The following is a 72,089-nucleotide window of genomic DNA, read 5'->3' as shown; positions in this document are numbered from 1 at the left end:
TATGCCTCTTCACCTTCTTTTTTGGTATTTCCTGTATTTGAAGGAAGGATCCCTTCTGAGTCTGATGTGCTGGTGTTTGGTAACCAGGTAACAACCTAACATATTCTAACAGTAGGAAACGTTCTCAACAACCCATCCTCCTAAACCAGGCTGATGGTTCAGCTCGCGGTAACATCATTCCATTCATGCCTCGCACCGACATTCACCTCTTCTTCTGCAGAGAGAATCCCTGGTCCCTCAGAGCCTCTAGTTCCTCAGAGTATAGAACGTCTTGTTTGTTTGGTATGTACACTGAGTGTGCAAAACATTAGGAACACCTTCCTAATATTGAGTTGCACCCCCTTTTGCCCTCAGAACAGCCTCAATTTGCCGGGGCAGGACTCTACAAGGCGTCGAAAGCATTCCACAGGGATGCTGGCCCATATTGACTCCAATGCTTCCCACAGTTGTATCAAGTTGGCTGGATGTCCTTTCGGTGGTGGACCATTCTTGATACACACAGGAAACTGTTGAGTGTGAAAAACCCAGCAGCGTTGCAGTTCTTGACACACTCAAACTGGTGCGCCTGGCACCTACTACTATACCCCATTCAAAGGCACTTTAATATTTTGTTTGGCACATTCACCCTCTGAATGGCACACACACATGAGCCATTGTCTCAAGGCTTAAACATCCTTCTGTAACCTGTCTCCTCCCCTTCATCTAAAGTCTGAAGTGGATATAACAGTTTACATCAATAAGGGACCATAGCTTTCACCTGGATTCACCTGTTCAGTCTTTGTCATGGAAAGAGTAGTATGTTCCTCATGTTCTGTACACTCAGTGTATATTATAGACCAGACCTGGATTCAAATTGTATTTGTTTTCTTTTCAATACCCTGAGAGTTTGATGACGCCTGCCCAGAGTGCCAGACGGGTGGGGTTTACACTTTTGGGAATATTGTATTAGATCCATTGTGCCAGGCAAGCTCAATCAAGTGCAGCTATATTATTTGATAGAAAAACCAACATATACTATTTATAGTATTCATTAGAGCAAGCAATAGAAAATGGTTTCAATCATTTTGCAACAGAAGTGCTGACCTATTGCATTCTCTACAACTACTGTGATTATTATTATCTGACCCTGCTGGTCATCTATGAACATTTGAACATCTTGGCCTTGTTCTGTTATAATCTCCACCCGGCACAGCCAGAAGAGGACCGGCCATCCCTCAGAGCCCGGTTCCTTTCTAGGTTTCTTCCTAGGTTCTGGCCTTTCTAGGGAGTTGTTCCTAGCCATCGTGCTTCTACACCTGCATTGCTTGCTGTTTGGGGTTTTAGGCTGGGTTTCTGTACAGCACTTTGTGACATCAGCTGAATGCAAAAAGGGCTTTATAAATACATTTGATGGAAATTTGATTGAAAATAAAATTTGAGTTTCTTATTGGACGAGTCAATGTAGTCCCTTCCCATTTTAGTCTTATTTCTTCCATTTGGTGCCTGATGAACACGGTCCAGGTCGGATATACAGTAAACTCTAAGCTGGAAGCTCTCTGTGGGACAGAGGCCTGTCTCCTCTCCAATTAAGTCAACACCACACACAACATCCCTAGCTTTTCTTGGCCAGGGCCGAATGTTTACCAGCTTCCCGAAATACCAACACACTCCGTTCGCCTAAACCCAGGAGACTACTCAGAGCCAATCACACAGAGGGAGGGAGAGAGAGAAAGGAGAGAGAAAGAGAGAGATAGAGAGAAGGAGAGAGAAATAGAGTGAGGCAGAGAGAAAGAGACGGGAGGCAGAGAGAAAGAGATGGGAGGCAGAGAGAAAGGGAGAGAAAGGGAGAGAGAGAGGCGCCCACTAACGGGTGGCAAGTAGGAACAAGGATTGTGTGGCGCAACACAAGTAACCAGGCAGCCAGAGAGACGTCAGTAAATCAACATTAAAGAGAGAGCCGGAGGTACTGTCTGCAATAACAGAGAGAGAGAGAGAGAGAGAGAAAGCATGATAATAATGTTAATAATGTTGAGTGATAACATTTTTTAGAATGTTTGTCTGTAGAGCATCATCCCTCACTGTCACGCCCTGACCTTAGAGATCCTTTTTATTCTCTATGTTTGGTTAGGTCAGGGTGTGACTCGGGCGGGAAAGTCTATGTTTTCTATTTCTTTGTTTTTGGCCCTGTGTGGTTCCCAATCAGAGGCAGCTGTCAATCGTTGTCTCTGATTGGGGATCACATATAAATTGTAATTTTCCTTTGGGGTTTTGTGGAATCTTGTTTTCTGTTTAGTGTTTCTGCCTGACAGAACTGTACGTTTTCGTGTTTGTTATTTTTTTTGTTGTTTGAGTGTTTTTGAAAAAAGTATCATGAACACTTTCCACGCTGCGCTTTGGTCCACTCTTCCAGCCCAACACAGGGTAGCCCATACCAGCCCAACACAGGGTATCCCACACCAGCCCAACACAGGGTATCCCACACCAGCACAACACAGGGTATCCCACACCAGCCCAACACAGGCTAGCCCACACCAGCCCAACACAGGCTAGCACACACCAGCCCAACACAGGCAAGCCCATACCAGCCCAACACAGGCTAGCCCACACCAGCCCAACACAGGCTAGCCCATACCAGCCCAACACAGGCTAGCCCACATCAAGTCCAACACAGGCTAGCCCACACCAGTCCAACACAGGCTAGCCCACACCAGTCCAACACAGGCTAGCCCACACCAGCCCAACACAAGCTAGCCCACACCAGTCCAACACAAGCTAGCCCACACCAGTCCAACACAGGCTAGCCCACACCAGTCCAACACAGGCTAGCCCACACCAGTCCAACAGAGGCTAGCCCACACCAGCCCAACACAAGCTAGCCCATACCAGTCCAACACAGGCTAGCCCAAAACCAGTCCAACACAGGCTAGCCCACACCAGTCCAACACAAGCTAGCCCACACCAGTCCAACACAGGCTAGCCCACACCAGTCCAACACAAGCTAGCCCACACCAGTCCAACACAGGCTAGCCCACACCAGTCCAACACAAGCTAGCCCACACTAGTCCAACACAAGCTAGCCCACACCAGTCCAACACAAGCTAGCCCACACCAGTCCAACACAAGCTAGCCCACACCAGTCCAACACAGGCTAGCCCACACCAGTCCAACACAGGCTAGCCCACACCAGTCCAACACAGGCTAGCCCACACCAGTCCAACACAGGCTAGCCCATACCAGTCCAACACAGGCTAGCCCACACCAGTCCAACACAGGCTAGCCCACACCAGTCCAACACAGGCTAGCCCACACCAGCCCAACACAAGCTAGCCCATACCAGTCCAACTCAGGCTAGCCCACACCAGTCCAACACAGGCTAGCCCACACCAGTCCAACACAAGCTAGCCCACACCAGTCCAACACAGGCTAGCCCACACCAGTCCAACACAAGCTAGCCCACACCAGTCCAACACAGGCTAGCCCACACCAGTCCAACACAGGCTAGCCCACACCAGTCCAACACAAGCTAGCCCACACTAGTCCAACACAAGCTAGCCCACACCAGTCCAACACAAGCTAGCCCACACCAGTCCAACACAAGCTAGCCCACACCAGTCCAACACAGGCTAGCCCACACCAGTCCAACACAGGCTAGCCCACACCAGTCCAACACAAGCTAGCCCACACCAGTCCAACACAGGCTAGCCCACACCAGTCCAACACAGGCTAGCCCACACCAGTCCAACACAGGCTAGCCCACACCAGTCCAACACAGGCTAGCCCACACCAGTCCAACACAGGCTAGCCCACACCAGTCCAACACAAGCTAGCCCACACCAGTCCAACACAAGCTAGCCCACACCAGTCCAACACAGGCTAGCCCACACCAGTCCAACACAGGCTAGCCCACACCAGTCCAACACAAGCTAGCCCACACAAGTCCAACACAGGCTAGCCCACACCAGTCCAACACAGGCTAGCCCACACCAGTCCAACACAGGCTAGCCCACACCAGTCCAACACAGGCTAGCCCACCAGTCCAACACAGGCTAGCCCACACCAGTCCAACAACACACACCAGCTAGCCCATACCAGTCCAACACAGGCTAGCCCACACCAGTCCAACAACACACACCAGCTAGCCCATACCAGTCCAACACAGGCTAGCCCACACCAGTCCAACACAGGCTAGCCCACACCAGTCCAACACAGGCTAGCCCACACCAGTCCAACACAAGCTACCCAGTCCAACACAGGCTAGCCCACACCAGTCCATCACAGGCTAGCCCACACCAGTCCAACACAAGCTAGCCCACACCAGTCCAACACAAGCTAGCCCACACCAGTCCAACACAGGCTAGCCCACACCAGTCCAACACAGGCTAGCCCATACCAGTCCATCACAGGCTAGCCCACACCAGCCCAACACAAGCTAGCCCATACCAGTCCAACACAGGCTAGCCCACACCAGCCCAACACAAGCCCATAGCCCATACCACACCAGTCCAACACAGGCTAGCCACCAGTCCAACACAGGCTAGCCCACCCAGTCCAACACAGGCTAGCCCATACCAGTCCAACACAGGCTAGCCCACACCAGTCCAACACAGGCTAGCCCACACCAGTACAACACAGGCTAGCCCACACCAGTCCAACACAAGCTAGCCCACACCAGTCCAACACAGGCTAGCCCATACCAGTCCATCACAGGCTAGCCCACACCAGTCCAACACAAGCTAGCCCACACCAGTCCAACACAAGCTAGCCCACACCAGTCCAACACAGGCTAGCCCACACCAGTCCAACACAAGCTAGCCCACACCAGTCCAACACAGGCTAGCCCATACCAGTCCATCACAGGCTAGCCCACACCAGTCCAACACAAGCTAGCCCACACCAGTCCAACACAAGCTAGCCCACACCAGTCCAACACAGGCTAGCCCATACCAGTCCATCACAGGCTAGCCCATACCAAGCCCAAAACATGTTAAGTAAAATAATTAATACAAGATAATAATTGCTGACACCATTCGAACCAATGAGGGTTCAGAACTTAAGCCAATTATCTTGGAATCATCTTTTTTTCCAGATAGAACCTTATAGTTCCGAGTTCACAAGGTATTTTTGTGAAACCATTAGTGAGAGTGTCGTTTCAGTTGAACTGTTCTGTAGTGTGACGTCAACAGAAAACAACATTGTATACTGCCAATGATGAAGTGTGTAAAAAGACTTCGATAAGTGCATGTGACATACTGTATGTCTGGTGAAAACATGTAAATGATAGTAGCAACTTTGTCTTTCTGATACAATATAGTGTGCAGCTGACCCAAAAGGGTGGGCTGATTTCAGGTGAAGTGAGGGCTGCCCTTGGGACTACGTGCCATGGGGCCAATGTAGAGCCAATGCGCAAATGTGCATCGGCCCAATGTAGGCACCCTACATGGGTCCAATGTTTTAACCCACATCGTGCCAATTTGGACATGTTTGCTGGGTAGCTTGGTCCCAGATCGTTTTGAGCAGTTGTGACTGGTTCCAGATCTGTTTGTGCTGTATTGCCTGGTCCCAGTAGTGCCTGGTCCCAGATCTGTTTCTGCTGTATTGCCTGGTTCCAGATCTGTTTGTGCTGTATTGCCTGGTCCCAGTAGTGCCTGGTCCCAGATCTGTTTCTGCTGTATTGCCTGGTCCCAGTAGTGCCTGGTCCCAGATCTGTTTCTGCTGTATTGCCTGGTTCCAGATCTGTTTGTGCTGTATTGCCTGGTCCCAGTAGTGCCTGGTCCCAGATCTGTTTCTGCTGTATTGCCTGGTCCTGAATATGTTTGTGCCGTCTTTGTCACCAACCCTACAGTTGGCCAGACAACAAAAAGACAGATCTGGGACTAGCCTAAGAGTTATATGCACTTATGCTGTCAGTTGTAGCTTCCATCATACCACCTCTGATGAATTGTATGGATGTAAACAAGATTCCTAAATCCTAAAACTTGTCCTGTCATTAATCTGGTTGCTTTGCAGCAGGTTGGCCTGCAGGTCTGTAATACTTAATGAAGATTTGGCAGTTAAAGCTGTTTACATTTTCTAGTCTGTTTCTTCCAGGGTTCTCCCCCCATCCCATTGTGTGTGTGTGTGTGTGTGTGTGTGTGTGTGTGTGTGTGTGTGTGTGTGTGTGTGTGTGTGTGTGTGTGTGTGTGTGTGTGTGTGTGTGTGCGTGCGTGCGTGTTTGCGCCTGTGTCAGTCTGTCTGTCTGTCTGTCTGTCTGTCTGTCTGTCCGCCTGTCTGTCACATCCATATCCACTGTGTCACTATGCAAAATGAAAGCTGAATCTCTTTCTGGTCTCTGTCCTCTGTCCCGCTCGTGCAAAACAATATTATCTGAAGTTCGAGGACTTGAAAAGAGGATAGAGGACAAATCAAGGGCACTATGAACAATAACAGCATTCATACGCTGGCAGAAGAATGACATCGCCTGTGAGGGTGTGTGTGAGTTTCTGCATGCCTGTGTGTGTGTGTGTGTGTGTGTGTGTGTGTGTGTGTGTGTGTGTGTGTGTGTGTGTGTGTGTGTGTGGGGGTGTGTGTGTGGGGGTGTGTGTGTGCGGGGGGGGGGGTGTACTGTAAATCTGTGTTTTAGCTTATTCTCTACATATTAGTACCTCCAAGTGATATTAAACAGTTTTGACACTAATAGTGCTGAGTCTAAGCAGAGGAGAGGAACAGTAAGGACATGAGTCATATGTGGACAGCACAGTAGAGTTTATTCTCAGATCGCTCAATAACAGAGACCTGTTACTGACCCCAGTGGATTTGGAAGTGGTCAGGTCAGACCCACGGTCACACGGTGCACGCACAACCACACACACACATACGCAAACACACAGGCGAGAGCAAACACAGGTGCTACGGGCACCGAGGGTCAGGTTTTTGTTTGAGACCCACAACACACACACACACACACACACACACACACACACACACACACACACACACACGCACACACACACACACACACACACACACACACACACACACACACACACACACACACACACACACACACACACACACACACACACACACACACACACACACCTGCACCATCTATTTACTAACACCATTCACCTTCCCTCTCTATTGTGGAAGCCACTTTCCCCCCTCAAGAACTCTTAAGTGTTGATGAAACTGCTATTTATTCTCACATTAACACGTTCTGGTTGACCACTGAGGCGCAGTCAGTCTGTCTGTTTTCCTGGACTTAGTTTCTGAATCAGACCAATAGCCTGACAGGAAAAATCCCCCTGAAATTCAGCATTATCCGACTCTTAAATATAGCCAGAAACACCCTGAGGCTCATGGTTAATGAGTAATGTGGTCATGTGGTAATAAGGGGAAACAAGCAGGTACACAAACGGGCCGTATAGAGGGGCCGCTGTGTCGGGACTGACCTGGGGGTTTGGTTACACCCGGACGGGGATGGTTGAGTCAGGCTAGCCCCGGTCCTCAGCCCCCTGTCCCTGCAGTCAAGGCTGTCTGGGGCTGTGGATCTTAAAGAGGCTGTTGTTCAGTGGGAGCGGTCGCTGGGTGTTCCTGGGTGTCACCACTGACTGGACCAGGGTCATGGAAAGGTCAGCTGGGCCTGAGGGAAGCAAGATGACCAGCAGAGAGACACTGAGCAATCGCCAGGGTCATGTTCATTAGGGCACACCGTAGCAAAACATTTTGCAAAGGAAAGCGAAAATGACCATTCAGGTAGTTCCCTGTTTTAGTCCATTTCTTCCGTTGAGTGACTAATGAACACAACCCTGGACTGGATGGAGGAGATGAGGGCTCTGTTTAAATGGCTAGTGGAACCTTGTTTGTTATTCAGACAGTTTCCAACCATTCATCATACACCTTGACATGTCTGTATACCTCCTTTTGTCTCATTTATGGACTCCCTCTCCTCCTCTCCCTTTCTCCCTCCCTCTGTCTTTCTTTTTGTCCATCATCACCCCCTGTGCTCCTCCTCTCCCTTTTTCTTCTCCTCTCCCTGCTCACTCACAATCAACTGTAGTGTGAGTTCTGAAAAAGGACAGACAATAGAGATAGTTAGAGGACTCATTTAGGAAACAACCCATTTTAGCATGGACATGGCTACTGAGGGCTTTCACCATTTTAAAGTTGTCAACAGGGTGGGGATTCTGTGGCTTGGGAGTGCTCAGCCAATGACAGAGCATTGTCTTTTTCTTCAGATTTTTTTTTACCTTTGTTTAACTAGGCAAGTCAGTTAAGGACACATTCTTATTTTCAATGATGGCCTAGGAACAGTGGGTTAACTTGTTCAGGGGCAGAACGACAGATTTTTATCTTGTCAGCTTAGGGATTTGATCTTGCAACCTTTTGGTTACTAGTCCAACACTCTAACCACTTGGCTACCTAGGCCACCTGAAGTGTTTGTAAACAGCTTTAAGATATATCACCGCCATCTAGTGGCCACAATAAATAAACATCATACAAGATTCCAGCACTGCAGGTAAATCACCAATATTAGCTTTACACTTTTTTCTTACACAAAAGACGAAAATGGACGACTTCAATATAGAAATGGCTCCAATGGCACTGCCCAAAGACGCCATAATGGGACAGATAGAAAGACGAGTTGTCTAACTAAGTCTATGGGAAAGACAGATTTACAGATTCATCCCTCGTACTCACCCTTCTTTTCCTCCCATTGCTTCTCATTCTCACCATCTCCAGAACTCTCCAATGCTAATACATTATCTCTGTCTGCTTGAGTCTGCCTGTAATGAGTTTACATAAAGTTTAAATAGAATATTGAGTTATTTCCTCTTAGATGATCCAAACATGTTACGCCCAGGTACTCTATTTCTACTGGACAAAATAGCTAGGTGGAGAAACATAATGGTTGCCTATAAATGCATACTGTAAATAGGAAACTGTCGGGTCATACGGAGACAAGACTCTGGCCATTTCCTGTCTGTCTGCACCCTCCTACCTGGCTACCTGCTGTTAAGACCAATCATTTGCCCCGGCGAATCCAAACTGGTCGTGTTGGTGTTATTTTTGGGCCTGCCTGCTTTATGTCAATACGGGGGCAGCGAGAGTGGGGGAAACTGTAAGCAGCATTGGACAGTTGCTGGGCAAAAATACACCGATTTACATGCCTGGGTTCCAGATCTGCACACGCACACACAGCTCGTCTCCCCATGCCCTTTGTATTCCATAGCACTGTGCTGGGTGGTCCTCTCCTCCCTCTGTTTGTCCTCTCCCTCCTCCATCCCTCTCTCTCTCAGCAACTCCCTGTACAGGGTTAAAGGGTCACTTTGTGAAACCGGGCCTGAGCTCAGATTGTAGTGCGGCAGCATGTGGAATGATGGGGAGAGTATGTGTTTGATTGTGTGTGTGTGTGTGTGTGTGTGTGTGTGTGTGTGTGTGTGTGTGTGTGTGTGTGTGTGTGTGTGTGTGTGTGTGTGTGTGTGTGTGTGTGTGTGTGTGTGTGTGTGTGTGTGTGTGTGTGTGTGTGTGTGTGTGTGTGACTGATATCTAAGGGAAGTGTTTGTGGGTGGGGGTGGACAAGAGAAGGGTTGTTTGTAATATCCCTATCAGTCACTGGAGAAGCAGAAAAGTTAAAGGCTCAAACGTAGAACTATGCTGCCCTCTACCGTCACACCTTGGACACACAGCTCAAGCTGCAGTATAGACGGGTGTGTTGACAACATCACAACAATGATGCACTTGTAACTGAGGCTAAAGGCCCCTAGTGTCTATTCTCACTCAAACCTGTGGTGAGTTCATTTTTTAAAATCTCTTTGATGCTGTTTTAAAAACTCAGTAGAAAACTCCAAACTGGTAACACTTGTAATGCAGCAAACCTTTTACTGTACATTAATTTAGTCTCCAGACGTCTTTCACCACACAACCATTGATCTAAAATATACATTAGTAGGAAATACCAACACAACATAATGATACTGTATCTTCTCAATTTAGTTGTTTTAATAACCAGTTAATCGAATAGCAAAACTGCCATTTGAATGTAATATGCTACAGAGGCAGGTAGCCCAGTGGTCAGAGTGTTGGATTAGTAACCGAAAGGATTCTAGATTGAATCCCTAAACTGACAAGGTAAAAATCTGTCCTTCTGCCCCTGAACAAGGCAGTTAACCTGCTGTCATTGAAAATAAGAATGAGGTCTTAACTGACTTGCCTAATTAAATGAAGGTATAAAATTGTTTTCACATTAGGCAATACACTTGCACTACCCATCAAAATTGACTGGAAATCTAATTTCCACAGGCATAATAAATATATTGTCCAGATGTAATTACGACATATAGTTGGTGTACTTTAATCCAATTTAAAAAAATGAATGAATAAAAGAAACAATGTTTATCAGGCACTAGTTCGCATCACGCCCGTCTTGTGCATTTTGCCATTGTAGTAAATGTCCTCAATGTTCATGCACCTGGGGAAAAACCTTTTGGCTGCGCGAATCCAATCCTGGCATAGGTCTGGATTAATGTTATGTTATCCTTATCCATGGCTTGAAGGAGGATGGCACAGTTATGGGGATGGCACAGTTATGGGGATGGCAATCATACACCTTCCACCTGTATTGTAATCATGTGATGCATTTTACAGTATTGTAGTGTACAGTTGAAGTCGGAAGTGTACATACACTTAGGTTGGAGTCATTAAAACTCATTTTTCAACCACTCCATGTCTTGCTAACAACTATACTATTTTTCCAACAATTATTTACAGACAGATTATTTCACCTATAATTCACTGTGTCACAATTCCAGTGGGTCAAATGTTTACATACACTAAATTGACTGTGGCTTTAAACAGCTTGGAAAATTCCAGAAAATGATGTCATGGCTTTAGAAGCTTCTGTCAGGTTAATTGACATAATTTGAGTCAATTGGAGGTGTACCTGTGGATGTATTTCAAGGCCTACCTTCAAACTCAGTGCCTCTTTGCTTGACATAATGGGAAAATCAAAAGAAATCAGCCAAGATTTTATTAAAACCTTCCCCAACCAGAAACAGTAGATTGATGGCAGCATTCTCGCAAAACTGAAAGCGCAAACCACTGCTTTTAACCAGGGCAAGGCGACCGGAAACATGAATAAATGCAAACAGTGTAGTTATTCCCTCAGCAAGGCAATCAAACAAGCTAAGCATCAGTATAGAGACAAAATAGAGTCGCAATTCAACGGCTGAGACACGAGATGTATTTGGCAGGATCTACAGTCAATCACGGATTACAAAAAGAAAACCAGCCCCGTCGCGGACACCGACGTCTTGCTCCCAGACAAACTAAACAACTTCATTGCTCGCTTTGAGGACAATACAGTGCCACTGACACAGCCTCTACCAAAACCTGTGGGCTCTCCTTCACCGCAGCCAACATGAGTAAAACATTTAAACATGTCAACCCTCGCAAGGCTGCCGGCCCAGACGGCATCCCTAGCCGCGTCCTCAGAGCATGCGCAGACCAGCTGGCTGGTGTGTTTACGGACACATTCAATCAATCCCTTTCCCAGTCTGCTGTTCCCACATGCTTCAAGATGGCCACCATTGTTCCTGTTCCCAAGAAAGCTAAGGTAACTGAGCTAAACGACTATCGCCCCGTAGCACTCACTTCCGTCATCATGAAGTGCTTTGAGAGACTAGTCAAGGATCATATCACCTCCACTCTACCTGACACCCTAGACCCACTCCAATTTGCTTACTGCCCCAACAGGGCCACAGACGACGCAATTGCAATCACACTGCACACTGCCCTAACCCATCTGGACAAGAGGAATACCTGTGTAAGAATGCTGTTCATCGATTACAGCTCAGCATTTAACACCATAGTACCCTCCAACCTCGGCATTAAGCTCGTAACCCTGGGTCTTAACCCCACCATGTGCAACTGGGTCTTGACCCCGCCCTGTGCAACTGGGTCCTGGACTTTCTGATGGGCCACCAGACTACGGTTTGCAACTGCACATGGGGACAAAGATTGTACTATTTGGAGAAATGTCCTCTGGTCTGATGAAACAAAAATAGAACTGTTTGGCCATAATGACCATCGTTATGTTTGAAGGAAAAAGGGGAGGCTTGCAAGCCGAAGAACACAATCCCAACTGTGAAGCACAGGGGTGGCAGCATCATGTTGAGGGGGTGTTTTGCTGCAGGAGGGACTGGTGCACTTCACAAAATAAATGGCACCATGAGGAATGAAAATTATGTGGATATATTGAAGCAACATCTCAAGACATCAGTCAGGAAGTTAAAGCTTGGTCGCAAATGGGTCTTCCAAATGTCCAAAGTTGTGGAAAAATGGTTTAAGGACAACAAAGTCAAGGTATTGGAGTGGCCATCACAAAGCGCTGACCTCGATCCTATAGAACATTTGTGGGCAGAGTGTAGAGGCGGCAGGGTAGCCTACTGGTTAGAGTGTAGAGGCGGCAGGGTAGCCTACTGGTTAGAGTGTAGAGGCGGCAGGGTAGCCTAGTGGTTAGAGTGTAGAGGCGGCAGGGTAGCCTACTGGTTAGAGTGTAGAGGCGGCAGGGTAGCCTACTGGTTAGAGTGTAGAGGCGGCAGGGTAGCCTAGTGGTTAGAGCGTTGGATTAGTAACGAAAGGTTGCAATTTCAAATCCCCGAGCTGACAAGGTACGAATCTGTAGTTCTGCCCCTGAACAGGCCACTGTTCCTAGGACGTCATTGAAAAAAAGAATTTGTTCTTGACTGACTTGCCTAGTTAAATAAAGGTAAAAAAAACAAATTAACCTTGGGCACCATGGGAAAATAAGTTTTATTGAGTTTCTATTTTCCAAACTCAAAGAATATCGATTTTACAACAGCCGCCAATTAATCAGTTACCTCTACAATCTCGTTCTGAACGTTGCATATTGATGCGAACTTAGGCTATTGACTAGAACTTAGTATAACGGGCCAACACACTATGGCGCGTGTTACCCAAAATGGGGATTTCAAAGAGAGAGAGAAAAAAGAAAGTACCCGAGAGAAATATACATTTGGGTGAATTTGTCAGCTATGCTTATTCTAACCCTAGCCTTGCCCCAAACTGCCGTTCTTATTGGTCAGAATATAATGATGTAATTACGTGGGGAAGGTGGATTCTCTGCGTGGACCGTTCAGGCTGCTTAATGACGCATTTCTCCGGCGCACCTCTCTGGTCGTCCTCACGATGTCAATGTCCTTTTGGCTTAATGGTCTGCTCCCTCACCCTTGCTCTGGAAGGGGTCTTCTGAGGACAGACAACTCTGTAGCTCAGAGCTCACAGCATAGGAATGAAACCTTTTAGATACCACGATTCGATGGGGATTGGATGCTAGGTGGTCCGGCTTGAATTCATCTGCTTAGACACAGCTACTCATCCGTAGCTTGGGTAGAAAACAATTTCTTTGTCTTCAAGCTTGTGTTGCGTTTTGGGTTTGTTGACTTTTTAGACCTTGGCTGCAGCTGGGGTCACTTTGTCATAACTGTTAATTCTTCACTCACAAGTTTTATACCCTTGGATCAGAAGTGGGCGTAACCGCCTTTAGGGCAATTCTCTGGGCATACCAAGTTAAGAGCAAGGTCTAGGTTTTACATTTCATCTTTACCAAAACATTCCCTTTGATTTGGACATTTTCCACATTTTCCAACGTACAATGTATAAACATCAAACATATACTAGGAAAAAACTCTTCACGTTACAATGTTTTCGTAATAACGTAATCTATTAACCTTTAATAACAAAACAAAAATGACATACATTTTCATATTCCATCTATCGTCATGACCACCATTGTGCCTGACGGAAACCATTGTTCCAAAGTCCCTTTATTTCATGTTTAACATTGAGACTGGTTCTCCATATTGAGGGGACACAAGAATGTTGTGTGGCCTAAGATTTACTAGGGGCGTGAGGGGTCATAAAACCCCCACATCTTCAGACCCCTAGATCTCTCCTCCTCTGTTGGGGTTGAGAGATAATCTGTAGGGTGGTGGTCTCCTGTAACCTGACCTGATCAGGACAGTCATGACAAGTGGTATGAAAGGATGGTATGAGAGGATGCATTTGTTAAATACAGTACATCTCTGATCTTGTCAATATCAGATTTTGTCAAACTTACTGTGAAGTAAAATCCTTATAGTCATCATCATAATAGTACTTCAAATCAAATGCTATTTGTCACATGCTTCGTTAACAGGTGTAGACTAACAGTGAAATGCTTACTTACGGTCCATTACAATATATCATGCTTTATATGTTTCTATTTTACAAACCTACATTCTCATTATGTAATTCTCAAAGTCTGTAGAAGACAAACCAGTTTAAAATCTATAGGTTTACCAAACGGTTAAGTGATTATCAAGTGAGAACAGTCAGACTAAGTAATAGTAAACTGTGTTTTAATAAATTAGAAGACAATCATATCAAGAAATTTGAGCATTGCGAAGAGTAATTACCTTATGAACATGTATTATAGATTAAACTGATTAAGTTTGGCAAAAAAAGTTACTACGATTTTGTGTGTTGTACTTAGTCAATTGAAAATGTGCTTAGAGTCTTAAAACAGCTTTTTTAAAATTATCTATTTAGATTTTTGTACTAAGCGTTCTGAAAATGCACATACTGTACATAAACCAAAACTGTAAGTAAACAGGGGAACCCTGATTTATTGAGAAAAAAAGTCATCTTGATTTGCTATATAATAATCTGTAAAAGAGATAACTATAACCATAGAGAAAGCCTAACATTTTTAAAGAAGCATATGAAAAGTTATACTTATGATAGTAAGATAGTAAATGCTCCTTTAATTGTCTAGATGAAAGTGATCAAGTACGCAGGATAAGCCTGAATGTCGTTGAATACAATAAACATGGATGGTGCTGTTGGGTTGTCTGTCACGCTGTCATAGAGTTGAGTAGTTGATTTGCTTTTAGCTGGAGGCGCAATCATATCTTGTTGTCCTTTTGTAAAATCTCCGGTCAGAACATGGCACAGGTACATGTGCTTCTGCCCTTGGGAATCTGGGACTGAGTATGTGTCATCGGCAGAGTAGCTGGCTTCAACTGCAAAGTAGGTGCCGTTTCCATACACTGCCGCTGCAAAAAGTGATGACATTATTATCATAGACTTCTGCTGAGTGGTAGGAGGGGTCAGAGAACTTAGCTAGCTGGCTAACTAGTGTTTGTTATTTTAGCCTAACTTTCGTTGGTGAGTCTTACAGATGTAGTTGCTACGTTAGTGGCAAAACCAAAATGAGTACACTTTCCTAATACTCACACCTGTTGATCATTTGATCTGATTTTGTAATACCCATATAAAAACGGAGGTTTTTGGCACTACTTTATAACTCTGGTGTTTGTCATTTTGTACATCTTACCATTTTTCCCAGCGTAGCTCCGATTGAACCCGTTTGCGTTAATTGTATCTATGATTAGGGGGCAAGTTCCATGGAACAGCCTCTTCTCATTGTTCTGGTGACAGTTCTTGGAATCCATTTCTTGTTTCTTGATCTGTAGATTCCTCCACAGGCTTGGGTTCTGGATCCTCTCAATCTGAAGGAAGGGGGAAAACCACACATTCATATGCAAAAAGACTGTCAATACAGCTAGATGTCCTACTCTAATATGACCGGTTTTCAAAACCCAGATTAAGCCTAGATCTGGATTAAAAAGCACAACTCATTCCATTAAGAACATGGCCAATTGATTACATTATAACAACTGTAACCATTCCATTTGGCAGGCCCAGCAAGAATGTGTATGTAACCAGGGGTGGAATTGAAAGGGAGTGTGTGATTCTTGGTGATATAACAATGGAGAGATCTGAGTGTTGTGTCTTTTTTAATTGCACCTCTTCATTTAACTTGTATTGAAATACATTTAGCAGCAGAGATAGATACCTTTAGAACGCTGTTTTGGCAAGTGGCCTGAAACAGGCCTAGGACCTCATCATGCTCAGAGGTTCCTGGCTGGATGGGGAAGGACTGGCATAAAGAGTTGTCTGGCATGGTATCCCAATACTGAGGAAGACTGTCATGAGCTGGAGAATACGGTTGAATAACGAAGGTCAGACAAACACACAGGCTTTACATTGTTGTAAATTCTTGTTAGTACTATAATGGGAATACAACAGTGGGAATGCTATCCTCATGTGTATGAATGGCTTACTCCCAACCAAGAGGACCATAGATAATGAGCAAGCAATATCAAAATAAAAGTTATTGGAATTCACATGCATCAATATCAATCTTAGCCAATCATAAACTCCCAAGAGAACGCTTTAGAGAATGTGAATGTGGTGCATTGATTTCTTGAAAATTGTTGTTCAAGTTCACATGGAAGGCCAAAAGGATAGGTACCTGCTTTGTCAATGCGTCTGATATCGAGGCTGTTGCCATGGTTATCTGTCGCAGGCCCATTTGGCAGGGTGACCTTGTACATCCGACCTTGGATAGTGACCTCCACATGCTGCTTCTTGGTCTCATTTGCCTGCTCCAGATGGAAGTTATGGATGAGGTCAAAGCTTTGGTACTGCCCTCCCTGCTGCTGGTACTGCCATTCCACCACGGTGCTGGCTAGCTCAGCACTCCTACTGAGTTCCTCTTCACTACGGATCCTTTGGAGCATCTTCTGGATTTCATTAGTAACTTTGAGCACGTCTTTGGTGATGCCCTCTATAGTCAGCTTGTCTTGAGATGACTCCTGTTCCACTCTCACTCCCATGGTGTTGATCATGTTACTAATGCACTGGCGGTCAGAAGTGGTTAAGTTGATGATGGCATCGTCAGTGATGATGGAGCTGTCTTGCTCCTTCAAGATCAGGTCCTTGACCCACTGCTTGGCTTCATCTACTTTAGCCTGAGAATCCCCACAGATGTGGAAGCAAGTCGGATCCACTTCTTTATCCATGAAGACAAATCTCTCAGGCTTTTGTGGCTTATTACCTTTACTCCTAATGAAAATTGCTGTAAGAATATGAACAGATTGTAATAAGTCCCAGTTAATGCAGCTGTTTATCTAAAACTCTTTCTGTAAAAAAATTCTGTAAACAAAAAAAATGAACAAATTGACATTGAAAGTGTTTCAGTTATCATGTAATAACGAAGACACCTAGCGAATTTAAACATGTTATATACTATATATACTCAAGTTAATAAAGGCATCCCATACATTTTATTCTGGTGCCAATGTTTTCAAAGGCTTTAAACAGACTGCCTTCATCTTGAAGGTCAGTGACCGCCTCCTGTGCATCAGTGTCCTCCTCTTCCTGAACATCTGTGTTTTCCTTCTTCAGCATACTGTTGTAAAATTCAGTCAGCATGGCAGTCTGAAAGATGACAATCCGGACCAGCCTCAAGGTGTTCACTGACTTCTTGGCCACTACTTCCACTAGCGCATCGAACATGGCGTCTGCCACCTGGCTCACCTGTACATTGCCTTGGCCTTAAAAAAGTATATTTGAATTGGAATTAAAATGGAAATTGTGACTGTTTGAATTAGAATTGGGATTCAATATAACACGACTTTATAAATGTTCATACATGCTTAGAACAAAAATAATAATATTAGGCTTTAAGTCAAGTGTTATTCTGTCTAACAAATGCAATATCAATGTTATTTGATATTTCTCCTATACTCTGTATACGGTCAGTCGTGTTCTCTGGTTGTGTGACTCACCTGTGCCGAGAGCAGGAAATGAGATGGATGTGAAGTCTTTCCTTGCGCACATTTTAAGTGCATCCTTGACACACTCCTGGATGTTCTGAGGGTCACTGATGCCAACCAGGTGAAGGATCTTCTTACTCTGCAGGTTGCCTGGCTCAGTCAAAATCATATCTTTTATAGGTTGGGCTGCTGGAAATAAAGTTGATGGGTTATTTATTTACACATACTTCATACTGCACGCAGAGACAAAGACTTCACCTTGCTCTCGGTAAGTAGAAAAACAGCCTAACTGCGAGAATCTTGCACTATCCCTTAATTGCATATTTAGATATACTTATGTGTATGTAATTTAAGAAAAATAAGGGTATGTTTTGAATTTCATAAGGGGACAAGCATTTCCCAGACCAGCATATAAGCGGCAGTGCAAATTCATTTCTAAAATTGGAAGTATACCATAACCCAATGGGTGTAGACAAAGGAGAGCTCTCCTGTAGGTGCCAAAACATTCAACGGCCCTTTTCTCAAAAGTGAGTTTACAAGTTTATCAACATTCAAAGCAGAATTACTTTCCCATTGTTCCTCAAAAATGCAGTGTATGATATAACATTTTGCTACACAAGACCGATTTGAGCCGGTCAGTCACAATTTTGCAACAGGGTCACATTCATATGCAGAGATTCAGGGATAGAAGTTCTTAAACTAAATACAGTGACAACATTATAACTGGTTTTACTGAGTTGTTGACATTCTGCCTCAACAGTTGGACCAGCCGCATCCAGAATGGCTTTCGACACCCCTGGAGAAGAATAAGAGAAGAATGTTTTTAAAAGTACACACCTCTGCATGTATCGGTCTTGACTAGCTAAGGGATGCTACACTACATTTTGCTACAATGACCAAATACACTGTGTATGTAGTGCCAATTATTTGGAAAATCACATTATTATTAAGATAGGGTTATTCAAGCTTGTCTTTTGGAGTCACATATCTTGGTGTCTTCTCCTCTTGACCATCCAGGTTGTTATTGGAAAAAACATTTTGGTCCCACTTTTTTTGAATGATCCCCTATAGATAGTTTTACCATCACCAAACAATCAACTGCAACTCTGCAGATATGCAACAACTTAGGGTTAAGGTTAGTTGATAGTCAGTTAAACAGTTTGTTGAGAGTCAGTTGAACAGTTTGCTGATTTGAACTTAAACCATCTCTAGGCTAATGTCCCAAAAAAGTGTGAGAGACTTCATTCTTAATTACTAACACAGCTCATTAAGATAAACTACATTGTTGCACATTACAGCCTACTGGGCACAGAAGTTAAGTCAACGTCTATTCCATGTTGGTTGTAATTTAATGGACGTAGAAACAACGTTGATTCAACCAGTGTGAGCCCAGTGGGAGGTGACACAAATAATGACTTGCTGAATCCCACGCATACTAAATCCCCCAATAAAACCTACTGATAAAACCAATAAAACTGCTGTTGTTGTTGAACGTTTAACCTAAAACATGGAACCTCAGGTGAGACAGAGGTAAGGTTGGATGTACCTGTCTTAAGGTTGAAGGTCTTATTGGTGGAGTTGACGATGACATCAGTAGTCTCTTTGGTTATGTCTCCTGTGACGACCTGTATAACCACCCCTCCCATCTTTGTCTCATGCATCCCTGAGCTTGATGTGACCTTAGAGAAAAGACCTACCAGTAGGAAATAAGTGGTGTACAAGCTGATAAATAATAGCAGATAAATCATCTTAGACAGAAAAGAACAAGCTCCTCCTGATAAAAATCAAGGAGGAGAAAGTTGGCATTGTGTCAGACAGTGAAGTACCTTCGTGTTTATATCGAAAGTCAACTGAATTATTGGAATATAAACATTAAGAAGCTTTCATCTCTGTAGACACTTCTACAACTCTGAGAAAAGATGCGTGCACACAAACCAAACTCATTGACTGGAATAACCCATTTCAAATGACCAGCTGCATGGTCATCTCCTAAACTGAGGGTAAGCTAAGATTGCTCCGTACCATCACGCTCAAATTGGTAAATTACAAGGTTTTAATGCTAAGAGCTGCAAATCCTCCCTTGTTATGAGGATTATATGAGCTGCACCTTTACCTTGTTGAGTGGATGCTGAGCCCTTTGAAATTGCAGACTGGGTCATGAACCTTTTGTTAAATTCGTCAGTGAAAGCCTGACAGGGAAACAGAGAACGTTTAAAAATACTAATTCAATGCAATACCGTTTGACCAATTCAACTGCATTCACATATGACTTATTTGATTACCACCTGGTTATCAAACGCACTCTAAACGTTATTTGTGTATATTTAAAGTCACTCAGTTTGGCCTTATACCTTGAAAGTCGAAACATCACTTGGGTGGAGGATGAACACCACCTCCTTCAAATGCTTGGGGTTCATCTTACTGCTGAATTTGAGGACTTTATCCAGCATCAGAGAGGCCACCAGGACTCTGGGGAAGCCCAGGTTTCCTGTGCCGATGGCGGGGAAGGTCACTGACATTAGTTGCTGCTGCTCCGCCAGAACCAAGCACTTCTTTACGATCTCACTCAATGTCTGCAAGATGTCAGGTAAACATGTTTTTCATAAAGGAATTGCTGCAAAGTTGTTTAAATCTTTGTGATTTCATTGAGCATGTTTGTATAGTATTGTGTGTTTACATTGTATTGGCATGGTATGTGAAATACAAATATTCATTTTAGTTCTCAGTTGAGGAACAACACATGGTTTTCCAGTAAATGTTTCAGTAAAGGTAGACAGAGTTATGAAATGCCAGTTCTGTATGTGCTGTGTAAATACTACTATATTTTATTAAGCACTTAATTTAAACTTTATTTTTTATTTTTAGATGGCCGTGGGGTGTTTTGGGATTTTGAGTTCCTCCTGTGTGCATTTTTGTTTTTTTATTCTACCTTCTGTGTTGCTCCTTGTCCATTACTCCATCTAGGAGCAATGGTATGAAAGACCAGCTTGCTTTTGAGGTTGCAGCCTTTGGTGATGATGACTTCCCCAACCTTGCCAGCAGTGGCATGTTGGTTTATCAGTTCCTGAAGTTCGGGGCCAGCAGCATTAAGGAGTGCAGTGGAGACTGCTCCACTATCCAGTATCAGGTCATTACCGACTGTATTCACAACAACCTCAGTCTGTAACAGATACAGTGCATTTGGAAAGTATTCAGACACCTTGACTTTTTCAACAATTCATTACGTTACAGCCTTATTCTAAAATGTAACAAATTAACATTTTCCCTCATCAATCTACAAACAATACCTCATAATGACAAAGAGAAAAACAGCTTTTTAGAAATGTTTGCACATTTATTAAAAATAAAAAACAGAAATACCTTATTTACATAAGTATTCAGACCCTTCGCTATGAGATTTTACATTGAGCACAGGTGCATTTTGTTTCCATTGATCAGCGTTGAGATGCTTCTACAATTTGATTGGAGTGCCCCTGTGGTAAATTCAATTGAATAGGAAAGGCACACACTTGCCTATATAAGGTCCCAAAGTTGACAGTGCATGTCAGAGCAAAAACCAAGCCATGAGTTCGAAGGAATTGTCCGTAGAACTCCGAGACAGGATTGTGTCGAGGTACAGATCTGGGGAAGGGTACCGACAAATGTCTGCAACATTGAAGGTCCCCAAGAACACAGTGGCCTCCATCATTCTTAAATGAATGAAGTTGGGAACCACCAAGACTCTTCTTAGAGCTGTCCGCCCCCGGCAAACTGAGCAATCTGGGGAGATTGGGGAGATGGTCTCTCTGGACAGAGCTCCAGAGTTCCTCTGTGGGGATGGGAGAATCTTCCAGAAGGACAACCATCTCTGCAGCACTCCACCAATCAGGCCTTTATAGTCGACTGGCCAGACGGAAGCCACTCCTCAGTAAAAGGCACATGACAGCCCGCTTGGAGTTTGCCAAAAGGCACCTAAAGGACTCTGACCATGAGAAACAAGACTATCTGGTCTCATGAAACCATAATTGAACTATTTGGCCTGAATGCCAAGTGTCACATCTTGAAGAAACCTGGCACCATCCCTACGGTGAAACATGGTGGTGGCAGCATCATGCTGTGGGGATGTTTCTCAGCGGCAGGGACTGGGAGACTAGTTAGGATCGAGGGAAAGATGAACGGAGCAAAGTACAGAGAGATCCTTGATGAAAACCTGATCCAGAGCGCTCAAGACCTCAGACTGGGGCCAAGGTTCACCTTCCAACAGGAACGACCCTAAGCACACAGCCAAGACTTCGCAGGAGTGGCTTTGGGACACGTCTCTGAATGTCCTTGAGTGGCCCAGCCAGAGCCTGGACTTGTACCGATCGGACATCTCTGAGACCTTAAAATAGCTGTGCAGCATCACTCCCCATCCAACCTGACAGAGCTTGAGAGGATCTGCAGAGAAGAAATACAAATACAGGCGTGCCAAGCTTGTAGCGTCATACCCAAAAATCGCTGCCAAATGTGCTTCAACAAAGTACTGAGTAAAGGGTCTGAATACTTATGTAAATGTGATATATTTATATATTTATTTAGACATTTGAAAACATTTCTAAAAATCTGTTTTGTTTTGTCATTATGGGATATTGTGTATAGATTGATGAGGGAAACAAATATTTAATCAATTTTAGAATAAGCTTGTAACAACAAAATTTGGAAAAAGTCAAGGGTTCTGAATACATGTATGATACCTAAGGTAAACTATACCAGACTATTCAAAATAATTATCTGATTTGATTTTAGTAAGACTGACATTTATAAGAGAGCAAAGACATAATGATAACATTTTACCAAAGCATCTTGGATGTTTCCTTTCATCAGTGTGATGGTCAGCCCCTCTTTGGTCTGCGCTCTCTCTGACCCATTTGTGCTCTGCTCCCATCTATAATGCTGGGTCTCTGTGGATATGGCCAGATGTTGTTGCAGATTATTTCCCCCATGGTTCCCAAACTCTTTTGGCACCATTTCCTCCATAGCCTGGACTGTCTTGTCATTGCTCACCAGATGCATCTCATCCACCAGCTGGACTACACAAGCTGTCTTCATTTTAACGGCTTCAACATACATGGCCTCCTCGTCCTGGAAGAACTTCTTTGCTCCAGGTTCGGGGACTTGTAAAGTATCAAAGTATGTTGATGATACCAGGTCTTTAAATAAGGTCAAGCAGTCAGAGACATGAACCCTGATGCCACTAAAGCAAATGGCCTCATCCTTGAAAGAAACCTTTACTCCACCTTTGACTATATCGGACCAAGCACTCTCTTTTTCTTGGATGAATTTGACAATGGCGTTTGACTTAATCTGAAGAATTTCATCAACTGGAGCATTTTGAAATAAGAAGCCACCAAGTTCCTTTTGCACTGAATTGACAATGTCCATATTGCCAGCCACTACCACTTTTATATTTGGATGGACACCAGACGTCTTCACCATGAAAGTCCTAGACAAAATGTTGTATGTTTTTTCCAAACGGGAGGTAAGGTCCTTCCACCCTGACATCTCCAGGACATTGGAGTCTTCAACATCTATGTACTTGGAAACCAAACATTTTTCAAGTTGGCGTTTTGCTTCACTCAAGGCCAGGTCTGAGACAGCCAGGAGCTCCAAGCCATTTCTATCTATTTCTAGTGCTGCATTAACACTCTGTGACGTGAAAAGAGAGTTGCTAAGCTTTTCTTGGTCTTCCTCCTGCAGAAACTCAAGGACATAGTTGCTCACTTCCACCTTCTTCCGTTTCAGTGCCGACACCGCATCTATAATCTTCCTATTAGCACCCCACACCTCTTGCATTAAGCCTGTTAAGATCACATTCTGGCTCTCACGGTTGTATGCCATCTTCAGTTCTGGGTATTCACCTGCAATCTTGCCTTGCAGACCATCTTGAGAAATGACATGGTAGATAGATGGAGCTAGGTGGAGCTCCTCTGTCTTGCTAGTCTTCTCCCTCTCAATTATTTTGGCAATCTTGTCCATGATTTCCTTTAGTGACTGACTGAGCCTATCCACTTCATCTACCAAGCCCACCACTATGAGTGCACCTTTGGCCTTATCAGGGACTACAACCACTGCCTCACCAGACATTGCCTTGCAGATCTCCTGTTCAGACTCCTCCCATGCACAGTCCTGTACATTCAGCTCCAAGGATTTGAATTTAGACAAGGCTTGAGTGAAGGTAGTCTTGACAGTGTCCTTCCACTGGTGGACATGCTTGGCTTTGACATCTTTCTGTTTGAGTAGAGATGGTAGGGGCCTTAACAGGACAGTATGGTGTTGCAGGTCTACTTTGCAGAAGTTTTCGGCCATAATCTTGTTGATGGTTGCAGTAGCTTCTTGCTTGTCACAAAGGTATCTCCAAATGGCCTGGTCGATGTTCTCAGTGAAGGCAGCTGGGAGTTTCAATGTGGGTTGATCTTTGTCATACAGGGCCGTTCCCAGAGATTCATAAAATGGGAAAGCTTTGATAGGCTGCTTCTCATCGTGGTGCTTTTTTGTGACTCTGTGAACAGCTAATTACACAGAAATATCTATCAATATATCATCCTGCATTATGGAAAACTCTGTCACAACATAGAGAATAAGAATGACCATTTACCGTGTGGATCTTGGAAAGTGATGACAGCGGATTGGTCCTCTTCACACATTTCAAGGTCGACAACTTCACCTTCTTTTTCATAGTAGAGATGGAGATGGTCTGAACTGTAATTTGGAGGTATGTTTTCAACTTTCACTTTTGCTGTGATTTCCAGGAGTTTTACTGATAATTCTTTCTGCTTGAATATCTTGTGGCTGATACAGTTTGAGATAAAGTACTCAGTATCTGCCAAATAAGAAAAGGGTAGATTATACGCTTAAGATATTGCTTAGGTTTCAATGACTGAACAAAGATGTGACAATAACAGTGACACTACACCACCCCCAGCCCCCAGTTTTATGGTTTACCTTTTACATTTTGGAAAGTCACTACAGCCATACTGATGTCAGGCAGGATTTCCAGACTGAATCTCTGTGATGCAGTAGGAGAAGCTGAGGTTTGGGCATTCATGATGTTCTCTACCAACATCTCCAGAAATGCCTGGTTCATACTCTCCTGAATGTTTCCCAATACTGCTGAGGTGGATTGCAGCTCTGTCTTATCTGTTGCTGCACTGTCCTCAGGACAGGCCGTTTCTCCATCCCCACTGTCCTCAGGACAGGCCGTTTCTCCATCCCCACTCTCAGGTAAGTCTTTTGGAACAACAGCAGCTGAGGATGAAATGTAAGCAATGCATATCCAACAGGCTTCAGACCAATGTGGACAAACAAAAGTGGGCACAGTTAAATAGCAACATTAAGCCCTGGAAACCTGACAGACAGTAGGAAAAGGAAACATGGAAATAGGATGTGGCATTGCTGTACTTGAATATCGACAACAATATTAATGACAGATGGTTGTAGCTACCGTAGCTGTATCTGATATTGCCCAAACAAGATGACTTTGGGTTTTCTCCCAAATGAGATGAAGTTAGCCATAATACATTTGTTGTTTTTGCAGATTAAGCACGGCACCTATAAAAAGTTAAGATTGTGTGATTACAATCTCAATAAAGGTTGTAAGTATTATATAACAATGTGCATATAGTGTATTTTATTTTTTTAACTAGGCAAGTCAGTTAAGAACAAATTCTTATTTTCAATGACGGCCTAGGAACAACTTCCTTGTTCAGAGGCAGAACAACAGATTTTTCCCTTGTGAGCTCGGGGATTTGAACTTGCAACCTTGATTAAATGGGACCACAATTAAGTGGGACCACAATTATATTTATTTCCCAATGCTCTAACCACTAGGCTATGCTGCCACCCACCATGTAGGCCCAAATTACACTTTACCTGCCTATGCAACTGCCATGTGTATAGGTAACATAGGCGTAGGTATTATGGGACACTAATTAGTAAAGTGGGACCACAATTACAGTGGGGCAAAAAAGTATTTAGTCAGCCACCAATTGTGCAAGTTCACCCACTTAAAAATATGAGAGAGGCCTGTAATTTCCATCATAGGTAAACTTCAACTATGACAGACAAAATGAGAAAAAAAATCCAGAAAATCACATTGTAAGATTTTTAATGAATGTATTTGCAAATGATGGTGGAAAATAAGTATTTGGTCAATAACAAAAGTTTATCTCAATACTTTGTTATATACCCTTTGTTGGCAATGACAGAGGTCAAACGTTTTCTGTAAGTCTTCACAAGGTTTTCACACACTGTTGCTGGTATTTTGGCCCATTCCTCCATGCAGATCTCCTCTAGAGCAGTGATGTTTTGGGGCTGTTGCTGGGCAACACGGACTTTCAACTCCCTCCAAAGATTTTCTATGGGGTTGAGATCTGGAGACTGGCTAGGCCAGTCCAGGACCTTTAAATTCTTCTTACGAAGCCACTCCTTCATTGCCCGGGCGGTGTGTTTGGTGAAAGATCCAGCCACGTTTCATCTTCAATGCCCTTGCTGATGGAAGGAGGTTTTCACTCAAAATCTCACGATACATGGCCCCATTCATTCTTCCCTTTACACGGATCAGTCGTCCTGGTCCCTTTGCAGAAGAACAGCCCCAAAGCATGATGTTTCCACCCCCATGCTTCACAGTAGGTATGGTGTTCTTTGGATGCAACTCAGCATTCTTTGTCCTCCAAACACGAGGAGTTGAGTTTTTACCAAAAAGTTATATTTTGGTTTCATCTGACCATATGACATTCTCCCAATCTTCTTCTGGATCATCCAAATGCTCTCTAGCAAACTTCAGATGGGCCTGGACATGTACTGGCTTAAGCAGGGGGACACGTCTGGTACTGCAGGATTTGAGTCCCTGGCGGCGTAGTGTGTTACTGATGGTAGGCTTTGTTACTTTGGTCCCAGCTCTCTGCAGGTCATTCACTAGGTCCCCCCGTGTGGTTCTGGGATTTTTTCTCACCGTTCTTGTGATCATTTTGACCCCACGGGGTAAGATCTTGCGTGGAGCCCCAGATCGAGGGAGATTATCAGTGGTCTTGTATGTCTTCCATTTCCTAATAATTGCTCCCACAGTTGATTTCTTCAAACCAAGCTGCTTACCTATTGCAGGTTCAGTCTTCCCAGCCTGGTGCAGGTCTACAATTTTGTTTCTGGTGTCCTTTGACAGCTCTTTGGTCTTGGCCATAGTGGAGTTTGGAGTGTGACTGTTTGAGGTTGTGGACAGGTGTCTTTTATACTGATAACAAGTTCAAACAGGTGCCATTAATACAGGTAACGAGTAGAGGACAGAGGAGCCTCTTAAAGAAGAAGTTACAGGTCTGTGAGAGACAGAAATCTTGCTTGTTTGTAGGTGACCAAATACTTATTTTCCACCATAATTTGCAAATAAATAAATTAAAAATCTTACAATGTGATTTTCTGGATTTTTGTTCCTTATTTTGTCTGTCATAGTTGAAGTGTACCTATGACGAAAATTACAGGCCTCTCTCATATTTTTAAGTGGGAGAACTTGCACAATTGGTGGCTGACTAAATACTTTTTTTGCCCCACTGTATATGTGTTTGGACCTGACGAAGGGGTACTGGCAGGTGCCACTGGCAGTGACCTCCTGGGAGAAGACTACCTTCTCCACTACCGGGTTCTGCCTTTCGGGCTCCACGGGGCACGAGCGACCTTTCAGCGACTCATGGACCGTGTCCTGTGGCAGCACATGGAGTACGCAGCTGCTTATCTAGCTGACATCATTGTGCACAGTGACAGTTGGTAGTCACCTCTTTGTAAGTTACAGGCCGTGGTTGATGCGCTAAGGGATGCAGGCCTGACCGCGAACCCCCACAAGTGCAAGCCTGGCTACGCCGAGGTGGAGTACCTGGGATATCAGATCGGGAGGGGAAATGTGAAACCCCAAGGAAAAAAAATAAAATTGCTGCTATTAGGGGATGGCCGGTCCCCCGAACCAAGAGGCAGGTGAGGTCATTCCTGGGGTTAGCAGGGTACTACAGTAGATTTGTATCTACCTTTGCCGCAATTGCTTCTCCCTTCACAGACTGAAAAAAGGCACGATTACTCCAGACAGTGCGATGGATGAAGGACACAGAGGCGACATCCAGACCCTGAAGGATGCGCTATGTTCGCACCCGGTACTCGTCACACTGGACTTCTCAAAAAACCTTCTGGTCCAGACAGACACATCTGACACAGGTGTAGGGACCGTTTTGTCCCAGGAGCAGGAAGGTGAGGAGCACCCCATCATGCATGTCAACAGGAAGCTCCTCTCGAGGGAGAATAAATACTCTATTGTCAAGAAGGAGTGCCTCGCCGTGAAGTGGGCACTGGACACCCTCAAGTATTACCTCCTTGGGAGAAAGTTCACCCTAATCACTGACCATGCCCCCCTTGTGTGGATGGCAAGAGGTAAGGACACATATGACCGTGTCACCCGCTGGTTCCTGTCCTTACAGCGACCAGGAGGTCTACCCCGGGGGATGGTAATAGAGGGGAGGTAGAGATGGTAATAGAGGGGAGGTACGTGAGGTGACGTTGGCTCCCTCTGCTGGGAATACGGGAGCTGGGCAGCCCGACATGGACAGCTCTAAGTGGAGGTAATTAGAGGAAAGTGCCAACCAGCCGTGGAGGCCAAATAAAAGGAGCATGGTGACACACCGTGGGAGAGAATGTGGAGAGACCGACACCAAGCAAAAGTAGAGAAGAAGGACTGAGCGAAACCTATGTGATTTTCTTTGTTTTATTCATTTTCTGTTTTAGTAAAGTTGTTTTTGCGGACGAAAGCCTCCCATTTCTGTGGCAATCTCTGCACGCTCAACCCAACACCTCACATTTTACCACAATATATTAACTCAGAAAAAAAAGAAAAGTCTCTTTTTCAGGACCCTGTGTTTCAAAGATAAATCGTAAATATCCAAATAACTTCACAGGTCTTCATTGTAAAGGGTTTAAACACTGTTTCCCATGCTTGTTCAATGAACCATAAACAATTCATGAACATGCACCTGTGGAACAGTCGTTAAGACACTAACAGATGGTAGGCAATTAAGATCACAGTTATGAAAACTTAGGACACTAAAGAGGTCTTTCTACTGACTCTGAAACACACCAAAAGAAAGATGCCCAACACGTTGTTTCATTGTTTTGCAATGACACAGAGCACATGGAGTGGAATGTTGGTTTAAAACAGGTTCTAGATGTCTGGTCCATTAATTGAATCATGACTGAAATGGGAGATGAGTCAGAGGGGACTCTAACATTAACATACTTGTTATAAAACCCCCTAAAAATATATATTGCTGCCATCTGTCAAAATAATTTCCATAGTTGAAAAACATCTATATCATCGTTCATGGAAATTAAAATGTATAGTTAAGCTGATGATATCCTTACATATTTAAAGTTGAGAGGACTTGAAATAAAAAGTTGAGTCAACTTTTAAAAAGATCTATGGAACCAGCTGCAAAATAATTTTCTAGTTCTCTCAACTTTGGCAAATGTGTTGAGACAACTCAGGAATGTGTTATTGTAGAATTTTCCTTCCACAAAGTTCAGTAAGGCTGTTTGCCTTGATTTTTTAAAGTTGACTGAACTTCCAAATGCTTTCAGTGTGCATGAATATTACACTAGGCATCCGTATATATGTCCAAAGTTGAATGAGATCTATTGAATAACCCTTGGATCAATCTGTTTTGACTGATATAAAATCTAAGTGGACAGACCTTACATTCCAGCCAACAGGCATATCAGTAAGGCAACAGGCATATCAGAAAGGCAACAGGCATATCAGAAAGGCAACCACTCCCATAATATCCCATGAGTCCCCATGTTAATTATTTGTAAAAGGTGATGACATTCTCTTGCAATAAGACATATTTCTAATTAAGCAATACAGCTCAAGGAGGTGTGGTATATTTTTTTTATTTTATTTTACTAGATAAGTCAGTTAAGAACAAATTCTTACTTTCAAGCTCTGGGATTTGAACTTGCAACCTTTCGGTTACTAGTCCAATGCTCTAACCACTAGGCTACCCTGCCACCCACAATATATGGCCAATATACCACGACTAAGGATTGTTCTTAAGCTTGACACAAGGGATTGCTTGGATACAGTCATTAGCCGTGAAATAGCCACAAACCTCTGAGGTGCCTTATTGCTATTATAAACTGGTTACCAACATAATTATTTTTCATTTTTTGTCATACCCGTGGTATATGGTTTGATATACCACGGCTTTCAACAGTCAGCATTCAGGGCTCAAACCACCCAGTTTATAATACAATCATTTACAATAACCCTAACCCTCTTCCATATTGACCTAAAGTTAAATGTTTTGTACTTACGTTGTTTGCTTGAGTTGACAGCAGATGGTATTTCCTAAACATAAAAATCATGTGTTAAGTTTGATGGGGCTTGTCCACAGAATATATAGTACCAGTCAAAAGTTTGGACAGACAAGGGTTTTTCTTTATTTTTACTATTTTCTACATTGCAGAATAATAGTGAAGACATCAAAACTATGAATTAACACATATGGAATCATGTAGTAACTCAAAGTGTTAAATCAAAATATATTTTATATGAGATTCTTCGAAGTAGCCATCCTTTGCATTGATGACAGTTTTGCACACTCTTGGCATTCTTTCAACAAACTTCATGAGGAAGTCACCTGGAATGCATTTCAATTTGTGAGAATATTTTCCTTCTTAATGCGTTTGAGCAAATAAGTTGTGTTGTGCCAAGGTACGGGTGGTACAGTTGAAGTCGGAAGTTTACATACACTTAGGTTGGAGTCATTAAAAATCGTTATTCAACAAATCCACAAATTTCTTGTTATCAAACTATAGTTTTGGCAAGTCGGTTAGGACATCTACTTTGTGCATGACAAGTAATTTTTCCAACAATTGTTTACAGAGATTATTTCACTGTATCACAATTCCAGTGGGCCAGAAGTTTACATACACTAAGTTGACTGTGCCTTTAAACAGCTTGGAAAATTCCAGAAAATTATGTCATGGCTTTAGAAGCTTCTGATAGGCTAATTGACATAATTTGAGTCAATTGGAGATGCACCTGTGGATGTATTTCAAGGCCTACCTTCAAACTCAGTGCCTCTTTGCTTTACATCATGGGAAAATCAAAAGAAATCAGCCAAGATTTTATTAAAACCTTCCCCAACCAGAAACCGTGGATTGATGGCAGCATTCGCACAAAAATGAAAGCGCAAACCACTGCTTTTAATCACGGCAAGGCGACCGGAAACATGACTGAATACAAACAGTGTAGCTATTCCCTCTGCAAGGCAATCAACAAGTTAAGTGTCAGTATAGATGTAACGGATGTGAAACGGCTAGCTTAGTTAGCGGTGGTGCGCGCTAAATAGCGTTTCAATCGGTGACATCACTTGCTCTGAGACCTTGAAGTAGTGGTTCCCCTTGCTCTGCAAGGGCCGTGGCTTTTGTGGAGCGATGGGTAATGATGCTTCGTGGGTGACTGTTGTGTGCAGAGGGTCCCTGGTTCGCGCGCGGGTATGGGCGAGGGGACTGTCTAAAGTTCTACTGTTACATAGAGACAAAGTACAGTCGCAATTCAACGACTCAGACACGAGACATATGTGGCAGGGTCTACAGTCAATCACGGATTACAAAAAGAAAACAAGCCCCGTCGCGGACACCGATGTCTTGCTCCCAGACAAACTAAACAACTTCATTGCTCGCTTCGAGGACAATACAGTGCCACCGACATAGCCCGCTACCAAAACTTGCGGGCTCTCCTTCCCTGCAGCCAACGTGAGTAAAACATTTAAACGTATTAAACCTCGCAGGGCTGCCGGCCCAGACAGCATCCCTAGCCGCATCCTCAAAGCTTGCGCAGGCCAGCTGGCTGGTGTGTTTACGGACATATTCAATCAATCCCTGTCCCAGTCTGCTGTTCCCACATGCTTCAAGAGTGCCACCAAAGTTCCTGTTCCCAAAAGGCTAAGGTAAGTCGTTTAGCTAAGGTAACTGAGCTAAACGACTATTGCCCCGTAGCACTCACTTCCATCATCATGGAGTGCTTTGAGACAAACTGAAATGGTCCACCCACATAGACAGCGTGGTGAAGAAGGCGCAACATCTCAAGACATCAGTTAGGAATTTAAAGCATACTTCCAAAGTTGTGGCAAAATGGCTTAAGGACAAAAAGTCAAGGTAGTGGAGTGGCCATCACAAAGACCTGACCTCAATCCTATAGAAAAATGTGTGGGCAGATCTGAAAAAGCGTGTGCGGGCAAGGAGGCCTACAAACCTGACTCAGTTACACCACCTCTGTCAGGAGGAATGGGCCAAAATTCACCCAACTGGTTGTGGGAATCTTGTGGAAGGCTACCCGAAATGTTTGACCCAAGTTTAAATTGTTTAAGGCAATGCTACCAAATACTAAGGTGTATATAGAAGATAGCCCTATTTGGTAAAATACCTAGTCCATATTGGCAAGAACAGCTCAAATATGCAAAGAGAAATGACAGCACATCATTACTTTAAGACATGAAGGTCAGTCAATCTGGAAAATTTCAAGAACTTAAGATTTCTTCAAGTGCAGTTACAAAAACCATCAGGCACCATGATAAAACTGGCTCTCATGAGGTCCGCCACAGGAAAGGAGGACCCATAGTTACCTCTGCTGCAGAGAATAAGTTCATTAGAGTTAACTGCACCTCAGATTTCAGCCCAAATGAATGTAACAGACACATGTCAACATCAACTGTTCAGAGAAGACTGCATACGGCATTAATCAGGACTTCATGGTCGAATTGCTGAAAACAAAAACACTAGTAAAAGGACGCCTATATAAAGAAGAGACTTGCTTGGGCCAAAAAACACAAGCAATGGACACCAGACTGGTGGAAATCTGTCCTTTGGTCCAAATTTAAAATTTTTGTATCCAACTGCTGTGTCTTTGTGAGACACGGAGTAGTTGAACAGATAATCTCCTTATGTGTGGTTCCCACCGTGAAGCAAGGAGGAGGAGGTGTGATGGTGTTTTGCTGGTGACACTGTCAGTGATTTTTCTTTAAATTCAAGGCACACAGCATTCTGCAGCGATACGCCATCCCATCTGGTTGTTTTTCAACAGACTGTGTAAGGGCTATTTGACCAAGGAAAGTGATGGAGTCCTGCATCAGATGACCTAGCCTCCACAATCACGTGAAGTCAACCCAATTGAGATGGTTTGGGATGAGTTGGACTGCAGAGTGAATGAAAAGCAGCCAACAAGTGCTCAGCATATGTGGGAACTCCTTCAAGACAGTTGGTTGAGAAAATGTGTCACACCCTGATCTGTTTCGCCGGTCTTTGTGCTTGTGTCCAGCCCCCTCAAGGTGTCACCCATCTGTCCCATTATCCCTTGTGTATTTATACCTGTGTTCTCTGTCTGTTGCCAGTTTGTCTCGTCAGGTTCTTACCAGCATGCTTTCCCGTTTCTCAAGTTCTTCCCTTCTGACCATTCTGTTTGATCTGACCCCGAGCCTGCCTGCCGTCCTGTACCTGCCTGACTCCGACCTGATCACGAACCTCTGCCTGTCCTCAACCTGCCCTTTGCCTGCCCCGTGATTATAATAAAGTATCTGAGAACTGTACTATCCACCTCCTGTGTCTGCATATGGGTCATATCCTGAGTTGTGATAGAATACCAAGAGTGTGCAAAGCTGTCATCAAGTCCAAGGAGTGGCTAATTTGAAGAACCTCAAATATATATATTTGGATTTGTTTAACACTTTTTTGGTTACTGCATGATTCCATATGTGTTATTTCATAGTTTTGATGTCTTCACTATTATTCTACCCAGTTAGAAAATATTAAAACTAAAAACCCTGAATGAGTATGTGTCCAAACTTTTGACTGGTACTGTACATGTAATCCAGCAAATCTTTAGTAAAACACATTTACTGTCAATATCACACTACTGTATATACGATTCAGAACAAAAGACAGCAGCAGTGAATGTGGCCTTGAAGCTGTTAGAGGGTTGGAAATGCATGCTTGAATAGTGGCCGCATTCCAGGGAGACGACTTTGCAGACGCCTATCAGATCACACAACTCCTGGATAGGTGTTGAACATTTATTTTCTTTCTTTTTTATTTCACCTTTATTTAACCAGGTAGGCTGGTTGAGAACAAGTTCTCATTTACAACTGCGACCTGGCCAAGATAAAGCACAGAGTTACACATGGAGTAAACAAGAAACAAGCCAATAATACAAACAAGTCAATGACACAGTAGGAAAACAATAAAGTTTATATACAATGTGTGCAATAGGCATTAGGAGGTAGGAAATAAATAGGCCATAGGAGCGAATAATTATAATTTAGCAGATTAACACTGGAGTGATAAATGAGCAGATGATGATGTGCAAAGTAGCAGATAATTAAATAAAATAAAAACAGTATGGGGATGAGGTAGGTAGATTGGGTGGGCTATTTACAGATGGACTATGTACAGCTGCAGCGATCGGTTAGCTGCTCAGATAGTTTATGTTTAAAGTTGGTGAGGGAAATAAGTCTCCATCTGCAGCAATTTTTGCAATTCGTTCCAGTCACTGGCAGCAGAGAACTGGAAGGAAAGGCGGCCAAATGAGGTGTTCGCTTTGGGGATGATCAGTGAGATATACCTTCTGGAACGTGTGCTACGGGTGGGTGTTGTTATCGTGACCAGTGAACTGAGATAAGGCGGAGCTTTACCTAGCATAGACTTGTAGATGACCTGGAGCCAGTGGGTCTGGTGATGAATATGTAGTGAGGGCCAGCCGACTAGAGCATACAGGTCGCAATGGTGGGTGGTATAAGGTGATTTGGAATCAAAACAGATGGCACTGTGATAGATTGCATCCAGTTTGCTGAGTAGAGTATTGGAAGCTATTTTGTAGATGACATCGCCGAAGTCGAGGATCGGTAGGATAGTCAGTTTTACTAGGGTAAATTTGGCGGAGTGAGTGAAGGAGGCTTTGTTGCAAAATAGAAAGCCGATTCTAGATTTGATTTTGGATTGGAGATGTTTAATATGAGCCTGGAAGGAGAGTTTACAGTCTAACCAGACACCTAAGTATTTATAGTTGTCCACATATTTTTAGGTCGGAACCGTCCAGGGTGGTGACGCTAGTCGGGCGGGTGCGGGCAGTGAACGGTTGAAAAGCATGCATTTGGTTTCACTAGCGTTTAAGAGCAGTCGGAGGCCACGGGAGGAATGTTGTATGGCATTGAAGCTCGTTTGGAGGTTAGTTAGCACAGTGTCCAAGGAAGGGCCAGAGGTATACAGAATGGTATTGTCTGCGTAGAGGTGGATCAGGAAATCGCCTGCAGCAAGAGCGACATCATTGATATACACAGAAAAGAGTCAGCCCGGGAATTGAACCCTGTGGTACCCCCATAGAGACTGCCAGAGGTCCGGACAAAATGCCCTTAGATTTGACACAATGAACTCTGTCTGCAAAGTAGTTGGTGAACCAGGCAATGCAGTCATTAGAAAAACCAAGGCTATCGAGTCTGCCGATTAGAATACGGTGATTGACAGTTGAAAGCCTTGGCCAGGTCGACGAAGACGGCTGCACAGTACTGTCTTTTATCGATGGAGGTTATGATATCGTTTAGGACCTTGAGCATGGCTGAGGTGCACCCGTGACCGGCTAGGAAATCGGATTGCACAGCGGAGAAGTTACGGTGGGATTCGAAATGGTCAGTGATCTGTTTATTAACTTGGCTTTCGAAGACTTTAGATAGGTAGTGCAGGATGGATATAGGCCTGTAACAGTTTGGGTCTAGGGTGTCACCTCCTTTGAAGAGGGGGATGACCGCGGCAGCTTTCCAATCTTTAGGGATCTTGGACGATACGAAAGAGAGGTTGAACAGGCTGGTAATAGGGGTTGCAACAATGGCGGCAGATAGTTTTAGAAAGAGAGGGTCCAGATTTTCTAGCCCATCTGATTTGTATGGGTCCAGGTACTGCAGCTCTTTCAGAACATTTGCTATCTGGATTTGGGTGAAGGAGAAGCTGGGGAGGCTTGGGCCAATAGCTGCGGGGAGTGTGGGGGGGAGCTGTTGGCCGGGGTTGGAGTAGCCAGGAGGAAGGCATGGCCAGCCGTTGAGAAATGCTTATTGAAATTTTCGATTAACATGGATTTATCGGTGGTGACTGTGTTACCTAGCTTCAGTGCAGTGGGCAGCTGGGAGGAGGTGCTCTTGTTCTCCATTGACTTTACAGTGTCCCAAAACTTTTTGGAGTTAGAGCTACAGGATGTGATTTTCTCCTTGAAAAAGCTAGCCTTTGCTTTCCTGACTGACTGCGTGTATTCGTTCCTGACTTCTCTGAACAGTTGCATATCGCAGGGACTATTTGATGCTATTGCAGTCCGCCACAGGATGTTTTGGTGCTGGTCAAGGGCAGTCAGGTCTGGAGTGAACCAAGGGCTATATCTGTTCTTAGTTCTGCATTTTTTGAACGGGGCATGCTTATCTAAGTTGGTGAGGAAATAACTTTTAAAGAATGACCAGGCTTCCTCGACTGACGGGATGAGGTCAATATCTTTCCAGGATACCCGGGCCAGGTCGATTAGAAAGTGTTTTAGGGAGCGTTTGACAGTGATGAGGGGTGGTTGTTTGAGCGGACCCATAGCGGATACAGGCAATGAGGCAGTGATCTCTGAGATCCTGATTGAAAACAGTGGAGGTGTATTTGGAGGGCAAGTTGGTCAGGATAATGTCTATGAGGGTGCCCATGTTTACGGATTCAGGTTCTGCTGTTGACATGCATGAAACCAAGGCTTTTTCGATCACAGAAGTCTACAAATGAGGGTGCCTGGGGACACGCAGGGCCTGGGTTTACCTCCACATCACCTTTGGAACAGAGGTGGAGTAGGATGAGGGTACGGCTAAAGGCTATCAAAACTGGTCGCCTAGAGAGTTGGGGACAAAGAATAAAAGAAGCAGATTTCTGGGCGTGGTAGAATAGATTCAGGGTATAATGTGCAGACAGGGTTATGGGGGGGTGCGGGTACAGCGGAGGTAAGCCCAGGCACTGAGTGATGATAAGAGATGTTGTATCTCTGGACATGCTGGTTATAATGGGTGAGATCACCGAATGTGTGTGAGGTGGGACAAAGGAGGTATCAGAGGTATGATGAGTGAACTAGGGGCTCCATTGTAAACTGAAACAATGATAACTAACCTAAACAACAGTATACAAAGCATATTGACATTTGAGAGAGACATACAGCGAGGCATAAAGTAATCACAGGTGTTGATTGGGAGAGCTAGCTAAGACAACAACGGGTGAGACAACAACAGCTAATCAGCTAAAAACAACAGGTAAAATGGCGATGACTGGGCAGAGAGGGTCGGTTAACTACACAAAGAGCCTGAGTTTGCGGCTGGGGCCGACAGATAAACAAAAAATAAACAGAATGGAGTACCGTGATTAATGGACAGTCCAGCAGGCATCAGCTACGTAGATAAGTGATCACAGGGTCCAGGGGGCAGCAATAGATGGAACAGGGAAGCAGTGGAGTAGTCGCTAGCACGCGGGCGACAAGGCGTTTAAAGTTAGTAGCCCGGGGCTAGTAGAAGCGTCTGCTACGAGGTCGGACGGAGGCCGGTTGAAGGCACAGCGGATGGAGTATTCGTCGGCAGACCAGTCGTGGTGGTGCGGCGGGGCGCCGTGTTGACAAAGGATCCAAGCCAGATGGCGAAAGAGGTGTTGTAGTAATTTAGTTTGCGCCCTGCTCACGGCTAACTGGTGCTAGCTTTGGGGCAGGGGCATTAGCCACTTTAGCCACTCGGTAGCAGCGGTGATCCGGTGCCAAGGTCCAGAGCTTAAGGCAAGGATCCGGTGTAGTAGTGTGTTCTAGCCGTGTTTTGCGTATGCAACCAGGTGATGAATGCATGTACCCAGGAGACAACAACCTTGCCTCAGAGCCAGCTCCTTCTTGGCCTCTTGGTCAGCAAATCCAAGTGGATTATTGTTAGTTCAAAGTGGTGACCCCAAAACAAAGATATATAAAAACAAAACAACAAAGAGGCTAAACTAAAGAGGGTAAGTAACAAAAAAACAACAACAACACTGGCTGGACGAGAGGCCTCTGGCCAAAGGTGAACAACTGAGTAGGCCCGTGAGGTGGGCCTCAGGGATAGCTTCGGTACTGGGTAACTCGGAGGTTGCTAGCTAGCTGTGAAGATCAGGAGTAATCGTCCAGGGATTACGGCAGTAATCCGGCGTTGTAGTGGAGAGACAGTCCGATACTGGTAGGCTGGCGAGTATTATGCTGGCAAAAAAAAAGGCTGGTATCTGTGCAGCAGGTAAAGCCCGCTAGTAGCGGTTAACAATGACTAAATAGCTTGCACACTAATTAGCTGGTTAGCTTCTGATGGCTAGGTGGTTCTTGCTATAAGGTCTAAAAATAAAAAATAATAGCGGTTCCGAATCACATTGGGTGAGGCAGGTTACCGGAAGGTATAATTGAACTAAAATGGAAGAGAGATTGAAAATAAAATTGAAATATATACAAAAAAGACGAAAAATACACAAGTACACGAGAGGATGAACAAAACACATCTGCACTGCTACGCCATCTTGGATGAACATATCCAGTAACCACATCATATGATATAGCAATCTGATGCCTGACTGTGCAGATGATGTCTGCAATACTGTCTGCCTGGAATGCAACCACTATCAGGGAGGGGCCAAGCTTACCTGTGCAATTGTGACCTCATCTGATGGTAGACGAAGATTCAGTTTAAGCACACCTTGATCCAACTTGATCTTGTGTTCTTGCTTTTCAAGAACCATCTGCCTCACTGTGTGTGGAAAAGAAAATTACTTTTGCCTTGTACTAAAGCTTCAAAGTTTGAAACTAGTAAATAAAAATCACAGACGTGGGACTGTTCAGTATAATATCAAATTGTTACTTCAGGGGAGAGGAATTTGTAGCAATTCCCCTCAGATTAAAGACATTCTGAGATTTGAAAAAGAGCAAAATGGTGTCCATGTCACTTGCTTTGTTATAAAGATGAGCAATGGGGCCAAATGTACCCCTTCTCAAATTCATAGACAGCATTCTATATGCAAAGACAGAGTCATCCAACAGATAGTATTACCCATGTTTATAATATTATGTAGAATGAGGGATATCTTGAAAGATTTTTTATCACTGTTTATACAAGGGAATTATAGTCTGTATTAAACAATTCAATAATATATGTCTTATTGATCACTATCTTTGTGTATATGGTATTAACCCATTCAGGATGCAGCGTATAATTGCATTGAAATTATATTATTATTATTGTCATTATTATTAATATTAAGCCTAACTACATGGTCTGTAACCTGATTTGGTGTGTGCATAAATGAGAGGTAAGCGTATGCGACCAGGTGATGAATGCATGTACCCAGGAGACAACAACCTTGCCTCAGAGCCAGCTCCTTCTTGGCCTCTTGGTCAGCAAATCTAAGTGGATTATTGTTAGTTCAAAGTGGTGACCCCAAAACAAAGATATATAAAAACAAAACAACAAAGAGGCTAAACTAAAGAGGGTAAGTAACAAAAAAACAACACCAACACTGGCTGGACGAGAGGCCTCTGGCCACAGAATGCCAATCATCTTGATGCTACCAGCTGTTATGCTTATTAGGCTTCTTGGCAGAGCACAGCCTGTGACCTGGTTGGTGCTGTCACCTGGGGATTGAGTGTTGACCTGAGTGTGTGGAAGTTTTCTTGTCTATGTCCTAACACTAAACTTCCGCCCCATATCATAACATCTATTATTATTATTAATAATGAATGTTACCAAGTACAAGGACATTCTTCACTGGAAAGTACCATGTAATGTGTTGGTCCCATGTTGCGCAAGCTGAAATAAAATATCCCAGAAATGTTCCATATGCCAAAATGCTTCTCTATCATATTTTGTACATCCTGTTAGTGAGCATTTCTCCTCTGCCAATATAATCCATCCACTTGAAAGATGTGGCATATCAAAAAGCTGCTTAAACAGCATGATCCTTACACAGGTGCACCTTGTGCTGGGGACAATAAAAAGCCACTAAAATGTGCAGCTTTGTCACACAACACAATGCCACAGATGTGAGCGTGCAATTGGCATGCTGATTGCAGGAATGTTCAGCAGAGCTATTGCCAGAGAATTTAATGTCAAGTTCTTTATCATAAGCTGCCTCCAAGGTCGTTTTAGAAAATTTGGCAGTACCTCCAACCAGCCTTATAACCGCAGACCGCAGATATGGCGTTGAGTGAGTGAGCAGTTTGCTGATGTCAACGTTGTGAACAAAGTGCCCCACGATGGCAGTTGGGTTATGGTATGGGCAGGCATAAGCTACGGACAACGAACACAATTGCATTTTATTGATGGTAATATGAATGCACAGAGATACCGTGACGAGACCCTGAGGCCCATTGTCCTGCCATTCGTCCGCCACCATCCCTTCATGTTTCAGCATGATAATGCACAGCCCCATGCAAGGTTCTGTACACAATTCCTGGAAGGAGAAAATGTCCCAGGTCTTCCATGGCCTGTATACTCACCAGACATGTCACCCATTAAGCATGTTTGGGATGCTCTGGATTGACATGTACGACAGGATTTTCCAGTTCCTGACAATATCCAACAACTTTACACAGCCATTGAAGAGGAGTGGGACAACATTCCACGTTCCACAATCAACTCTATGCGAAGGAGCTGCGTCGCACTGCATGAGGCAAATGATGGTCACACCAGATACTGACTGGTTTTCTGATCCACACCCCTACCTTTTTTTAAGGTATCTGTGACCAACAGATGCATATCTGTTTTCCCAATCATGTGAAATCCATAGATTAGGGTCTAATTTATTTATTTAAATGGAGTGATTTCTTTATATGAACCGAGACTCAGTAAAATCTTTGAAATTGATGCATGTTGCATTTATAGTTTTATTCAGTATATTTACATAATGTGATTTTAGTGCCAAAGATCATATTTTTTCATAACCCTGTTAGGAGTTGATGTTATTCTTCAATAACACAGACCCTAAAGCAAATCAGGGGGAGAAAAATAGGTTTGTTCAAAGAGATCAAATCATAGTTGTTATGCTGGGAAGCAGCATGATGGTAGATGTTTATTATTCCCTGTCCTCGATGGTTTCTCCTTTGAACAAAGAGACAGGATGTAGTTTATAACCCAACCCTAGCCAGTGGTAGACCAATTAGAATTCCATGCAGTAAAATTGGACCAATGGCCAAATAACAAGTATCCCGTTTCAGGCTCAATGCATAGACAATTCTGCCCAATGAGAACTTGCCACATGTAGCTATGAGTCCTGGACTTAAATTCCTCCAGTGTCCCTGACCCATTAATCTTCAGTTCCCCATTACAGAAAAACAACTAGTTTCACTTTCGCTTCTTGCTCTATTCATAATGAGAACAAAATGTTACAAAAGAACAAGTCATTCAAACACTATATGGCCAAAAGTATGTGGACACGCGTTCAAATGAGTGGATTCAGCTATTCCAGCCACACCTGTGGCTGACAGGTGAATAAAATCGAGCACACAGCCATGCAATCTATATCAGTCTCCAGACTTCAAACCTATTGAAAACCAGTGGTTTGAATTGAAGAGGGCAGTCCATAGGCACAGACAAAGGATATCAAGGATCTGAAAAGACTCCATATCGAGGAATGGTCTATGATCCCTCATAATGTCTTCTCTAATCTCATAAAATATTTTAGAAAATTGGTCCTGAGCCAGCTCCTTCTTGATCGGCCAGTTCAAGCAGATAATTTTTTGTTCAGAGTTCGTGACCCAAAATAAACATGTATTAAAAGGAAATAACAAAGAGGCATGCAAGTAAATAAATACAATTAAAATAGAGAGCAGCTCGCTTACTAATTAACAATATAACATTATACAATATCTTAACTTGTTTTTCAGGTTTATCATGGTTTTTCTTAAAGATAAACAAGCTGAGCTCATGATGTATAGGTCTGCCAAGTATGCTCAAAGTGAAACTAGAAAGAACATGCAACACGTGTATAATATTTAAATACAGTTTCACTTTCTATTTGAAATCATGTGCAAAATGTTAGTGTGTAATGAAAAACTTTTGTTTTACAAGAACAGTGTCATGCCCTACAGTAGTTTAAAAAATAGCAATGCTGATTTACATAAGGTTTTCTCATTTGAATGGAATGACAATCAAGGGCTTCTTACTTGGTATTATTTCATATTTTATGTATTTTTAGATTAACATAACAGCCTTTTGTCTTTACTTTCCATTATTTAGAATATCTATGATAAAAGATCATAACCTAATTTGTGGAAAAAATTACTGGCCTTTTTATAACTTACCCTCTGCAGTCCGGAACCACACAACTGCTCCTTGTCCTTTTGAGATTTCATATTCAACTAGACAATCACCGCCGTTGGATGACTTTTTACTTTGAAAATATTTAACCAACTTGTTTTTAAGTTTAGGAATATCTGGGTTTCCTTCGAGCTCAACAAGCACGGAAAATAAGTATGATTCTGCCATTGCTGCTGGACACGAACTGAACAAATTTACTGCAGGGTGGGTGTCTTGGTTCTAGTTTCACTTTCGCTTCTTGCTCTATTCATAATGAGAACAAAATGTTACAAAAGCGCAAGTCATTCAAACACCACATGGCCAAAGGTATGTTAACACCTGTTCAAATGAGTGGATTCAGCTTTTCCAGCCACACCTGTTGCTGACAGGTGAATAAAATCGAGCACACAGCCATGCAATCTTCATAGACAATCATTGGCAGTAGAATGGCCCGTATTGAGGAGCTCAGTGACATTCAACGTGGCACCGTCATAGGATGCCACTTTTACAACAAGTCAGTTTGTCAAATTTCTGGCCTGTTAGAGCAGCCCCTGTCAACTGTAAGTGCTTCTAGGAGCAACAATGGCTCAGCCAGCCGTGAAGTGGTAGGCCACACATGTTCACAGAATGGGAACACTGTCAAGTTCTGACCTTAGTTCCTTTGTTATGTCTTTGTTTTAGTTTGGTCAGGGCGTGAGTTGGGGTGGGTAGTCTATGTTCTTTTTTCTATGTTGTGTTTATGTGTTTGGCCTGGTATGGTTCTCAGTCAGAGGCAGGTGTCTTTCGTTGTCTCTGATTGAGAATCATACTTAGGTAGCCTTTTCCCACCTGTGTTTGGTGGTTGATTATTTTCTGTTTTAGCGTTTTACGCACCTTACAGGACTGTTTCGGTTTTCGTTTATTTTCACGTTATTTTGTTTTTCAGTGTTCAGTATAATAAATCATCATGAACACATACCACGCTGCGCATTGGTCCGACATTTCAAACTCCTCCTCAGAGGAGGACTAAGAATTCCGTTACAGAATAACCCACCAACCAAGGACCAAGCAGCGTTGTATCGGGCAGCAGCAATCTCTGGACTCATGGACATGGGAGGAGATTTTGGATGGAAAAGGACCCTGGGCACAGGCTGGGGAAAGCTGAGCAGCGGCGATATGAGGAGGCAGCATGGCAGCGCGACAGGCAGCCCCAATATTTTTTTGGGGGAAGGCACACGGGGAGTCTGGCAGAGTCAGGTTGGAGACCTGAGCGCACTCCTCGTGCTTACTGAAAGTAGCGCAGTACTGGTCAGGCACCATGTTATGCGGTCAAGCGCACGGTGTCGGCCAGCCCCCCACAAGTGCCAAGCGAGAGTGTGCATCCAGCAAGGGCGTGTTGTGCCAGCCCAGCGTGTTTGGTCTCCAGTACGCCGTTTCGTCCCCGTATCCTGCGCCGGCGCTGCGTGCTGTGTCTCCAGGGCACTGGGAGGGTGCAGTGTGTCCTATGCCTGCGCTCCGTTACAACCACAGAGTGCTAAAGCGCGTAGCGTGTAAAAAGGCTGTGTCCTCGGTTGCAACACTCACTACCGAGTTCCAAACTGCCTCTGGAAGCAACGTCAGCACAAGAACGGTTCATTTAGAGCTTCATGAAATGTGTTTCTATGGCCAAGCAGCCACACACAGGTCTAAAATCCCCATGCGTGATCCCAAGCGTCGGCTGGAGTGGTGTTAACCTCGCCATTATTGGACTCAGTAGCAGTGGAAACGCATTCTCTGGAATGATGAATCACGCCTCACCATCTGGCAGTCGAACGGACAAATCTGGGTTTGGCGGATGCCAGGAGAATGCTACCTGCCCAAATGCATAGTGTCAACTATAAAGTTTGGTGGAGGAGAAATAATGATCTGGGGCTGTTTTTCATGGTTCAATCTCGGCCTTGAATGAGATGTTCGACAAGCAGGTGTCCACATACTTTTTTTTATTTACAAGAACAGTAGTTTAAAAAACAAATACAAAAATGCAGATTTATATAAGATTTTCCCATTTGAATTGAATGAGAATCAAGGGCTTCTTCCTTTGTATTATTTCATATTTTACTTTCATAAAAGCCTCTTGTATTTACTTTCCATCATTTAGAATATCTATGATAAAACATCATAACCTAATTTGTATAATTTTTTTTGTTAACTTTTTATAACTTACCCTCTGCAGTCCGAAACTGCACAACTGCTCCTTGTCCATTTGAGATTTCATATTCAACTAGACAATTACCGACGTTGGATGACTTTTTACTTTGAAAATATTTAACCAAATTGTTTTTTAGTTTACGAAAATCTGGATTTCTTTCGAGCTCAACCAGCACGGCAAATAATTATGCTTCTGCCATTCTGTGGCGACCCGTTATTCCGGGCAGGTGGGGCAGAGACCCACCTGTTTTGAGCCCCACTTGTTTTGCTAGAAAAATAAAAAATATATTTTTAAATAATTGTTTTTTTGGGGGGGGTTGTTGATAAGGGAATTTATATGTTTAAGGTAATGACTAAAGAATTCCACCCTGAAACGTAATTATTAGATTATCTTCTTATGGCTGAGATCCGCTAACGGGATCGATATGACAACAGCCAGTGAAATTGCAGGGCGCTAAATTCAAACAACAGAAATCTCTTTATTAAAATTCCTCAAACATACAGGTATCTTATACCATTTTTAAGGTAATCTTGTTGTTAATCCCACCACAGTGTCCGATTTCAAAAAGGCTTTACAGCGAAGCACACCAAACGATTATGTTAGGTCACCGCCAAGTCACAGAAAAACACAGCCATTTTTCCAGCCAAAGAAAAAACACAGTCATTTTTCCAGACAAAAAGCAGAAATAGAGATAAAATTAATCACTAACCTTTGATGATCTTCATCAGATGACACTCATAGGACTTCATGTTACACAACACATGTATGTTTTGTTCAATAAAGTGCATATTTATATCCAAAAATCTAATTTTACATTGGCGTGTTATGTTCAGTAGTTCCAAAACATGTGGTGATTTTGCAAAGAGCCACACAAATTCACAGAAATACTCATAATAAACATTGATAAAAGATACAACTATTATACATGGAAATTTAGATAAACTTCTCCGCTGTGTCAGATTTAAAAAAAACTTTACGGAAAAAGCATACCATGCAATAATCTGAGTTCAGCGCTCAGAGACCAAAGCAGCCAAACAAATATCCGCCATGTGGAGTCCACAGAAGTCAGAAATAGCATTATAAATATTCACTTACCTTTGAGGATCTTCATCAGAATGCACTCCGAGGAATCCCAGTTCCACAATCAATGTTTGATTTGTTCGATAAAGTTCGTAATTTATGTCCAAATACCTCCTTTTTATTAGTGTGTTCAGCCCAGTAATCCAAATTCATGACGCGTGAGCAGACGGCCAGACTAAAAGTCAAAAAGTTCCGTTGCATGTCATAGAAACATGTCAAACGAAGTATAGAATCAATCTTTAGGATGTTTTTAACATAAATCTTCAACAATGTTCCAACCGGAGAATTCCTTTGTCTGTAGAAATGCAATGGAAAGCAAGCTAACTTTCACATGAACGCGCATGGTCAGCTCATGGCTGCTGGCAGACCTCTGACTCATTCCCCTTTCATTCGGCCCCCCTTCACAAGGTTCTAAAGGACCTAAAGAACAAGGTTCTAAAGACTGTTGACATCTAGTGGAAGCCTTAGGAAGTGCAAGATGACCAATTTCCCACTGTATCTTCAATCGGGGATGAGTTGAAAAGCTACAAACCTCAGATTTCCCACTTCCTGTTTGGATTGTTTCTCAGGTTTTTGCCTGCCATATGAGTTCTGTTATACTCACAGACATCATTCAAACAGTTTTAGAAACTTCAGATTGTTTCCAATCCAAATATACTAATAATATACATAAATTAGCAACTGAGACTGAGTAGCAGGCAGTTTATTCTGGGCACCTCTGGGCACCTTATTCATCCAAGCTACTCAATACTGCCCCCAGCCATAACAAGTTATGTAACATATATAATGAATAATTAGACAAACTTAACTATTAGTAATTATTCGATTATGTAATATGTATAATGAATTAGAATGATAAACTTCAGTCTAATACGGTTTGGTCGAGACAAGTAGACTAAGTGTGTGTGACTAAGTGTGTGTGACTAAGAAAATACAGAGAACAATTAAACTGTGCATGACCTGACCTGGTTAGAACTCTGAGAAACTTACGTCAGGAAAGGGAGTCCTGTCAAGGTCCCTCTAATCTCGGGAGGATGGAACTGCCAGCTTTGTAGTGATAAACGAGTGGTGAGAACTATGGGGAAAGATACATCCCACCTACTGTTTGTGTGTCTGTATGTGCGTGTATGTGCATGTAGGAGGTAGGGAGAGGGTGAGTTATAAAACGGCATGTCTTTGTATTTTGGACTTCAGAACGTTCTCGTGAATAGCTTTACGGACCTTTTGCATAAACTGAGTCTTTGCCTAATTATTATTAAACCCAGGGTCTTACAAACCTCGGGGATTGGTCAAAGCTTAAATAGGTGTTAGTTATTATCATGGGGATTGAAAGTTCTTGTGACAGTTTGGTCCAGATCTCAATATCTTTTTCTGTCGTTCCATGGAGACTGTCACGCCCTGACCTTAGATATCTCTGCTTTTCTGTATATTTTGGTTAGGTCAGGGTGTGACTAGGGTGGGTACTCTGGTTTTTGTAAGTCTAGGGTTGTTGTATGTCTAGGGGTTTTTGTATGTCTATGTTGGCTTGATATGGTTCCCAATCAGAGATAGTTGTTTATCATTGTCTCTGATTGGGGATCATATTTAGGTAGCCATTTTCCTAATTTGTGTTGTGGGATCTTGTCTATGTATAGTTGCCTTAGTGCACACCAGTAGCTTCACGTCTAGTTTGGTTGTTTGTTGTTTTGTTCAGTGAGTTTCAGTTTATTAAAATATGTGGAAGTCTATGCACGCTGCGCCTTGGTCTCATCATTACGACGATCGTGACAGAGACACCAAAACCGTGCATGGGTGCATGAAATATCTGTAGATTAAAGACCTGGCCCCAGTCTGAGGGTTCTTTACAGGCCGGTGGTGAACTGGTGCATGACAGAAACGGTGACGAGATCCAACCAACAATGAAACCTCAGCTGCAAAAATAATGTCAGTGCTCTTTATTCATGGATACATGGGATAATATCTGTATGATTGCCTTAAGGGTCCGAGCAAAATACCAGCCTTAGTAAAGTTGAACATTTATTTTGAGGCCGTTAACTCTACAGCTACAGCACTCACCAGTTTTCTTCCCAGAAGTCCATAGGTCATCCCTGTAGACTGACCAAAACGAATGCCTTACAGCTAAGTTATCAACTTAGAATAGTATCCTAAGCAACACCCCGCAAATTAGGAAAGCCCTAGATATGACATTAGACAATGCCATGATAGGGTCATTTTGCCAAGACCATGGACGTAGATAGAATACAGTCCAATTAGATGATTAAGGGGGCATAACTATATTTTGTTTTGTTTATGCTTTCGTTCATTTTGTTTCATTTTCTTCGGCACATAGAAAGTGATAGAGCCATAAACAACTTCCCCATACAACCATCAGTTAGTGCCACAATGCCACTCATTTGGGAGGAAATGTAATGATATATTTCATGAGTGTGCGTTGTTAACATCTGCCAAGTTACTGCCCAGATCTTCCAGTCTGGACGACCAGACGACGGGTCCGGAACGGCGATCCCAATCCTGACATCCGCTGCCCAGCCATGGAGCTGACTTGTTCCTTTGCAGACACCCTACCAGGGTCGACCACACCAGAGGGGGGACTGCAACAGCGATCACCAACTGGACATCTGCTGTCCAGCCATGGAGTGGACTTAATTCGCCTACCAGGGTTTCTGCGAACATGCAGGTTAATTTGCAACATGCAGGTTAATTGCAAGATTGAACCCACTGTCATGACGTTGGCCTGGGGGTAGGTTTATGACAGTCATAAATACCTCTTCCCCCCCTTTTCCTCACTTTACTCTTCTGATGTTACATTTGCAAAACCCTTGGTTAACATAGAGATTCTGGGAACATCAGAAGGTGGGGGGAAATGAACTATATTCTGGTAATCAGACCAATTGAACATATGCGGTGGTACTTAATGAATATGATGTCAGTTCGTGGAAAGTCTACACATCAGAGTTATCAGATTCACGTGGAATTGTTGTTCAACTTAAATGCTTGAATATGAAATGTTTTGTGATGGGTTGAAATGTGATTTTAGCTTCTAAAATGTGAGATATGATAAGATCTGCTCACTCAGTGGCCCGCCCATGTGAAGAGACATCGTTTGTAAACTATGAAACACACTCCTTTTCTCCCTTCCTATATAAAGCCTTGACGACAATATATCCTCCTGTTCCGAAGATGTGAGGACGACGGTCTGATGTCAGAATGGTTCAGATAATACCTACAGAACGAAGCCAATATCAGTGTGAGCTTTGGTTGCGAATGGTATCACACAACGACGTTACTACAACGTATCCAATTGACCACCAGAGACATTCTTCAAAGGACTCGGTTGGGCAACACGGCCTTCCATCTACCACCAACCTACCGAAGCGCAGCTCAGAGTAAATATTTATTGCATTTTCCTTTCCAAATGGGTGGTAATTTAGAATGCATAAGATACTGTATTTACGATAGCACAGCTTCTTCCCTTTGTTCCTCAGTCTTCCCGCTCTTTCACTCAAACCCAGCCCCTTTTCTTTTGTGTAACAAGCTGTCATCTCTGTTCCGCCCGCTAGGGACGTTTTCCTTTATGGCATAATTTGTAATCAAGTTATGATTTAATTATGTGAATGTGTAATTCTGTGTGATTAGTTAGGTATTTAGTAAATAAATGATTAAACCCAATTTTGTATTGCTGATTCAACTTGGGAGCCAGGGTTCGTGCAGATAACCAAGAATTTACAACTTTCACATGAGACTGAATTAAGATGACGATTAATATTGACTGCTATTGATGTAAAATATTACTAGGCCTTTAAGAGTTTATTGGGAAGATAACAGCTCTATAAATATTATTTAATGGTTCCCCGACTCTCTAGTTAATTACATTTACATGATTAGCTCAATCAGGTAATATTAATTACGGAGAAATTATTTTATAGAATAGCATGTCATATCACTTAATCCGGCATAGCCAAAGACACAACACATTGTTTGCTAGATGGTTACACTAGTGCATTCAGAGCCAGCTAGTGGCTAGCTACACTACAAACTTAATTTACCAGGTTCCCGTGAAGCAATTATGATGACAATCCACCACAACATACCTGAGATTGGCCTGATTAGCAACGGGTAGACTGTAATGAATTTCATTGTGTATTAAAAACCCAGTTGGAGATCATTGTTTGGGGTTTTCTCCAGTGGTTTGAATGGGGAATTGGGCTTCCTGGTAAAATGTTGACAGAGGTTGCAACAGTAACCTAGGTGGTGGGCTAAACAAAAGGTCAATTGAAAGTAAAGGTTTTGGAATCAATTAAGAATATTATCAATGGTCAGAGGTTTAGAGACATAGATACTATATACAGTACTAGGGCTGGGCAATATGGCCGAAATATTATATCACGGTATTTATTTATTTTTTACGGTATGATGGTATTTTATGTTTTTTAATAATAACATTTCTAAATCTGCCCTGAGTAGTGTGTGACCCTAGGGTGGCAACACATACATTCTAAGTGATTTCAATGGATGTTTCTCCATTCTGATCATTTCATACTGTTCAATTCAACTTCAACCCCAAAAAGTCATACTTTTCATAAATTTCTGCATATGAGATCATTTCTACACTTCTACACATTGGGTTGCACGATATGGGCAAGCAATCTGTGCCTTATTTTTAACCAAATGTTGCAATTTGACTTGCGATTTAGAGAAAAACACTTGGGTTAACTGTTGGAATCACGAAAATAGAATGTATATTCTAATTATATAGTTTGAATATAATAGTGGACACTTTTAATACAGTGTTGTTTGACATGACAACGAATGAAAATGCCAGGGAGGAGTTATTGTGACAGGGTAGGAACTAAAGTGTTGATAAGTGTTTCCTAAGGGACTCGATAATCTTTGGCTACATTGAACGTTTTCTCTTAGCTACTTCATGTAGTTAACATATACTTGCTTTGCGTTTACCTCTTTAATTTAGAAGATACTGTTGCACAAACAACATGCTGATTTAGGTCTACACCATCACTGGTACTATCAGGCTGTATAGCTAATTATGCTTGCTCTTACTCAGTAACATCCGCTAACCCCATTCCGTACAAATGTGCGCAACCGCGACATTCAAACTAGGCTGCAAAGAAAACTAATGGAACTGTAGCGACTATGTTGACATCAAAATCTGAGGTTTCTATGTTTCTATTCAAGCGTTGATTAACATGGTAATGGCTCTATAGTATTGGAGAAAAGTTGAAAAAAACTGACCCCTCTAACGATGTATGTTACATCGTGACGTGTCATGGCGTAACGTACAGCAAGCATAGAGCAACTAATTCTGTCTTACAGCCTCTCTCCACCAGGTGCAGCACTTCTCTCACCACTTAAAAACAAGAAAAAGACAGGGACAGGGTAAGGGGGATACCTAGTCATTTTTTGCATCATCAATGCAAGCTATCATGACTCTCAAAAGACATTGTTTACTTCTGAAGATCACTTTAGGACCTCCCTAAAAACCCAATTCAAATTCGACACAAACCTTCAAATAGGTACAGTGCCTTGCGAAAGTATTCGGCCCCCTTGAACTTTGCGACCTTTTGCCACATTTCAGGCTTCAAACATAAAGATATAAAACTGTATTTTTTTTGTGAAGAATCAACAACAAGTGGGACACAATCATGAAGTGGAACGACATTTATTGGATATTTCAAACTTTTTTAACAAATCAAAAACTGAAAAATTGGGCGTGCAAAATTATTCAGCCCCCTTAAGTTAATACTTTGTAGCGCCACCTTTTGCTGCGATTACAGCTGTAAGACGCTTGGGGTATGTCTCTATCAGTTTTGCACATAGAGAGACTGAAACTTTTTTCCCATTCCTCCTTGCAAAACAGCTCGAGCTCAGTGAGGTTGGATGGAGAGCATTTGTGAACAGCAGTTTTCAGTTCTTTCCACAGATTCTCGATTGGATTCAGGTCTGGACTTTGACTTGGCCATTCTAACACCTGGATATGTTTATTTTTTAACCATTCCATTGTAGATTTTGCTTTATGTTTTGGATCATTGTCTTGTTGGAAGACAAATCTCCGTCCCAGTCTCAGGTCTTTTGCAGACTCCATCAGGTTTTCTTCCAGAATGGTCCTGTATTTGGCTCCATCCATCTTCCCATCAATTTTAACCATCTTCCCTGTCCCTGCTGAAGAAAAGCAGGCCCAAACCATGATGCTGCCACCACCATGTTTGACAGTGGGGATGGTGTGTTGCTTTTACGCCAAACATAACGTTTTGCATTGTTGCCAAAAAGTTCAATTTTGGTTTCATCTGACCAGAGCACCTTCTTCCGCGTTTGGTGTGTCTCCCAGGTGGCTTGTGGCAAACTTTAACCGACACTTTTTATGGATATCTTTAAGAAATGGCTTTCTTCTTGTCACTCCTCCATAAAGGCCAGATTTGTGTAATATACGACTGATTGTTGTCCTATGGACAGAGTCTCCCACCTCAGCTGTAGATCTCTGCATCTCTGATCAGTCTTCTCCTTGTATGAGCTGAAAGTTTAGAGGGACGGCCAGGTCTTGGTAGATTTTCAGTGGTCTGATACTCCTTCCATTTCAATATTATCGCTTGCACAGTGCTCCTTGGGATGTTTAAAGCTTGGGAAATCTTTTTGTATCCAAATCCGGCTTTAAACTTCTTCACAACAGTATCTCGGACCTGCCTGGTGTGTTCCTTGTTCTTCATGATGCTCTCTGCGCTTTTAACGGACCTCTGAGACTATCACAGTGCAGGTGCATTTATACGGAGACTTGATTACACACAGGTGGATTGTATTTATCATCATTAGTCATTTAGGTCAACATTGGATCATTCAGAGATCCTCACTGAACTTCTGGAGAGAGTTTGCTGCACTGAAAGTAAAGGGGCTGAATAATTTTGCACGCCCAATTTATCAGTTTTTGATTTGTTAAAAAAGTTTGAAATATCCAATAAATGTCGTTCCACTTCATGATTGTATCCCACTTGTTGTTGATTCTTCACAAAAAAATACAGTTTTATATCTTTATGTTTGAAGCCTGAAATGTGGCAAAAGGTCGCAAAGTTCAAGGGGGCCGAATACTTTCGCAAGGCACTGTATTTGTATGAACATAACAAGATTCAACAACTGAGACATAAACTGAACAAGTTCCACAGACATGTGACTAACAGAAATGGAATAATGTGTCCCTGAACAAAGGGGGGGGGGGATCAAAAGTAACAGTCAGTATCTGGTGTGGCCACCAGCTGCATTAAGTACTGCAGTGCATTTCCTCCTCATGGACTGCACCATATTTGCCAGTTCTTGCTGTGAGATGTTGCCCCACTCTTCCAACAAGGCACCTGCAAGTTCCCAGACATTTCTGGGGGGAATGGCCCTCACCCTCCGATCCAACAGGTCCCAGACATGCTCAATGGGATTGAGATCCGGGCTCTTTGCTGGCCATGGCAAAACATTGACATTCCTGTCTTGCAGGAAATCACGCACAGAACGAGCAGTATGGCTGGTGGCATTGTCATGCTGGAGGGATACGTCAGGATGAGCCTGCAGGAAGCGTACCACATGAGGGAGGAGGACGTCTTCCCTGTAGTGCACAGCGTTGAGATTGCCTGCAATGACAACAAGCTCAGTCCGATGATGATGTGATACACCGCCCCAGACCATGACGGACCCTCCACCTCCAAATTGATTCCAGAGTACAAGCTTTGGTGTAATACTCATTCCTTCAACAATAAACGCGAATCCGATCATCACCCCTGGTGAGACAAAACCGCGACTCGTCAGTGAAGAGCACTTTTTGCCAGTCCTGTCTGGTCCAGCGACAGTGGGTTTGTGCCCATAGGCCTACAAGCCCTCAGTCCAGCCTCTCTCAGCCTATTGCGGACAGTCTGAGCACTGATGGAGGGATTGTGAGTTCCTGGTGTAACTCGGGCAGTTGTTGTTGCCATCTTGTACCTGTTCCGCTGGTGTGATGTTCGGGTGTATCGATCCTGTGCAGGTGTTGTTACACGTGGTCTGCAACTGCGAGGACGATCAGCTGTCCATCCTGTCTCCCTGTAGTTCTGTCTTTGACGTCTCACAGTATGAACATTGCAATTTATTTCCCTTTCCACATCTGCAGTCCTCATGCATCCTTGCAGCATGCCTAAGGCACGTTTACGCAGATGAGCAGGGACCCTGGTCATCTTTATTTTGGTGTTTTTCAGAGTCAGTAGAAAGGTCTCTTTAGTGTCCTACGTTTTCATAATTGTGACCTTAATTGCCTACCGTCTGTAAGCTGTTAGTGTCTTAACGATCGTTCCACAGATGCATGTTCATTAATTGTTTATGGTTCATTGAACAAGCATGGGAAACAGTGTTTAATTAGGGATAGGGGGCAGCATTTTCACTTTGGATGAATTGCGTGCCCATAGTGAACTGCATCCTACTCTGTCCTAGATGCTAATATATGCATATTAGATGTCAGCATTCAGTAGAATGTGGAATGAAACTCCTAGTGTTATATGAGACTGAATGGGAGGGGAATGAGTCACTGGCCTGGCAGAATGACATTTCCTGGTTGCGCAATTATCTGTTGATATCGTCTGCGTTCCATGACTCTTTAGACAAAAATGAATGCTCCGGTTGGAACGTTATTGGATATATATGAAAATAACTTCCTGAAGATTGATTCTCTACTTAGTTTCGTCCGAGTTCGCCTTGACCAGCGCCAGCTTTTGGGCATGTGAGCTAAACCTGGTAGCAAATGCAGCTAATTGGACACTAGTAATGGACATTATGAAACAAAACAACGATTTATTGCGAAACTAGGATTTCTTGCACTGCATTCTGATGAAAGATCATCAAAGGTAAGGGAATATTTATGATGTAATTTCATAATTCTGTTGACACCAACATGGCGGAGAAATGTTACTTCTGAGCGACATCTCAGATTATTGCATGGTAGGCTTTTTTTGTAACGTTTAAAAAAAATCTGACACAGCGGTTGCATTAAGAACCAGTGTATCTTTAATTATATGTAAAACATGTATCTTTCGTCAAAGTTTATGATGAATATTTCTGTTATCTGACGCAGCTCTCTGTAATTACTCCTGATATTTTGGAGGCATTTCTGAACATGGCGTCAATGTAAACCGAGATTTGTGGATATAAATATGCATATTATCGAACAAAACATAAATGTATTGAGTAACATGATGTGATGGTTGCACACTGTATTTATTTGGATAGTGAAGCCAAACATTTTTATTTGTCTTTACTCCAGCATTTTGGATTGAAGTGTTTCACTATGAGTGTCATCTGATGGAGATTATCGAGGGTTAGTGATTAATTTTATCTCTAATTCTGTGTTTGTGACTATCTTTGGCTGGGAACAATGGCTGTGTGTCTTTTTGGATTTGGTGGTGATCTAACATAAACATATGTTGTGTTTTCGCTGTAAAACATTTTAAAAATCGGACGGGTGGGTAGATTAACAAGATGTTTATCTTTCATTTGCTGTATTGGACTTGATAATGTGTTAAAGTTACATATTTCAAAAAAATATTTTTTAATTTCGCACGCTGCCTTTTCAGGGGAATGTTGTGGGTGTTCCGCTAGCGGAACCCCTGGGCTAGAAAGGTTAAACCCTTTACAATGAAGATCTGTGAAGTTATTTGGATTTTTACAAATTATCTTTGAAAGACAGGGTCCTGAAAAAGAGATGTTTATTTTCTTGCTGAGTTTACATGTAGGTGGTAAAAGTGGCAATGTGTTGCCAGGACAACAACCTCTTCCTCAATGTGAGCAAGACAAACGACCTGATTGTGGACTACAGGAAAAGGCGGGTCAAGAGTTTCAAGTTCCTTGGTTTTCACATCGCCAACAAACTAACATGGTCAAAACACCCAAAGACAGTCGTGAAGAGGGCACGACAAAACCATTTCCCCTCAGGAGACTGAAAAGATTTGGCATGGGTCCCCCGATCCTCAAAAAGTTCTACAGCTGCACCATCTAGAGCATCTCCGCCTGGTATGGCAACTGTTGGCATCTGACAATAAGGCGCATGTGCGTGCGGCCCAGTACATCACTGGGGCCAAGCTTCCTGCCACCAGGGACCTATATAATAGGAGGTGTCAGAGGAAAGCCCATAAAATTGTCAGAGACTCCAGTCACCCAAGTCATAGATTGCTTCCTCTGCTACCGCATGGCAAGCGGTACTGGAGCGCCTAGTCTAGGACCAAAAGACTCCTTAACAGCTTCTACCCCCAAGCCATAAGACTGCTGAACAATTAATCAAATGGCCACCGGACTATTACATTGACCCCCCTCCATTTGCTTTGTACACTGCTGCTACTCGCTGTTTATTATCCATGCCTAGGCATTTCACCCCTACCTAACCTACATGTACAAATTACCTCAACTAACCTGTATCCCCGCTCACTGACTCTGTACCCGTACCCCCTGTACAGAATGTAGTAACCATTTTTTTTTTTTTAATCAAAATATATTTTATATTTGAGATTCTTCTAATAGCCACCCTTTGCCTTGATGACAGCTTTGCACACTCTTGGCATTCTCTCAACCAGCTTCACCTGGAATGCTTTTCCAACATTCTTAAAGAAGTTCCCACATATGCTGAGCACTTGTTGGCTGCTTTTCCTTCACCCTGCGGTCAGACTCATCCCAAACCATCTCACTTTGGTTGCGGTCTGGGGATTGTGGAGGCCAGGTCATCTGATGCAGCACTCCATCACTATCCTTCTTGGTCAAATGCTCTTACACAGCCTGGAGGTGTGTTGGGTCATTGTCCTGTTGAAAAACAAATGATAGTCCCCAATATTGTTGAGGCTGGTAACTATAATGAACTTATCCTCTGCAGCAGAGGTAACTCTGGGTCTTCCATTCCTTTGGTGGAGTGGCAGGGAGCCTAGTGGTTAGAGCGTTTGGCCAGTTACTGAAAGGTTGCTGGATCGAATCCCGAGCTGACAAGGTAGAAATCGGTCGTTCTGCCCCTGAACAATGCAGTTAAGCCACTGTTCCATGGTAGGCCGTCATTGTAAACACTCATTTGTTATTAACTGACTTGCCTAGTTAAATAAAGGTTAAATGTTGTTTTTTTAAAGCCCAAGCCAGATGGGATGGTGTATCGCTGCAGAATGCTGTGGAAGCCATGCTGTTTAAGTGTGCCTTGAATTCTAAATAAATTAGCAACGCACCATCACACCTCCTCCTTCATGCTTTACGGTGGGAAAAACACACGAGGAGATCATCTGTTCACCTACACCGCGTCTCACAAAGACAGTGGTTGGAACCAAAAATCAAAAAATGTAGATTCCAGACCAAAAGACAAATTTCCACTGCTCTAATGTCCATTGCTTGTGTTTCTTGGCCCAAGCAAGTCTCTTCTTCTTATTGTGTCTTTTAGTAATTGTTTCTTTGCAGCAATTCAACCATGAAGGCCTGATTCACAAAGTCTCTGAACAGTTGATGTTGAGAAGTGTCTGTTACTTGAAATATGTGAAGCATTTATTTGGGCTGCAATTTCTGAGGCTGGTAACTATAATGACCTTATCCTCTACAGCAGAGGTAACTCTTGGTCTTCCATTTCTTTGGCGGTCCTCATGAGAGCCAGTTTTAGCATAGCGCTTGATGGTTTTTGTAACTGCACTTGAAACATTTTTCAAAGTTCTTGATATTTTCTAGATTGACTGACCTTCATGTCTTAAAGTAATGATGGACTGTCGTTTCTCTTTCTTATTTGAGCTGTACTTGCCATAATATGGACTTTATCTTTTACCAAATAGGGCTATCTTCTGTATACCCCTCTAACTTGTCACAACACAAGAAGGAACGATATCCCACAACTGTACTTTTAAGAAGGCACACATGTTAATAGAAATGCAGGTGACTACCTCATGAAGCTGGTTGTGAGAATTTCAAGAGGGTGCAAAGGGTCATCAAGGCAAAGGGTGGCTATTTGAAGAATCTCAAATATAAAATATATAACTTTTTTGGTTACTATTTCATAGTTGTGATGTTTTTACTATTATTATACAATGTAGAAAATTGTAAAATTGAAGAAAAAACATTGAAGGAGTAGGTGTTCTAAAACGTTTAACCGGTAGTGTATGTGTTATGGCTCTACACCCCCTGCTATAATGTGGATTAAGAGTTACTTGTCTGAAAGAACACATAGTGTGTTCTTTAAAAAGTTGATGCAAATAGTTTCCTACATTTTTGAAAGTAAAAGGGGTACAATATTTTTTACAGTGTGCAAATGTTGTCCCTGCTCAACATTTCACAGGAATGGAAACTTGATACAAATGTGCTCCTTAAATTATTATTTTGCTTGCTTCTGGTCTATCTTCTCTTGTATTTCAACATTTGACACTTTCTATTTATCTGTGGACTTTATCCTTCTAAAAAGTAAATAAACTTACATTTGAGAACGTGGCTTATAAAGTTTCTTCACAAATGTCCACATCTGCCTGTCAGAACGTCTTAGTAACCATGTACTTAGAATATATACACTAATTACATATGATCATGGATATAGAATATATACACTAATTACATACATTATCATGGATATAGAATATATACACTAATTACATACATGATCATGGATATAGAATATATACACTAATTACATACATTATCATGGATATAGAATATATACACTAATTACATACATGATCATGGATATAGAATATATACACTAATTACATACATGATCATGGATATAGAATATATACACTAATTACATACATGATCATGGATATAGAATATATACACTAATTACATACATGGTCATGGATATAGAATATATACACTAATTACATATGATCATGTACTTAGAATAGATACACTAATTACATACATGATCATGGATATAGAATATATACACTAATTACATACATGATCATGGATATAGAATAGAAAATATATATTTGTTCCTACTTTTTGTCTACTGCCTTTTTTTGCTATGCAAGTAGAAAACTGCAAAATAACTTGCAAATTTGGCAACACTTGTTATTCTTAGATTGAAAAACACTCAATAAAAGATGCCAGACAGAAAGCTATTTATTTAAATTATTGGTGGAAGAAAAATTTATTATGGAGCTAAAACCATTAGCTTGAAACATTAAACATTCTTACATGAACATGCTACATAAGCATTATTTTGTTGAAGTTATTATATGACAGGATCTTTTCTGAGTTTCATTTGTTTCAAGCACTATTGCGCAATCACAGTAATATACTGAGCATGGTCATTATATTTTATAGAGGGGAAATTAGGGTTAAGAATGGCTACCACACTGAGGTGTTTTCGTACCTCGCATAATTTTGCATGCAAATGAATATGAAAACCAGTCACAACAGCAGCTTGGCATTTATTGAGATGACTCATGTACTGAAGGCAGCTCTGCAGAGTGGTCACTATCTGACACAGCCACAAAGTCATAACATCTGATTTGAAACCTAACCGTAACCCTACCTTAACCACATTGCTAACCCTAGTGCTTAACCTTAACCTTAAAATAAGACCAAAAAGCTAATTTTCATTTTCATAAATTTTTACAATTATCATCAATCTTGACTTTGCATTTGGTCCTTCTAGCAGAAACCGCTCAGTCATGCCTCCATGGCAAAACTCATGCCAATGAATGTAAACCTGCATCACAACATGACAAAGAACAGCCACACCTACAGTATACCCATACTGCTGTACTTCTTTCAACACCACATAGTCTTGTTTTTCAGTGTGTTTTCTTGCTAGAGGGCCGTGTCAGTAGCACAGAATATATATTTGCTGAACATTGCCTTTATGTGGTAAGTATCAGCATATTTTGTTTAAACGTTTCAGTGTGGACTCATTTTGATTTGATTTGATTTGATTTGATTTAAAGGAAAGACATGTAATAACTTCAATTTCCTCATGTGATAGGTTAGGACTGCTATAAGAGTAAGGAAACAAATCAGTCATTTTTAAGAGATTTGCAACTTCATGTTGTGTGAGTATAAAAATATATTTTTGTTTTATATGTAAGTAGCAACATTAATTTAATTATGTATGATTAGGGTTAAGCTTGGGCTAAATTGATTCAGATTTGGATTCATATCTTATAAGGTGATACTTAAATGCTAAAATTCCTGCAAATTAGATAAGCAAAAGTGAGTAATGTAAGAGATTTGCAACTTTGGTTGCATTCGTAAATTCACTCTATATTGTCAGATTGCGCTCGGAGTGTGCTCTGGGTGTTTGTAAATTTAGAGCATTGTCTGATTGTCTGTTTGTAAATTCAGAGCATTATGCTCTCTGAGTTGATCCGAGCGTTCTGACCTCACAACAGCAGTCAAGCACACAAGCTAACTGTCTAAAGTTGGTAAAACTTGCTAGTTGCTTATAGACACAAATAGGAGAACACTGCACTCTGAACATTTTACTCGCACTTGTAGAGCTGCTAGGGTGTTTTCATGTTATGAAAAGGGCTTGTGACTGTAACTGTGTTACTGGCAACAATTTAATTCAATTTTATAGTAGATGTTTACCAACACCTGTCATAACAACCAAGTGTAGGGCGTTCGTAAATTCTTCAATTTAAAAAAATTCACTGAGTAGCATGGTCCTCCTCTAAGGACCCTTATCTCTGTTTTCATCACCATAATCAGTGAATTTATTATCTCTGTTTTCATCACCATAATCAGTGAATTTCTTATCTCTGTTTTCATCACCATAATCAGTGAATTTATTATCTCTGTTTTCATCACCATAATCAGTTAATTTATTATCTCTGTTTTCATCACCATAATCAGTGAATTTCTTATCTCTGTTTTCATCACCATAATCAGTGAATTTCTTATCTCTGTTTTCATCACCATAATCAGTGAATTTATTATCTCTGTTTTCATCACCATAATCAGTGAATTTATTATCTCTGTTTTCATCACCATAATCAGTGAATTTATTATCTCTGTTTTCATCACCATAATCAGTGAATTTATTATCTCTGTTTTCATCACCATAATCAGTGAATTTATTATCTCTGTTTTCATCACCATAATCAGTGAATTTATTATCTCTGTTTTCATCACCATAATCAGTGAATTTATTATCTCTGTTTTCATCACCATAATCAGTGAATTTATTATCTCTGTTTTCATCACCATAATCAGTGAATTTCTTATCTCTGTTTTCATCACCATAATCAGTGAATTTATTATCTCTGTTTTCATCACCATAATCAGTGAATTTATTGTCTCTGTTTTCATCACCATAATCAGTGAATTTATTATCTCTGTTTTCATCACCATAATCAGTGAATTTATTATCTCTGTTTTCATCACCATAATCAGTGAATTTATTATCTCTGTTTTCATCACCATAATCAGTGAATTTATTATCTCTGTTTTCATCACCATAATCAGTGAATTTATTATCTCTGTTTTCATCACCATAATCAGTGAATTTATTATCTCTGTTTTCATCACCATAATCAGTGAATTTATTATCTCTGTTTTCATCACCATAATCAGTGAATTTCTTTTTTCTTTTTCAGTCTAAGCCCCGGACGGTGTCAAATCATGCCTACCCAAGGTACATGAAATGCTAAGACGCACATTACTTCAGTTGAGGATTAATATGTCTATAATAACTTCTTGTTGTCCAATGTATATTATATTTACATAAATGGTATACAGCCTACCATGAAGGAAATACTGACTTCTTGGACAGATAATGGATCTGCTTGAACATTGAGTGATTGTGATTCTCTCTCAGGCCACAAAAGAGGGTCTGATGACCCCTCTACTTCAAATGATCAGGGCAGGGAAGGTAATAAACGCCTTTGTGCCATAGCAAAGGGAACTGCAGCAACACCTACCCCCGGTAAGATATATTCGTTATAATAGCTACTTTAAGAAACAAGCAGTAAACCCGATGTTAAAAAGTATACCACAGCGTAATACAATTATTACATTGTAAACTCATTGTTTGTCCACCTCGTGTGTGTGTGTGTGTGTGTGTGTGTGTGTGTGTGTGTGTGTGTGTGTGTGTGTGTGTGTGTGTGTGTGTGTGTGTGTGTGTGTGTAGAGATGGATGTCATCAAAGTGGCCAAAGAGGGCCTTGGAAAAGTCCTTAGCAGACTAGACAAGGTGTCACCTCCATATGCAAACATGGATTTCATTGGTTATTTAAGGTAAGTGTACTTATATTATTCAAAAAGTTGGTACATCAAGTCAGGACTGACACTGGATTACTGGTAGGCAAAGTGTTCCCATTGAGATCACAAAGGTGAATATCTCCCAAAAGTGCAGAGTTTGAATCCCTGCGTATAGCAATGAAAACTGATTGTCATTCACTTAGCAAGCCACCATGCATGAAATGATGCAGTGTGAATCTGCAGGTAAAGCTAACGAACTAGGTCTAATGTTAGCCCAAGTCAGGCATTTCCTCATCATCTCATTTACAGTATACAGAGTCAAAGAGAGTCAGTCTGGCATTGTTCTCCAGAAAGTAGTGGCTCACAACTTTCTCCAACTGAACTTTGTCGATCGTACCAGTTAAATTTAGGGCAGCAATGTTGTTGAGAGCTAAAGCAACACTTTTGCCGTTGTCAATAGTTATAGCTTTTAAAAAATATGGTAGCAAATCTGATCTATTCACTGACCTGGGAAGCCCCTATTCTGTTAAAGACAGAAGCCTGTGACATGTCAGACCATATAGAACTCATCTCTTGGCATGTCTAGGTACACCATTATCTCAGCCAATCATGGCAACCCAGGAAGAATCCTGTCTTTCTCCCTTTTTACAGTTGAAGTCAGAAGTTTACATACACCTTAGCCAAGTACATTTATTCACAATTCCTGACATTTAATCCAAGTAAAAATTCCCTGTCTTACGTCAGTTAGGATCACCACTTTATTTTAAGAATGTGAAATGTCAGAATAGTAGTAGAGAGAATGCTTTATTTCAGCTTTTATTTCTTTCATCACATTCCCAGTGGGTCAGAAGTTCACATACACTCAATTAGCATTTGGTAGCATTGCCTTTAAATTGTGTAACTTGGGTCAAATGTTTCAGGTAGTCTTCCACAAGCTTTTCACAAGTTACAGTGGGGCAAAAAAAGTATTTAGTCAGCCACCAATTGTGCAAGTTTTCCCACTTAAAAATATGAGAGAGGCCTGTCATTTTCACCATAGGTACACTTCAACTATGACAGTCAAAATGAGAGAAAAAATCCTGAAAATCACATTGTAGGATTTTTAATGAATTTATTTGCAAATTATGGTGGAAAATAAGTATTTGGTCACCTACAAACAAGCAAGATTTCTGGCTCTCACAGATCTTCTTTAAGAGACTCCTCTGTCCTCCACTCGTTACCTGTATTAATGGCACCTGTTTGAACTTGTTATCAGTATAAAAGACACCTGTCCACAACCTCAAACAGTCACACTCCAAACTCCACTATGGCCAAGATCAAAGAGCTGTCAAAGGACACCAGAAACAAAATTGTAGACCTGCACCAGGCTGGGAAGACTGAATCTGCAATAGGTAAGCAGCTTGGTTTGAAGAAATCAACTGTGGGAGCAATTATTAGGAAATGAAAGACATATAAGACCACTGATAATCTCCCTCGATCTGGGGCTCCACGCAAGATCTCACCCCATGGGGTCAAAATGATCACAAGAACGGTGAGCAAAAATCCCAGAACCACACGGGGGGACCTAGTGAATGATCTGCAGAGAGCTGGGACCAAAGTAACAAAGCCTACCATCAGTAACACACTACGCCGCCAGGGACTCAAATCCTGCAGTGCCAGATGCGTCCCCCTGCCTCAGCCAGTACATGTCCAGGCCCATCTGAAGTTTGCTAGAGAGAATTTGGATGATCCAGAAGAAGATTGGGAGAATGTCATATGGTCAGATGAAACCAAAATATAACTTTTTGGTAAAAACTCAACTCGTCGTGTTTGGAGGACAAAGAATGCTGAGTTGCATCCAAAGAACACCATACCTACTGTGAAGCATGGGGGTGGAAACATCATGCTTTGGGAATGTTTTTCTGCAAAGGGACCAGGACGACTGATCCGTGTAAAGGGAAGAATGAATGGGGCCATGTATCGTGAGATTTTGAGTGAAAACCTCCTTCCATCAGCAAGGGCATTGAAGATGAAACGTGGCTGGGTCTTTCAGCATGACAATGATCCCAAACAAGAAGCATTTCAAGGTCCTGGAGTGGCCTAGCCAGTCTCCAGATCTCAACCCCATAGGAAATCTTTGGAGGGAGTTGAAAGTCTGTGTTGCCCAGCAACAGCCCCAAAACATCACTGCTCTGGAGGAGATCTGCATGGAGGAATGGGCCAAAATACCAGCAACAGTGTGTGAAAACCTTGTGAAGACTTGCAGAAAACGTTTGACCTCTGTCATTGCCAACAAAGGGTATATAACAAAGTATTGAGATAAACTTTTGTTATTGACCAAATACTTATTTTCCACCATAATTTGCAAATCAATTCATAAAAAATCCTACAATGTGATTTCTGGATTTTGTTTTCTCATTTTGTCTGTCATAGTTGAAGTGTACCTATGATGAAAATTACAGGCCTCTCTCATCTTTTTAAGTGGGAGAACTTGCACAATTGGTGGCTGACAAAGTACTTTTTTGCCCAACTGTAGGTGAATTTTGGCCCATGCCTCCTGACAGACCTGGTGTGACTGAGTCAGGTTTGTAGGCCTCCTTGCTCGCACACGCTTTTTCAGTTCTGCCCACACATTTTCTATGGGATTGAGGTCAGGGCTTTGTGATGACCACTCCAATACCTTGAGTTTGTTGTCCTTAAGCCTTTTTGCCACAACTTTGGAAGTATGCTTGGTCATTGTCCATTTGGAAGACCCATTTGTAACCAAGCTTTAAGTTCCTGACACCTGACTGATGCATCATTTCCCTCCCTCACGATGCCATTTATTTTGTGAAGTGCAACAGTCCGTCCTGCAGCAAAGCACCCCCACAACATGATGCTGCCACCCCCGTGCTTCACGGTTGGGATGGTGTTCTTCGGCTTGCAAGCCTCCCCCTTTTCCCTCCAAACATAACGATGGTCATTATGGCCAAACCGTTCTATTTTTGTTTCATCAGACCAGAGGACATTTCTCCAAAAAGTAAAATCTTTGTCCCCATGTGCAGTTGCGAACCGTAGTTTAGCTTTGTTATGGCGGTTTTGGAGCAGTGGCTTCTTCCTTGCCAAGCGGCCTTTCAGGTTATGTCGATATAGGACTTGTTTTACTGTGGATATAGATACTTTTGTACCTGTTTCCTCCAGCATCTTTATAATGTCCTTTGCTGTTGTTCTGGGAATGATTTGGACTTTTCGCACCAAAGTACGATCATCTCTAGGAGACAGAATGCGTCTCCTTCCTGAGCGGTATGACGGCTGCGTGGTCCCATGGTGTTTATACTTGCATAATATTGTTTGTACAGATGAAAGTGGTACCTTCAGGTGTTTGGAAATGTGGATGAACCAGACTTGTGGAAGTCTCCATTTTTTTGGCTGATTTCTTTTGATTTTCCCATGATGTCAAGCATAGAGGCACTGAGTTTGAAGGTAGGCCTTGAAATACATCCACAGGTACACCTCCAATTGACTCAAATGTTGTCAATTAGCCTATCAGAAGCTTCTAAAGCCATGACATAATTTTCTGGAATTTTCTAAGCTATTTAAAGGCATTGTCAACTTAGTGTATGTAAACTTCTGACCCACTGGAATTGAGATACAGTGATTTATAAGTGAAATCTGTAAACAATTGTTGAAAAAATTCCTTGTGTCATGCACGTAGATGTCCTAACCCGACTTGCCAAAACTATAGTTTGTTAACAAGAAATTTGTGGAGTGGTTGAAAAACCAGTTTAAAAAAAAGTCCTTCACTTAACTAGTCAGTTAAGAACCAAATTTTGTTTTCAATGATGATCTAGAAACAGTGGGTTAAATGCCTTGTTCAGGGGCAGAACGACAGCTTTTTACCTTGTCAACTCGGGGAGTTGATCTTGCAGCCTTTCGGTTACTAGTCCAAAGCTCTAACCACTAGGGTACCTGCCGCCCCAATGACTCCAACCTAAGTGTATGTAAACTTCCGACTTCAGCTGAAGCTTAGTTGTTTCTTTTGGTAATCTAGGCTCGTAATTTAACACCTTTAATCAAATGTACAGATCACTTGCATGTATTTTAAAAATGTATTTTGAAGCGTCCCTCCTGTGAAATGGGAACTAGCATCAAACGCCCACCTTCCTGAATCCCGTCACATTTTGTGCAATTGTTCCGCTGAAAAATGTAACTCTATTCTCAGAAACTTTATTTAGCGTAAATTGGAATTAGCCTGCCCTGAAGCAGGTAGAGTAAGAACTTTAGGATTCATTGTCATAGAAATGTACCTGGCTAAAAGGTGAGCCACAGTATCAACGGTTATCCCAATTTGAATTCAGAGTTGACAAAAGTTAGCTTGCTAACTCCTCTATCTCACTTCGTAGTACACCCCTCTGCTTTCTACTGTTTATGTATAGATAGACCTCAAGTCAATTCATTGCATTTTTAGTGTGACATTGCTTTTCTGTGCTTCACTCTTTACAGGAACAAAATCTCAGCTTTGGAGGCTATCATTGACGACAAAGTTGTTGTTGGTGTATTTGGGAGGTCAGGAGCTGGCAAGAGCTCACTGATGAATGCCATTTTGGGGGTGAAGACCTTGCTGCCCTCAGGGACTGTTGGCGCATGCACATCAGTCATCATCCAGGTGGAGGCCAATATGACTGACTCCAACTACGTGGCAGAGATTGACTTCATTTCTAAAGAGGTGATTTTAGCAATGTTGATAAACCTCAAGTGTGAATTTCATTAGAATATAGATTTTTTTTCATTTTAAGGGTTCAATCTGTAAGTCATCTAGGCACCACGTTTTGGCACCATGCAAATATAATCACATTTACTTTTTTTGTATTTTAGCACAGGGTTTCCCAAACAATATTATACAGAGAAACTTACAATTAATGCATTTATCCTAAAATAGCTACAGTGGGGCAAAAGTTATTTAGTCAGCCACCAATTGTGCAAGTTCTCCCACTTAAAAAGATGAGAGAGGCCTGTAATTTTCATCATAGGTACACTTCAACTATGACAGACAAAATGAGAGAGAAAAAATCCAGAAAATCACATTGTAGGATTTTTCATGAATTTATTTGGAAAATAAGTATTTGGTCAATAACAAAAGTTTATCTCAATACTTTGTTATATACCCTTTGTTGGCAATGACAGAGGTCAAACGTTTTCTGTAAGTCTTCACAAGGTATTTTGGCCCATTCCTCCATGCAGATCTCCTCTAGAGCAGTGATGTTTTGGGCTGTTGCTGGGCAACACAGACTTTCAATTTCCTCCAAAGATTTTCTATGGGGTTGAGATCTGGAGACTGGCTAGGCCACTCCAGGACCTTGAAATGCTTCTTACGAAGCCACTCCTTCGTTGCCCGGGCGGTGTGTTTGGGATCATTGTCATGCTGAAAGACCCAGCCACGTTTCATCTTCAATGCCCTTGCTGATGGAAGGAGGTTTTCACTCAAAATCGCACGATACATGGCCCCATTCATTCTTCCCTTTCCTTGGATCAATTGTCCTGGTCCCTTTGCAGAAAAACAGCCCCAAAGCATGATGTTTCCACCCCCATGCTTCACAGTAGGTATGGTGTTCTTTGGATGCAACTCAGCATTCTTTGTCCTCCAAACACGAGGAGTTGAGTTTTTCCCAAAAAGTTATATTTTGGTTTCATCTGACCATATGACATTCTCCCAATCTTCTTCTGGATCATCCAAATGCTCTCTAGCAAACTTCAGACGGGCCTGTACATGTACTGACTTAAGCAGGGGGACACGTCTGGCACTGCAGGATTTTAGTCCCTGGCGGCGTAGTGTGTTACTGATGGTAGGCTTTGTTACTTTGGACCCAGCTCTCTGCAGGTCATTCACTAGGTCCCCCCGTGTGGTTCTGGGATTTTTGCTCACCGTTCTTGTGATCATTTTGAGCCCACGGGGTGAGATCTTGCGTGGAGCCCCAGATCAAGGGAGATTATCAGTGGTCTTGTATCTCTTCCATTTCCTAATAATTGCTCCCACAGTTGATTTCTTCAAACCAAGCTGCTTACCTATTGCAGATTCAGTCTTCCCTGCCTGGTGCAGGTCTACAATTTTGTTTCTGGTGTCCTTTGACAGCTCTTTGGTCTTGGCCATAGTGGAGTTTGGAGTGTGACTGTTTGAGGTTGTGGACAGGTGTCTTTTACACTGATAACAAGTTAAAACAGGTGCCATTAATATAGGTAACGAGTGGAGGACAGAGGAGCCTCTTAAAGGTCTGTGAGAGACAGAAATCTTGCTTGTTTGTAGGTGACCAAATGCTTATTTTCCACCATGATTTGCAATAAATTCATAAAAAAAATCCTACAATGTGATTTTCTGGATTTTTTTTCTCTCATTTTGTCTGTCATAGTTGAAGTGTACCTATGATGAAAATTACAGGCCTCTCTCATCTTTTTAAGTGGGAGAACTTGCACAATTGGTGGCTGACTAAATACTTTTATGCCCCACTGTAGGTGAGACAACAACACATCACAGTTGTATCAAGTACATTTACCTCAACAAAGTAGTTATAATTTATGAATTATAATATGTGAGTAATGAAACATTTGATCCATCATATAATATATTCAGTAAAATAATAATGTTAGACTTTTTTTAGGAATGGGAGAAGGAGCTGGAATCACTTTTGAAAATCAAAGAAATGGATGGTGAGGAGAAAGATAAAAGGATGGTGAATATGGCGAACAGTAAAATCCAGGCATTGTACGGAGAAGATGCAGTCGGGAAAAGCTTTGATGAACTGAAGTCACTGGAGTCAGAGACATTCAGCGACATCCCAGAGTTTCTCTCATCAACTAGGAAAATCCTGTCATTTGACACAGTAAGTCATTTTAAGCCTCTTTTATAAGGGTATTTTTTGCTGTCTGATATCCAATTTGAGTCCAAATTATTCCCATTTTATCTCCTGAACTTCACGGACATCATGACATACAACATGAAATGCATAATAGCCATCAATGTTTAAATATACCAGAAAGTTGTAAAGGGGCAGAGTGTGACTAAAGAATAATATTACATTATTTGACAGGCCACAAAGTTCTCTACAGAGATCGCCTGCTACATACGAAGCAAAAGAAAGATACATGGGAATCAATCTAACTCATCTCAGATACACTACTGGCCACTTGTGAAGTATGTGACCATCAAGATGCCAAACTCCAAGGATCTTCTGGAACACATTGTGCTGGTGGATCTTCCAGGAACTGGAGACTGCAACAAGGCCAGAGATGAGATGTGGGAATCGGTAATCATTTACTTTTGTGATAATTTCTGAATGCATTTACAGTAGGTCTCAATTCAGGTGCAATGTCATATGTGGTATCTGTGGTTTAATCAGAGAATGTTTTTGGTTAGGCCTCCCTTACCAAAATGAAGTACATTTTATATTGTCAGTTCCCGGTTTTCAAACTAAAAGCAAAGAAATGTACTTGTATTTTATGATTATATCACTTTCAAATAGTAAACATGCATCAGTTTATATAGAGGTCCAAACTCAAATTATTGGCAGCCTTGATAAAGATGAGTAAAAAACATTGTTTAAAATAAATAATTCAAATACTGAGCTATATTGTATGCTCAAAAAAGTTGCAAATTCTATTATTTTATACTATTCAATACAATTGCCCAGAGAAAGAGATGTTGTTTACAGGTGGCTATTGATCAGACTTTTCTCAGACCTTTTTATCTCCGGATTACAGATCCCAAAGCTTCTTCTCATGTGCAGAAAAAGGTCAGGGCAAAAATGTATTGGCGCCTCTGTTTTCAATACCTTTCAATACCTCACCATGCGAGGATAATTGAGTCTTTTTCCCCAAAAAATTGAGATTGGAGAACACATTGGGATAGGTCTTAGACCATTTCTCCATACAAAATATTTTCAGATTCTTGATATCCTTCACCTGCGCTTATGGACTGCCCTCTTCATTTCAAACCACAGGTTTTCAATGAGGTTAAAGTCCGGAGACTGAGATGGCCATTTAATTTTTTTTTATTTTGTCGTCAATTAACCATTTCTTTGTGGTTTCTGATTTCTGCTTTGGGTTATTGTCTTGCTGGGATCCACTTGCATCTAAGTTTTAGCCTCCTGGCAGAGGCAACCAGGTTTTTGTTTAAAATGTCCTGGTACTGGCTAAAGTTCATGATGCTGTTGACCTTAACAAGGGCCTCAGGAACAGTTGAAGCAAAATAGCACCTTAAATGTGAATCACATTTTATTTGGATTACCGCAGTTTGGGAATACCTGCTCTATGGGATTGGTGACCATACACGGGACGGTTGAGCTAACGTGCGCTAATGGGATTAGCATGAGGTTGTAAGTAACAAGTACATTTCCCAGGACATAGACATACAGTGGGGAGAACAAGTATTTGATACACTGCTGATTTTGCAGGTTTTCCAACTTACAAAGCATGTAGTGGTCTGTAATTTTTATCATAGGTACACTTCAACTGTGAGAGACGGAATCTAAAACAAAAATCCAGAAAATCACATTGTATGATTTTTAAGTAATTAATTTGCATCTCGCCGTTAAGATACTGATGCCCTTTGCAACCACGTATCTATGTGAGAGTGGATTCTCGGTCCTAAAAACTAAATACAGGCAAAAACTGTGTTTGGAAAATGATTTAAGACTGAGACTTTGTAACCCTGCCACACACACACTATAAGATACATTTATTAAACATATGAATAAGTGTGAGTTGTCACAACTCACATTTATTAAACATAAGAATGAGTGTATCTTATAGTGTGTGTGTGTGTGGGGGGCAGGATTACAATCATGGCAAAAAACAACATTTGAGGGTATGCTGACTCTGGTGCTTGAGCGGGGATGCAGCTGGAGGTTGAATGTTTGAGGGGCACGGGACTATAAAAGGTTTGGGAACCACTGCCATAGAGGATAACATCAAAGGTCCAACAAAACATTTTACAGTAGGTATGGGATTCTTTTCTGCTTATGCAGAACCCTACAAATCAGAACCTCAAAAAGCAAAAATAACAAACTATTTATTTTAAGAATACATTCTAGCACTTCTTGCATTCAAGCTAAATTATGCATTTAACGTACTGAGAGCGGACCAAGTAATTGGGCGTCACTCTAAAGCGGAAAGGTGGAATAAACGAGTCAGGAGTAGGTTTTCTTGAACACAGTTCTCTATTGAGGGCATTTGGTCAACACAAACACTCCAACATAATCAATGAAAATCTTCCAAGGAAAAACATACATCTTCTTCTCCAGATGAAACAGGAACACAATAGGATTATCTTTAAACTACAACAAAAGTCACAGGATTGTCACCGTTTTAGTGGTTCTTCCTGGATAGCTCCTCTGTCTCGGTGGCCATGTTCCAGAGATAGTTTTCCCCTCTCTACTGGTTACATTCTCTCTCTTATAGGGGAAGGAGAATATGTCATTAGTACCGTCAGCTGTGCTTAATTGCCTCTGGTTACCTTGTCTCCCATGCCTTGTTGGGCTACTATCCGTGAGCCCAGCCTGCCCTCTGGTGGTCCTTCCACAGTACACAAAACGTGTGTACTGTTTATTAACAACGTTTTCATAAGAGCTATAAAAACCTACTTCAAAGAAGTGTAGTGTGTATGTGTGCAGGATTTTTCTTTTTTAAATAACGTCACTGTAAACATTACTACAGCGTGTTAGATTGAATTCCAGCATTAGAACCACTGGCAATGAACTCATCATGTACACCTAAAACGTTTCAGCTTGAATGATGACTATATCCAATGTTTTATTTTATTTCAACTGTTACATTTGTTTTAACATTCTAAACAACATTTCTGAACACCATGTTTTTTTTATAGTACATTACTAAGTGCTCCTCTGTGTGGGTCGTGGCTGACATTGACCGGGCCGCAGCGGACAGTGATGCATGGAATATACTGGACAACAGCATCAGTAATATGGGTCCTGGTGGACAGTGTCAGAACATCACCTTCATCTGTACTAAGACAGACATCATCAACCCAGACAATTATATGCGGTGAGACATTTTCATCCTATATTTTGCTACTGCTTTAACAGTTTCATATTGCGATTATTGAAAAAAAATGGTATACAATAACAATGCCTTTGGGAAATCAGACCCCTTGACTTTTTCCACATTGTGTTAGGTTACAGACATATTCAAAAATGTCTAATAAAAATATATATCCTCATCAATCTACACTCAATACCTCATAATGACATAGCAAAAAAAATAAATTTTATCCCAAAAAATGTATAGAACTGAAATATCACATTTATATATGTTTTCAGACCCTTTACTCAGTACTTTGTTGAAGCACCTTTGACAGTGATTACAGCCTCAAGTCTTCTTGAGTTTGACGCTACAGGCTTGGCACACCTGTATTTAGGGAATATCCCCAATTCTTCTCTGAAGATCCTCTCAATCTCTGTCAGGTTGGATGAGAAGCATTGCTGCACAGCTATTTTCAGGTCTCTCCAGAGATGTTCGATTGGGTTCAAGTCCGGGCTCTGGCTGGCCTCTCAAGGACATTCAGAAACTTGTCCTGAAGCCTCTCCTGCATTGTATTGGCTGTGTGCTTAGGGTCATTTTACTGTCAGAAGTTGAACCTTCGCCCCAGTCTGAGGTCCGGAGCGCTCTGGATCAGGTTTTCATTAAGGATCTC

General features: G+C 42.1%; 2 protein-coding genes across 4 annotated transcripts in view; one reads left to right on the top strand and one right to left on the bottom strand.

Moving 5' to 3' along the window:
* Positions 1 to 13,683: 13,683 nt before the first annotated feature.
* LOC139402058 (protein mono-ADP-ribosyltransferase PARP14-like) lies at positions 13,684 to 42,345 on the bottom strand. 3 transcript variants are annotated; one of them, XM_071146121.1, is made up of 17 exons: positions 42,031 to 42,345; positions 38,379 to 38,482; positions 30,000 to 30,033; positions 24,603 to 24,905; positions 24,256 to 24,480; positions 22,455 to 24,169; positions 20,572 to 20,802; positions 19,994 to 20,215; positions 19,756 to 19,831; positions 19,189 to 19,335; positions 18,376 to 18,438; positions 17,655 to 17,831; positions 17,148 to 17,420; positions 16,337 to 16,942; positions 15,878 to 16,017; positions 15,356 to 15,530; positions 13,684 to 15,074 (listed from the first exon to the last, which is right to left on the bottom strand). In XM_071146121.1, the coding sequence occupies exons 1-17, from the start codon at positions 42,212 to 42,214 to the stop codon at positions 14,791 to 14,793; spliced, it is 4,959 nt and encodes a 1,652-aa protein (XP_071002222.1). In that variant the 5' UTR covers positions 42,215 to 42,345; the 3' UTR covers positions 13,684 to 14,790. The 3 variants fall into 3 exon arrangements, with proteins under 3 accessions (XP_071002222.1, XP_071002224.1, XP_071002225.1); XM_071146123.1 differs by having other exon boundaries at positions 17,655 to 17,828; XM_071146124.1 differs by having other exon boundaries at positions 24,603 to 24,887.
* Positions 42,346 to 58,969: 16,624 nt separating this feature from the next.
* The window catches only part of LOC139402059 (nuclear GTPase SLIP-GC-like), a gene marked incomplete at its 3' end in the record, with an annotated part of 22,794 nt that continues 9,674 nt past the window's right edge, over positions 58,970 to 72,089 (top strand). The window contains 8 exon segments of the mRNA XM_071146125.1: positions 58,970 to 59,099; positions 60,827 to 60,864; positions 61,048 to 61,155; positions 61,360 to 61,465; positions 65,891 to 66,113; positions 68,041 to 68,262; positions 68,470 to 68,685; positions 71,262 to 71,440. Coding sequence (XP_071002226.1) covers positions 59,095 to 59,099; positions 60,827 to 60,864; positions 61,048 to 61,155; positions 61,360 to 61,465; positions 65,891 to 66,113; positions 68,041 to 68,262; positions 68,470 to 68,685; positions 71,262 to 71,440 — 1,097 coding nt within the window.

This window comes from Oncorhynchus clarkii, unplaced genomic scaffold (genome assembly GCF_045791955.1).
Source record: "Oncorhynchus clarkii lewisi isolate Uvic-CL-2024 unplaced genomic scaffold, UVic_Ocla_1.0 unplaced_contig_572_pilon_pilon, whole genome shotgun sequence".
Classification (NCBI taxonomy): Eukaryota; Metazoa; Chordata; class Actinopteri; order Salmoniformes; family Salmonidae; genus Oncorhynchus; species Oncorhynchus clarkii.
The sequence above is the reverse complement of the archived record's forward strand: the minus strand, read 5'-3'. Positions and strand labels throughout refer to the sequence as shown.

Bases quoted from the DNA above. Each gene is read 5' to 3' on its own strand.
- LOC139402058 (XM_071146121.1), bottom strand. From the start codon at position 42,214: ATGGCAGAATCATACTTATTTTCCGTGCTTGTTGAGCTCGAAGGAAAC. The intron at 20,216-20,571 runs GTAGAATAAAAA...GACATCTTGCAG, and splicing joins GACAAGGAGCAACACAGAAG to ACATTGAGTGAGATCGTAAA. The intron at 15,075-15,355 runs GTAAGATGTACA...CACTTTTTGCAG, and splicing joins GAGCTACGCTGGGAAAAATG to CGGCAGTGTATGGAAACGGC.